This window comes from Ictalurus punctatus, chromosome 18 (genome assembly GCF_001660625.3).
Source record: "Ictalurus punctatus breed USDA103 chromosome 18, Coco_2.0, whole genome shotgun sequence".
Lineage (NCBI taxonomy): Eukaryota > Metazoa > Chordata > Actinopteri > Siluriformes > Ictaluridae > Ictalurus > Ictalurus punctatus.
The window spans coordinates 14,164,211-14,236,299 of record NC_030433.2 but is presented as its reverse complement, the minus strand read 5'-3'; the positions used below and the strand labels follow the sequence as shown (position 1 = coordinate 14,236,299).

General features: G+C 39.8%; 1 protein-coding gene across 4 annotated transcripts; it reads right to left on the bottom strand.

Annotated features, from left to right (window-relative positions):
- Positions 1 to 22,706: 22,706 nt before the first annotated feature.
- zgc:100829 (uncharacterized protein LOC445149 homolog) lies at positions 22,707 to 71,851 on the bottom strand. Of its 4 annotated transcripts, none has more exons than XM_053687803.1 (9): positions 71,715 to 71,851; positions 70,764 to 71,109; positions 62,585 to 62,732; positions 61,663 to 61,780; positions 60,165 to 60,203; positions 59,008 to 59,049; positions 52,918 to 53,122; positions 46,039 to 46,249; positions 22,707 to 23,274 (listed from the first exon to the last, which is right to left on the bottom strand). In XM_053687803.1, exons 2-9 carry the CDS (start codon positions 70,936 to 70,938, stop codon positions 23,226 to 23,228), a joined length of 987 nt encoding a protein of 328 aa, XP_053543778.1. In that variant the 5' UTR covers positions 70,939 to 71,109; positions 71,715 to 71,851; the 3' UTR covers positions 22,707 to 23,225. The 4 variants fall into 4 exon arrangements, with proteins under 4 accessions (XP_053543778.1, XP_017348516.2, XP_053543779.1 ...); XM_017493027.3 differs by lacking the exon at positions 71,715 to 71,851 and adding an exon at positions 71,272 to 71,371; XM_053687804.1 differs by lacking the exon at positions 22,707 to 23,274 and adding an exon at positions 42,959 to 45,250.
- Positions 71,852 to 72,089: the final 238 nt, after the last annotated feature.

Here is a 72,089-nt window from a genome sequence, read left to right as displayed (position 1 = left end):
GGTTGGGTCCGAGGACATGAAACAAGGAGCTTAATTTCCACTTAAACACATCCACACAGGGCTGATTCGATCTCTGACACACAGAGCGGTGTGTATTCTGGTCTCGCACGTCAGCGGTCCAGATCCCTGGCTGAAATGCCGTGTGATTGAGAGGCTCCCACGAAGAGGAGGAACATTATGGTAATTGTCATTACTAGGGCTGGGGCGAGTGCGTGACTGACGCCATTAGAGAGAGTGCAATTACAGTAGGGTTTGGCGACCTTGCTGACTGGAGGAGGTCAGGGCTTCTCATTAGAGTGCCGTGGAAGACAGCCCAGTGTCTCCACCATGCCAATCAATACCCGCATCCCCCCCTGGCCTTGTCTAATCACAGCCCAGCCGCCCAAGGCCCACCCTACTCAGAGCTTCATGGAGCCCCTACGAACGCTGCTGATGTGAATCTCTCTCTCATACAAACACACATACGCACACACACGCACACGTACGCACACTCTTACTCATTCACGTCCGCATGCATGTCGGGAAGCAGCTGAGTATCTTCAAGTGTCTTCAAGATTTCTGATATACTGCTTGTTAACTGGAATTTGACTGTCTTTATATGTCCACAAGGTTTGACCTTTTCTGGTGAGATTTTACACCAAATGTATCCAGTATATCATGTAGTTGCATGGTCATAAATTGAATACACCTTCATAAGAGTGTATGAGGAACAGCAGCATTGTGGGATCTAAACACATTAATGTCAATGATAGGGTGAGAATGGGTATTCTTGCTAGTCCACCATATTGATCGAATTATTTGCTACTAATGATACTAACTATAATTTCGTTTCAAATCCAGGGTCACCATGATGACTTTGGTATCATAAGACATCTACCAACCAGGAAGGGTGAAAGCTAGGACATGCTTCCTCTGAGACATCTTTTCGATGATGAAAATGAAATGCTACATCACACCACAGCATAACACAATTGTCATGCCCTCTTCCACATACACGAGTTCAAAGATGCCCATGATTGTCTAGTATCACTGTGATTAACATGGGTATGCCATCCCTCCTACCCAGACAATTTTGTTCTCTTGGATCCCTGGCCACCATGAGGATTCAAACTCATACTCTCCTGATAGTAGGGCGAAAGCTTTTCTGTTGCAAACGTGATTCTTGCCTTGATGTCTCATACTTCAGTTGGCTAATAAGGCTGTGCTTTGATATTTACAAAGATAACTAAGAAAGACAATCTCTGAAGGTAGCATACGAAACCATGTTGCCAGGTTACTGACATACTGTATGTTTAGGTACTTTAGATACTTTAGATGAATATTAAACGTTTGCATGTGTGAGACACTGCAAGATTGAATATAAATATATGTATGTATATAATGCAATGTGCACTTCCTGTTGCTGTAAGCTGTGTGTGAATGCAGGCAGCTTTCGTGTCCGTTGTCCTCTGAGACTTGGAGGGAGGGTGGAGAGGAGGAGAGAGAAACAGAAAGAAATAGTGAGGAAGAGGGGGACGAAGGGACGGAGGAAGGGAGGGGGAGGGGAGCCAGGCCAGAGGGCTCCAGGCTCCAGCACATTTCCGCACTGTTCGCACTCCACTGCCTCAGTCACCAGCCGTGCCTATTAAATCAAGGGCCCCTCTCTACAAAGACTGCCAATTATGCCCGACCAAGCCGCCTTTCTAGCTCTCTCTCTCTCTCTCTCTCTCTCTCTCTCTCTCTCTCTCTCTCTCTCTCTCTCTCTCTCTCTCTCTCTCTCTCTCTCTCTTTCTCTCAGTCTGTCTTTCTCCCGGGTAAGTGCCCATCCAGGAAAGCCTGATCTCATCTCCAGGCCCACTGCACTCTCTGATACTGGTGAAGCCATGATCATCATGAAATTAAATCAAACCTAAGCTAAACAATGCTTAGAACAGTGCCAGTCCACAGCCAGGACTCTAGCATACAGGTCTAACAATGCGAGCTAGCTAAGAACTCACATTAGAAGCTCGCTGTCTTTTTTTGACTTGGAGAAAGCTTATGACATCACTTGAAAGTTCAGTATTTTAAAGGATTTATATCAGCTTGGTTTTAGAGGACACACCCATTTTTATTGCAATTTTTTTTTTATCAAACAGACATTTTAACATCAGAGTAGATAATACCACATCTGACCCACATAAACAAGTGCTAGGAGTACCACAAGGAAACATTTTATCAGTTACACTTTTTAGTATCAAAATCAATGGCATCGCAAAAGCCATCGGGCCGGATATCCATTGCAGTCTTTGTGTGGATGACATTGGCATTTGCTACAGAGGCAAATACATGAATAACACTGAACAGAAAATCCAACTGACAATTACCAGAATGCAGTCCTGGGCATTATCAATTGGTTTTAAACTTTCAAACACTAAAACTGTTTGTATGCATTTTTGCCAGCTATACTCCCTCCATCTTGATCTGGAGATATTCATGGATGGTGAACACATCAGAGTGGTTAAGGAAACCAAATTCCTTGGAATAACTCTAGACTCTAGTTTTATCCCTCACATAAAAATTTTAAAAGATAAATGTCTTAAAGCCATGAACAATTGAAAGATTTTAACTAAAACAAAATAGGGTAAAGAAAGTTTAGTTCATTTAAATCTCTACAGAACACTAATTCAATCATGCCTGGATTATGGATGTATAGTGTATGGATCAGCCAGGAAATCGTATATCATGCTCTTGGACACATTATATCATCAAGGCATATGACTGGCATTAGCGGCCTTTAGAACATTACCAACTCAAAGTTTGTATGTAGAAGCAAATGAACTTTCTCTGGAGAACAGACACCTCATTCTAGCCTTACAATATACAACAAAGCTGAAGACCAACAAAGAAAACTAGATCCATCACATACCCCTATATACAGATTGATCAAAATCTGAAGACCATTCTGCATTCGGTATCAACCACCAGAATCAAAGGAAATGGAGACCATCCCCAACCACAGCTCAATTTTTACAGCAGAGGCAAACGCTATTGTCTTAACACTGGACCTCATAAAGACTATACAACAGAAAAACTTTCTGATAATTACAGATACAAAATCATGTTTTCAAACAATGTCATCCCTAAAAAATGATCACCCAATGCTTGTAAAGATTCTTTGAAAATTGCTGTATCTGGAGGCCCAAAATTTTAATATCTACTTCTGCTGGGTACCAGGACACTGTGGAATCCCGGGAAATTAAGAAACAGTTCACTGCTGCAAAAGAAGCACTATCAGCGGATTTCAAAAAGTGTCCAATACCTCCCACTGACCTAAAACCGATAATAAACACATACATTAACAACAAATGGCAAACTGAGTGGGACCAATGCACCATGAACAAACTCCATGAAATCAGCCTTATTGTTGGCAAAAGAAACGTTTCTCTGTTGTCAAATCGCTGGGCCCAGATTGTCTACACCTGCTGTCGAATAGGTCACTCCAGGATGACACACAAGTTTTTCATATTAGGAGAAGACTCAACAACATGTACCTTCTGCCAGAATCCATTACCCTTGAAACATGTTTTATTAGATGGTACTGGTCTTAACCCCGTGAGAAACCTTTTTTATTCAGACAAACCTCTGGAAGAAATTTTTAGCCATAGAAGCTGGCATGGTGTTAAAAAACAAACAAACAAACAAACATTAGAAGCTCAACTTCTAATAGGTTTAATTAACAAGCTATAACTAACCAGGCCAATTAACACACTACAGTTAGCTTCTACTCTCCATAACAGTAGCTTGTATAAACTCATAAGTGTTTTCAAAAGTTTCTAGAGCACTCAGCAAAACTTTATCTCTCTGTGCAATTAATCACACTTCGATTGCGATCGCTTTTAGTGTGGGGCTTTCTGAATGAAATAACTAGGAATCAACTGCAATATTGGTAAGCTTAGCTCAAGTTAGGCTAATTGGTTAAAGTTAAGTATAGTGTAAACATAAATTGTTTTGAATAAACAGATGTGTTCTGAACAGATACAAATGCATATATGAATATGAGGTGCACTTAAAAAAGAAGGGAAAAAAAGAAAAACCAAAGGACCACAGAATATCTGGTTGAGATTAGAGGTGTGAATTGCAAGAAGCAACCAAAACTTAGTGTTTGTGAAGGGACTATAGTTTCATGCAGGCCCTACTTTCAAGTGAGGGGTCATATATGAAGCTCACATGACAAACTTAGGCCACTAATTTGTTTATATTTTGGGGAATAGGACCTAGTAAATTGGTAAGACAATGTTGCAGGAAGGTACAAACAAATATAATAACTCATTCAGAAAACACTCATCTCTAGTTGTGACTAATTATGAAATTGAGTGAGGTAATTGAAGCTGAGGAACTGTTAGAGCTAAAACTCAAAGACAGGCATGCAGACAGTGCTAGTATTTCTGCTTCAGAGTTTGTTTTCTCAGTGTTTTCCACTGTAGTAGATTTTATTTTTTTCAGATAGCCTTTAAGAATGCCTTTGACAAAAGAAGAACGTATTGAAATCATTCTCATGGTTGGATCGTGAAGCTGTAGCAAGGTTGCAGTGGACTTTAACAGGAAACATCGCAAGACACATCACACATGACACTGATGCCAAACTTATTAACAAATTCAAGAAGACTGGAAGTGTTGCGGATCAACCGAGAAGTGAAGGTCCACGAGCATCCACTGACAACCGACGTGGTGTTGACATGCGGAATCCCCTATGTATGGAGACATTTTTATAGATACCTGTACAGATATTTAATCCAAATATAGATGTTTGGAGCACTAAGCAGATACAGATACAGGTATAGATAGTGGCACTGCATTACACCTATTATTGTATACTGTTGTGACTTATTTACTTACATGTTGGTGACTGATAGTGTTTATACAGCGTATACCTTTGAATGAACATCCTGTGCACCATGGTAGTGGAGAGGACAGTGTTGACACCTCACAGCTGCAGGGTATGTGGAGTTTCACATTTTCTCACTGTTTGCGTGGGTTTCCTCTGAGTTCTTTGGTTTCTTCCCACCTCCAAAAAACATGCCAGTTAGTTGGTAACTTTAAATTTACCAGTAATGGATTGATACCCTATCCAGGATGTACAGTTGAGATCATAAGTTTACATATGCCTTACAGAATCTGCAAAATGTTAATAATAAATAAATAAATAAATAAAAGTGATCATAAAAATGGCATTTAAAAAAAAATGTATTTAGTACTGCCCTGAATAAGCTATTTCAAATAACAGATGTTTACATATAGTCCAGAAGACACACTAATAACTGAATTTACACATTTACATTCATGGCATTTGGCAGACGCCTTTATCCAGAACGACTTACATTTATCTCATTTATACATCTGAGCAGCTGAATGTTAAAGGTGTTTCTCAAGGGCCCAAGTGGCAGTTTGGCGATGCTGGAGTTTGAACTCATGACCTGCCGATTAGTTCAAAAGTTTACATTTGATTCTTAATGCTGTGTGTTGTTACCTGGATGATCAACAACTATTTATATGTTTTGTAATAGTTGTGTACAAGTCCCTTATTTGTCCTCAGTGTGAAAAGATGGATCTCAAACTCATACAGGCAGTGTTGGAAAGGGGTCAAATATGCAGAAGATGCTGTTAAAGCAAAGAATGTGCAGGACCTGGAGGATTTTTCTGAAGAACAGTGGGTAGTTTAACTGCTCAGGACAAGCAAGGGCCTCATGAACATGAAAACAGTCCTTGATCATCCAGAGCAATACTAAATAAATAATAAACAAAATGCAATTTTTACAAACCCTCTTATTATTATTATTATTATTATTATTATTATTAGTAGTAGTAGTAGTAGTAGTAGTAGTAGTAGTAGTAGTATATGTTTTTTAATTAATATTTATTTTACTATTTTTATTATTATTAACATTTTGCAGATTCTCAACCTCAACAGTATCCCTGTCTTGTGTCCAGTGTTCCCAGGAAGGGACTCTAGATCCAAAATGACTCTGATCAGGATAAAGGAATTACTAAAGCTCAATGAATGAAGTAGGACCACTCTAATTTTTTTGTCCATGCTTATAATTTTCTCAAATAGTAGTGAGGGAAAATTCTTAATACAATGCAAAATAAATAATTTTAACTAACATTTAGCTATATTTTGTTCTCGGGTCTGTAATGCTCACTGGAAATGTGTAAGGTCTATATGAACCTAAGCTGAATAATAAATAACAATACAACCCATAGTATACTTATCAACATGTAGTCTTCTACGGGACTCTAGGAAGACTGACAATGCTGCAGGACATTCTGAAGGTTGAGACACAGATCAGCAGGGTCAGGGTAACTCTCTGCTCTCTCTCTCTCTCTCTCTCTCTCTCTCTCTCTCTCTCTCTCTCTCTCTCTCTCTCTCTCTCTCTCTCTCTCTCTCTCTCTTATGAGTCTTCATCTATTCAGCTCTGAGGCACAGATACAAAGTTTACAAGCTTCACCTGTAGACAAATCACTGTGGACAAAACAGTACCAAGGCACACAGGTGAAGTGTTAGTTTGAGTGTTTTGATTACATGTAGCACAATATCAGAGAGGAATATTTCTGAAAATGATTATGCATCCAAATAAATACTCCTTAATGGATTGAACTGCAGGCTCAAGGGTGCAACCATTCAACCCTTTTCAGGAGAATTCCAATGGGATATTTCATAATTACATTGAACTTATTTCCCTAAATACCCTAAAGAAATGGCACTGCACATCACCCTTAAAACACTATAACATCAGTGAAGTTTGGAGGTGGAAGCATCATGGTGTGGAGCTGTTTTTCATCGCATGGTACTGGCAGACTTCATATAATTGAAGGAACGATGAATGGAGCCCTTTACTGGGAGATTCTTTAGAAGAATCTGCTGCCATCCACCAGGATGATGAAGATGAGATGTGGGGGGACGTTCCAGCAGGACAATGATCCAAAGCATACAGCAAAGGATACTGGTTGAAAATTGGTTTCAGAGAATAAAAATCAAGGTGTTAGAATGGTCCGGCCAATCACCTGATTTGAATCCAATTGAACAAGATTTAAAGACAATATATTTAGAAGAATCACACCTGAATACTGCAGCTGATTAATTTCATCATACAGGACATCATTCATTTATAGATTTTAATGTTTGTATTTCTTTATATGTGTGGATTTCTTGAGTTAATACCAAAGTCTGGTGAAAATTTCATGTGAATCGCCTCATTGGAAATATATTTATTGAATGTTGACATGTCCAATACTTATTTCCCCCACTGTATCATATGAATGTTTTTTTTTCTTTTTCAATATTTATTTCTGTAAATAACATTGTCCATCCTCTGCAATTTGACACGAATGGTCCTGAAAGTATTATCAGTAATTTTAGAGAAAATTAGCCCAAACTATGTGTTTTAAACAAATACTGCTGCTTTAAAGCCACACCCCATAACACATTAATTCTAGTGTAATAGGGGAAACCTTCTGAACTGATAGACAACATGACTCATGTACAAGTAGGACTGAGATATTTGTCTGTTTATATAGTCTTGGGTGTAACAGATACCTGAGTTTATTATACGTGAGCTGTATTGCATATACAAGGAGCTTATATATCAATAAACAGGGAGCAAATATATAAAAAAAAAAATTGTTCTGACTTAAAATCACTGACTGCAGCTTTAATGTGGACATTTCTACTGCATATTTAGTCCGCAGTTAACCTACTATTAACAAGCAGAGCCATTCATTCTTGGTTTCTAGAAATCAAAGCAAGTGGCTGTTGGTTGCCTAAATATAAAATTTGCTTTGACTTGAAATCACTGACCGCACCTTTAATGTAAAAATTTCTATCTATGGATTTGACCTGTATTTGACCTAATAATGACTGAAAGAGCCTTTCCTTTTTGTTTGTATACTTTGAGTGGAAGTATATATATATATATATATATATATATATATATATATATATATATATATATATATATATATATATATATGTATCTCCACACATTAGTACGCAACGGGGTGTTGTGTGTTTGACAGAGAAGCCATGGGAAGTGACCTCAAGCTGGGCTCTCTTGTTTCCTCTCTCTCTGTCTCTCTCTCTCTCTCTCTCTCTCTCTCTCTCTCTCTCTCTCTCTCTCTCTGTGCACAGGACGGCATTCGCCTAGAGACAGAAAGACCAAGCAACCACTCACAGATCTCAAGATATATCTCACATACTCATACACACATATCATTCACCAGTGTAACACCTGGAAAAGGGGAGGGGAAGGGCAGCACCGCCCTAAATTGGCAGCTGTGCGTGTCGTTGCTCTTAACGGTTTTAAATTCCAGACCTGCATGGCTTGTCTTGCACATCTCTCCTAGTGAGAGAATGGATAAGGGTGGTGAGGAACTGTGTGTGTGTGTGTGTGTGTGTGTGTGTGTGCGTGCACGCCACACGTTCGAGGTGACGGCCACTTGTTTACCGGCCTCATTATGTCAGGCTGCTTCCTCAGAGGCTGTGGCAGGTCACGCCATGGCCTTCTGTCCACCTACACAAGCACACACACACACACACACACACACACAGGGGCATACACGCACATCAGGTGTCGCCACACTGGGGTGAAGGACAATGCAAACAATTATTCGGAATTGGACACCCCAGACAGGATGATCTGCCCAATTCCATCCAGTACTTTTCAGAAAATGTACATACTAGTCCGTTTCCTACAAACATATATATCTGTGTCTGTATGTGTGTCTGTATGTCCGGGCCTGTATGCTGTGATGAAGTTAGTTTGTGAACAACAATCTCTTATTGGTTTTTGCATTTACACTTTCCCCCCTCCTGCTCCAATTATAGTGAACTGTATGTACAGTCGCTGACAGGGCTGCTGTGGCAGAACAGGTAATTGGGCCAGAGTTTTGCAGTGAACTTTTAAAAGCAAAGCCATAACCAGCTCATGATTTGCAGATTTCTTCAGCCATTCTGCTACTTATGAGTAACAGCACATGATCAGGATAACATAAACACAGGATAGCACGGTGGTTCTCGAAAAGAATTTGGCCAGTAATTGAAAATGCATATTAGAGTATAATGTACTGTACTTATGAGAGAGTGTGTTTGTGTGTGTGTGTGTGTGTGTGTGTGTGTGTGTGTGTGTGTGTGTGTGTGTGTGTGTGTGTGTGTATGAGCATGTAAACATGATACGGCACTGTAAATAGGTCTACATTACAATTAAAGCTGGTGATACACATCCGGGTCATTTATTTGTGTTCATTAATTTTACTCCAAAAACAAATCAGAAATGATAAAACCCACACAGAAGAGAAACACAAGAGCTTTTTTGAAATATTTGTTTTAAAGCTGAAAACAGTTTTGAATATCTCATTTGCATGTAAAGCTTCTTTATACAGTATTACCATGATTTACTCCATATTGTTCAATCAACTGTCCATATTCATTTATGTAGAATGCCATTATCATTAGCAACGGTTGAATTATTAATAGCACTACAGAGAGGGCATTCATTGTTCAACAGATGATCACAGATGATATTTGCAGTTCATCTTCACAGCATAATTGCAATGTTAATGTGGTCTGATAGTGGAGAGTGGTGTAAACTTTGATCTCCAGTGCTACTGCATTAGACCTACTTAATAAGTGAGGTGACTGCACGTCCAACTCCACAATAACAGAAACACTCTGATATGAATGCATAAACTTGAATACACGTTAGTAACTCAGGAGTCTACTGGACTACCCCTTATATTGTTATGTTTAAGACCTGCTTGTAGTTTGTGAAAAAATTAGGAGTCTTACTATTAGGACTGACGCTCAGTTTTAGTATCCAACTGTATTCTTTTTTTTAGTTTGAGTTTTTCCATTTTTCAAGCTAATTTTAGCTTTAAGATGCTTTATGAATGTAGCCCATTAATTCTAACAGGAGAAGCATTCGGAATTCAAAATTAACCTGATTAACAGGTAAATAACGATACTGTTTTTTTTTCCTTATTGGATGCATGTTGGAAGTCCACATCATTAGGTTTTTTTTTGTCCCATTTAACCCTGGGGTCTGTAAATGGGAGAAACCAGAGTTTTGCCTCTAAGCAGATATCGTATTGAAGCTGCCTGAATTTGAGGAGAATAAATTATGATAAAAAGCTTTCCGCTTAAAAAAAAAAAACTTAAATGTTGGATTTAACATCCAGCAAAGTTTGAATAAAATGAAATAGATGGAAATATGACAACACAGCTAAATTTGTTGACCAGGCTGATATGAGAACTGACCATGTGGGCGTGGCCTAATATTTTAATTAGCACACTTGATTGACACTGCTCTGTTGAAGACTACCAGCCTGCTACGCCACTCAAACAAAACGAAACACAATGGTGCAAAAGAGGAAAATTGAGATTGTTCAACTCTAGTCTAGTGAATTCAAGAATGATCACAGTGACATAGGTTATGTTTGCTAGATTTCTCTTGCTAGGTTGCTTATATATATATATATATATATATATATATATATATATATATATATATATATATATATATACTGTTTTAATATGTGCTCTATGGGCAGGACATCAACCTGGGGATTGGTAAGTGTAAATCTGACATAAAATTCACATGTTCATTAGGACCGCCCACTTTACACTTTATTCTTATTCAGAATTTGTCTTTTCATATTGTTTACCCACAAGACCAACACTGCCTAATTAGACAGTAATCATTGATTTATTTTCGCAAAAATAGAAAGTGCACACAATGTGTGTTCTCCACATATCTTCAGCAGCCACCTCAATAATCCCTCTTATCGAAATCCATATCACATGCTAGCATGTTGGCCGGCTGGCACACGGTGGCGAGTGCTGTAACAGAAAAACAGTTAACCAGACATACACATGCGCACAGACAGACTGGTGAAGAAACAGACAAACATACAGAGTAATGCACAAATGTCGAGCAGTGAAGCCAAAACACACACCGTGCCGATCACTCATATACCATACCACTTATCCAACTTCTCCAATGATATAGTGAAGCTTTCACAAAGGAGATGTTTAAAATTTATTGAAGGAGTCTGCAGTGTCAGCACCACCAGGTGTTTATGCTTTCTGCTTTTCTAGTAACAGGTTAGGGGACAACTGTTTGTAACTGCTGTAATGTAAGTGATAACTAACTTGTCTGGTGGATGTTCCACAACATTAAACTTAACTATACACAGTTAAAAAGTATGATTGTCATTCCTTTAGTAAATAAAAAAATATATAATCATTGGCAAATGTATGTGTTATAAGAGGAATAAAACACTTTGGGATGGACTGTTATAGGAAATTAATCAACATCTGGGTAGGAAGGGTCCTCTGCCACTCCATCATTGATTATTTTTTCTATACTAACAGTTCATCCTTACATAAGAAATGGAAACAACTCAGTTGTGGCTATCAAATGAGAATCATACAGACACAAAACATCATACATTTAAGAGAATTTAAAAAATCCTAACAAAATGAATTACAATTATGCCACTCTTAACTCCAGGTTAACTCTTGGACCAATGATCATGTGTTGTCTAGGTGTTGTCATCAAGAAAACATCTTTAAAGTCCTTATTACATCAAAACTGTTATTTGATTCTGTATGTTGAATGTATTTCCTTTTTGGAACATGAAATCAGATTGACAGCATGTTGAAGAGTTTGATTTATTTAAACAACTGCCAATAGTGTTCAAGAAATGCAACACGGCCACTGCATCTAAACAAAACTGACAGTAGCTTAGTGAGCTAGCTAAATTGGTAGAACAGCAAATAGTTTAGCGAGAGCCTTTTTTCAGATTTGGAGCATTCTCACCACTATCTTGACCCATACTTGTATACTTTAACAACAAGGGTACCAAGTTATCCTAGACAACAAGATGCCGTTTGTTTTGTCCTAAGTGATGATATAGTATATGTTTGACGAGGTCTACGGTCATTGGAGCTGACAGTGAAAGAGAGCCATAGGGTTGTCACCAGAATGCGTCTAAATATTACACTTTTTGAATACGTTGTACTAATATTATATTCCATTCATCCATTTTCCATACTGCTGATCCTACACAGGGTCATGAGGAACTTGAGGCACACGGTGGGGGACACCCCGGACAGGGTTCCAATCCATTGCAGGGCACAATCACACACTATTGGGAAATGCCAATCTACCTACAGTGCATGTCTTTGGACTGTGGGAGGAAACCCGAGTACCTGGAGGAAACCCCGAAGCACAGGGAGAAAACGCTAACTTCGTGCACCCCCCAACCCCCAACCGATATTATATATTACTTGCTCTTACAAATGTAGAAGCACCAATGTTGTGTAAAGACAGAATTGTGTTCTTGATTGATCTGAGGTAGCAATATATTTTGGTACAAGTTACACTCCTCTATTTCATATCAGCGAGTGTGCACTTTCTTCCAACTACTTTGAAATGAATAAACTCCACTCACTTTCATTGTGCAGAAAGATGGACCCGGACAACTCACATCAAAAGCTCTACTGTATCTGTAGCAAGACATGCCCTTGGGATGGGATATACAGTATACATTTAAGAGAGACTATTGAATTAGATGATCACAAGACTAGTACAGGATGACTCATCAAAAAAGTTTCACTTTCCAGGATTCCAAACTAACTATAACTATACAAAACGAGTATATTTCCAAAACTATTTTTTTTCTAGATATAATGTACTATCATTCTGGGTTTCATAACACTGAGGAACGAATACAAACACCACTGAAACAATCTCTGAAACACCACTTTTGATTTCAAGGGCAGTGTAAGAGTGTTTTGTCTGGCATCTGCTTCTCAGCTGTTTTGGGGAGGCCATTTTGTATGAGAAAGAGTGTGTTGTCCAGCCCTTGCTCCTATATCAGCTCAGATGTTTCCACTCTCACTAGCGCACACCTGGGAGTCACAGCCATGTGTCTGAGCACACGGAAAGAGAGAGAGAATGTGAGTGCAAGAGAAAGACGAGGCGAGATGCAACCCCCCTTCAAGCCTGTGACACATTAATTATTAACAAACTCAGAGTAAACGCACAAACTCTCCCATGCCCTCTCCTTTACTCTCATCTCTCTCTCTCTTTCTCTCTCTCTCTCTTTCTCTCTCTCTCACTCACTCCTCTCCATTCCCCTTCACCCATTTCTGCCAACGTCCCTCCTTCTCAAACACTTCAACCGATCTCTCTCTCTCTCTCTTTTCCTCTGTGTCTCTCTGGCTCTCTATCTGTCTTTCCGCTTCTCTCATACGCATGCATGCGTAGTCACTCACTGACAAACACACACACACACACACACACACACACTCTTTTTTTGAGTTTTCCTTACTGCTTTTTTCCCTCTCAGTGAGGTGCTCGTAAAATGAAGTGGAGCATATCGGGAAAAGGGTGGGGGTCTTGGGGGAATTGGGTGACAACAGTGTCAGGCCACTAGTGCACCAGGCCCCGAGAGAGAGAGAGAGAGAGAGAGAGAGAGAGAGAGAGAGAGAAAGAGAGAGAGAGAGAGAGAGAGAGAGAGAGAGAGAGAGCGAGAGAGCACGAGTGTATGTATGGTGGTGTGGAGTTCATTCCCAGAGGCATGGTGAGAGACGGAAAGAGGTAGAAACTTGGTGACAGTCAAGAGGTTCAGGTGTTGAATCTCTGGAGAGAAAACTTAAGAGAGAGAGAGAGAGAGAGAGAGAGAGAGAGATGGCCACACTGACTGCAAATCAGCATTTCTGGATCCTTTAGTACACTTCAGTGGACACAAATCACTGCGGCAGTCTGGGTAAGGCAGTGAGATATATCATTAGCAATACGTGCTGATTGCGACGCTCAGTGGTGTTTGTTTGTGCACAAAAATTATATAATCCATCCATTCATCTATCTTCTATACTGCTTTATCCTTTTCAGGGTAACGGGGAAACCTGGAGCCTATCCCAGGGAGCATCGGGCACAAGGCGGGGTACACCCTGGACAGGATGCCAATCTATCGCAGGGCACAATCACATACACATTCACACACCCATTCATACACTACGGACACTTTGGACAGGCCAATCAGCCTACCATGCATGTCTTTGGACTGGGGGAGGAAACCAGAGTACCCAGCAGCACGGGGAGAACATGCAAACTCCGCACAAACAGGGCCACGGTGGGAATCGAACCCCCAACCCTGGAGGTGTGAGGCGAACGTGCGAACCGCTAAGCCACCGTGCGCCCCTAAAATGATATAAGAATAATTTATCATTCTTTTGATTTATAAAGCGGTTTACACTGTATGGGAGGAAATCTCCTCAACCACCACCAGTGTGTAGCATCCACCTGGATGATGTGATGGCAGCCATAGTGTGCCAGAATTCCCACCACACACCAGCTATTGGTGGAGAGGAGAGGAGAGTGATGTAGACAAATCAAGGATGGAGATTATTAGGGGGTCATGATACATAAGTGCCAATGGGGGGAATTTCGCCAGGACACCAAGGTTATACCCATACTCTTTTTCGAGAAGTGTCCTTAGATTTTTAATGACCACAGAGAGTCAGGATCTCGGTTTAACTTCTCATCCAAAAGACGGTGCTGTTTCTATGATATTATGCAAGAAATATTATTTCACTTCCTAATGGATATTGGTCTATTGGTTTCCATTAAATATTTTCCTCTCAAGATTTAAGAGCTTCTGATAGTCCACTTGCTCTTCACACAGGTACATATACACAACGTATTCATGATGTCATAGACTAAATTGTTGTATCTTAAAGGAAATTCCACATTGAAAATCAATAAATATGTTTATATTAAAATATTTGCAATCTAATCTGTAATCTAATTTGTTGCTTGGTGCTGTATTTTCGTTATCCCCGTGAGAAGTTTCCCGAGAGTCTGTGTGGTGATATGACAATACAGGGAGACATTGTTATTGCTTGCACAATTACACTGGTGTTTAACAGGAAAAAAAATTAAATGATCTGAAACATAAACGATAATGGTCAGGTTTCTGTGATCCTAAAAACCGAAAAACAAGAGATTTCTCAGGTACATACCATGTTCCAGCAGCATGTTCCTGTTCAATGTCACATTAATGAGAAATCCAACGTGGAAGTAGTGGAGACTGCAAATGGTGATGGGGTGGTATTAGCATGAAATTTGAAGCCTTGGAGCTTTATGTGTTAGAGCAGAGTATACAGTTAAGAAATAGCACTATCAGCATTGACTAAAAAAAAAGTCAACTCAGAATTTCATTAAAAAATTTAAATAAAACTTGGACACAATTGAAGATCACATGTTAATGATAAAGATTAATACACAAGCCATTGAGGTGGCTTTTTGCTTTAAAGTCTTGTTGAGTGTGTCATTTTTAAACCTAGCCAGTAATCTTTATACAATATTAGATTGCTTTTAAATAGAAGAAACTGCTCAAACAAATTGCTAGAAACATTTCTACACCTTTATGCTCATTAAATATACCACAATTTCTGACTATACATACATGAACATCCATCCAACTATCCATCTTCTACCACTTACTCGTTTTCAGGGTCACAGGGAACCTGGAGCCTATCCCAGGGAGCATCGGAAAGGGTGCCAGTCCATCGCAGGGCACAATCACATACACACTCACACACCCATTCATACACACCAATCAGCCTACCATGCATGTCTTTGGACTGGGGGAGGAAACCGGAGTACCTGGAGGAAACCCCTGCAGCACGGGGAGAACATGCAAACTCTGCACACACATGGCCCTGGTGGGACTCAAACCCGGACCCTGGAGGTGTGAGGCGAATGTGCTCACCGTGCTCCCCATACATGAACATGCCATTTGGAATTCCCTAAAAGCTAAAAGCTCGCCTGATAGTTCACTGCTTACTAAAGCACATTTGTCACAGGTAGACACAATTGGCATTGTATGACAAGTAGAATTGTCATAGTCAGATTTATTGACCTGAAGCCAAACCTGTCAAATCATACAATACCACAACAATAGCTTTTATTCATTACTAACATTAACCAATTTAACCAGGTAGTTACTTGCACAAATGTCATGCTACTAAAAGACCGTGGGTTCCACGTCACAAAGCTGTAGAGCTTAATCTGTGAGACTGGACATATTTAACAGTACTCATACCCTAGCATGAACATATTCTTCATTCTGATTGGTCATTCTTGCAAGGTAATTTTCCATAACAGCAACTCGGACAATATAGTACTGGCTGAAATTCAAATCACAGGTTTACTGTTATTGTCATAATAATAATTGCTATAACAACAATTTACACCAATCATCCTGTTCAAAAGTTTACACCACCCTGGCTCTTAATGTACCGTGTTGCCTTCTTGAGCATCAGTGAATGTTTGCACCTTTTGTAATAGTTGTGTACGAGTCACTCAGTTGTCCTCAGTGTGAACAGATAGATCTGAACATCATATAGACAGTGTTGGAAAGGAGTCAAACATGCAGATGTTGGAAAAGTAAAGAATGTGCAGGACCTGGAGGATTTTTCTGAAGAACAGTGGGCAGTTTAACTGCTCAGGACAAACAAGGGCCTCATGAACAACCATCACAAAACATAAAAACAGTCATGGATCATCCAGGTAACGACACACAGTATTAAGAATCATTGGTTCATTTTTGTAAATTCAGTTATTATTGTGTCTTGTGAACTATATTTAAACATCTGTTATGTGAAATAGCTTATTTAGGGCTGTACTAAATAAAAAACAAAATACGATTTTTATGATCCTTCTCTCTCTTTTTAAATTATTAACATTTTGCAGATACTGCAAGTGATATGTAAATGTATGACATCAATTATATATTAAAAAGCTCATTCTACTACGTTTCAGCTAATTCACAGGACCTTGTATGGTGGATGATTGACATAATCTAAGCCATGTAATAAATAAATAAATAAATAAATATCTGTAATGTTGATTTGATTAAGTTTTCTGTGAGGGGATGTTTATTTAACATTTGTGGAAGGAGTCTCAAATGTCTTTGGAAGTGCTTTGGAAGAGTCAGAGGTAAAGCTGCAATTATGTTTTCAGATCTATATACTGTGAGTGTGGCGGTGATTGTGATTGAGTCCATGCATGTGTATTCGGTAATCTGGTGAGTGTGAAAGACCGTAAAAGAGGCGGATGCTGCATCCAAATCGCCTACTATCCGTCCTAAATAGTATCTGAGATTAGAATGAGTGTGTCTCAAATGCTAGTATGTTGAAATGAATATCCCAAAAGTACCCGGATGGTGTACTATTTCCGGTAGAATATTGAAGTGTGGATCTATGCACACTTTTTTTAGCTAATACTACCCACAACTCCTTGTGCAAAGGAGGTGGAGTTTTATGCCAGTTTGCTTTTTGACACGTTTTAGAGAGGTGTAAATGAAATGTGGAAAAATAAATCAAGGGAATGGTAAATTAAATTATATAGTATAAATTATATAAAGAATAATGAATGAAGAAAAGCTGAAATGCAGTGAGGAGTGTGTTTACCGTGACAGTCAGTACATGGACAACAATAATCCAATATTAACCCGAAGACAATAAAGATAATACTCTGATTAAGAAACTAGCATGTAAACAGTGATTATTGATGACCTTAATCCAACTAAAGTCATACTCGAATTAAACACAAATCAAATTAGGACATGTGGATTATTCCAATTTTAATCGCATTATCGGAGTGCATTACAGACATGTACACACCTTAGTCACACTTAACGTCGTGTGGGAGTTTTCGCCGCATTTTGTGACAGGACACGTACACACACGGCAGTGCTCAACCATTTGACGGCAAAAAGAGAGCACGGCTGTGTCCGAAACCGCGTACTTACCTACTATATAGTAGGTGAAATACATGTTTCTCAGCTACTATATAGTACGTAAGTATGCGGTTTCGGACGCAGCCCACGGCTTCAAGCAGTCGTCTATCTGCACGTATAGCATGACAAATAATTAACTGCACTGGAAGCTTTCGTAAAATAAAAAAATTAAACACCCAAAACTGTACCATAACGAAGATGAACTGTGTGTTGATGTGTGAAATTCTGGAGGGAACGTCGGACGGCGTGGCGTGGGGACGTAATGACGTGTGCTGTTAATCGATCTGTGCTCTATAACATGTAACACGGGAACATGAAAGGAATGTTCTAAAAGCGACTCATGAAAACAAATTAATCAGAACATTGTCTTATTCAGAATAAGGTCAGTAATTAGATTACTGCTGTCCATGTAAACATAGTCAATGTGTGTAACTAGGCAACAACGTTTTCTTCCATTACATGACGTGTAAGTATGTCCCAGTACTTCAGTACTTGTATACTCTTTTACTACACACTCTAAAGTATGTACTTTTTCGGGGAAGTGTAGCTTTACACACAGTCCGGCGTCGACATGACAGCTTGTTTTAGTGGGCGTTTCCACAACATTAAATGTAAATATAAACTGATAAAAAAAAAATTGTGAAATGTTCTATATAAAAGATAGTATAAAAAAATACTAATTTGCAAACTGATGTGGTGTTACTACTGCAGTAATAGTGTGCATCACACCACCCTGTTGTTTATTATTTTTCTAAAACAGCATACCCCAAACTGTTTTCTTTCTTAATGAATTCAGCATGTTTAAAGGTTACTTCAGTGGAATATTTCCTTTCTAGTTTCCTTGCAGATAGTGTGACATGGAGGATCTTTACAGATGTGAATGTGACATAAATCCATTAGAAGTCCATTACGTCCTGTTACTCACCATTAAATATATACAAGCTTCATCGTTAGAGACCACCGGACTCCTGTGGTACACGATTCTCATTAGAAAACCATCAAACGTATGTAGCTTCAGTCAGGCCACCTGTGAGGACGCTTTACATTGTGGCATCAACCCACATGGAAAGAGTAAAGCACCCTTATTAAACATTACAAAACAATAGTAATTGTTTCTTTTAAGAAGGAGCATCTAGACAGACACACACATGTGAAACAGTCTCAAAGAGTTTCTACCACTCAGTGACCTCCTTGGCCTCACTTTACTTGGACCCAGTCATGAATGTAGTCTCCATGGACACAGTCTCCATGGGCATGGTCTCTATGGACAAAAATCCCCATGCACTGCTGTATGTGTTTGTGTATATAGCTCTGTATAGGTGTGTATGTGTGTGAGTGTGTGCGTGTGTGTGTGTATGTTTGCAGACGACCACTGCTGTAAGCATTCAGTGTGTACATAGCCTCCAGCCATGACTGAGTGCCGTCTGCATGCCCTTTGAGTGGACTGTTTTTACTCAGGCAGATAGCAGGCACCTAAATTTGGGACACATGGAGGGAAGGACCTGGCTTTAGAACAGGAAGTCCAGAGATTGCAGCGATCAGGTCATCACTTCACACCCACTGAGGAAGATTGATCAGAAGCCACTGAGCTGAAAAACAGGACAGAGACATGTGCTTTAGGATCACTGCGTCCTGGTGTGTGTGTGTGTGTGTGTGTGTGTGTGTGTGTGTGTGTGTGTGTGTGTGTGTGAGTGCGTGAGATTGGACAGGAGTTGTTCTGCTGGTGCGACAGCACGGTTCCAGCCATTACCTGAGGGATTCTGGCGATGTGAAGATTCCTCGAGCTATTTGTTCCTCACAGGTGTGAAACTCTTCCCTGTCCAGCACACACACACACACACACACACACACACACACACACACACACATATGCAGGGACACAGATTCCCATCCTAATCACTGATTGGAAGGAAAGTGCGTGTCATGGAGGACACTGGCCCTGTCTGTCTGTCTTCACTCACCATGGCAACACTTTCTGCGCAGGCCCTGCAGCAAAATCAGCTGCCTGCACACTGCATGCAAACAAGACCTACACACACACACGCACGCACACGCACACACACACACCAGTATGCTTTGCTAAACATATTATAGAGCTCTGTCTCTGTCTAACATACTTAACTGACTTAAGTGTGGTCCAAAATATAAAACATCCTAAACACTTTGTTATGTCGCATTAATGGACAAAAATTGTACGTCTCCACTTTTCCCATTCTTGCAAATGTAGTCAAGCAGCCAAGGCATGTTTGGTGTCTGGAGTTGGCTTCCTTTAGTTCTGGCATTAAGCTAAAAAGCTAATGTACATAAGTTTATAACCAAACACCCAAAGTTTCAAAGTGGAAGGTTACATTAGAAATCAGTCATATAACAATATCGTTCCAATTTCCAGTTTCTATCCTTACAGTACCTGCTTTAAATGTGACCCTGATGTGTAATGTTTTGACACAAACATTTATGTACAAACAGTATTATTTAACCAATGAATTGAGGTGAGTGTGCGATGATGTAGACATGCTGTTGGTGGATACATGCTCCTCCTACTTGTTAGCTAGATGCAAAACTAAAACAGCAGACTTCAGACTAGAGCTGTATGCGTGTGTGACTTTTTTAATCCTATTCCCACCTTCTTCCAAAGGAATTCCGACCGATCCCTCCTACTTTCGCTGAGACACAACTGCATCCCGACTGCAGTTATTATTGTTTACACCGGGCCTCAATAGTTTCTGAAGTACTTAGCTGGTACCTATTTCTCAAAATATAAACACATTAGTAGTTTAACCCACTATGACCCTGGTCCAGGATAAAATCATTACTGATGGTGGATCAATGAAGACATTAAATGTGTCATGCAGTGCTGCACGAGCACTGTATACACACTCATGTTAATGAATGTGACCTTTTTTGTGTTCTGCAAGCTCCAGATCTAAACAAAGTAAAAAGACCTGCTCCAGTCCTGAGGTACACATTTACTTTAGACAGAAAAACATATTTTGGTTGACTGATTGACTACATTTGGAATAGGGAGAAAATTATATGAATTACATTGTCAAACATTCACTTTTCTCCCTAATTTGGTCTTGGCCAACTCGCACCCACCAGCTAATTCTGCCCTATTATTAAGGTAGCTACCAACTGGGGAGAGTGAAGGCTAGCATGTGCTTCCTCCAAGACACTTGAAGCCAGCCATCTTTTTGAGCTGTTGATCCTGCAGCATCACAGGGAAACATAATACACTTGCACTATCCGCACTCTTGACATACATGAGCTCACAGACGGCCATGATTAGAGACTATGCCATCCCTCCCATTTAGAAAGCATGGCCAATTTTGCGCTCTTGGATTCCTGGCCACGGACAGTTGTGTCATCATTGGGATTCAAACTTGTGATTTGCTGGAGTATGCTTTTCTGGAGCCAAACCACCACTTTAATGTACAAAGCACTTTATGTTTTGTCACAGGTATGCTGTAGTTTGTTCTGGTATAACAAGTCTTGGAGTAAGCCAGTGTTTGGCCTTTGGTCTCCTGGTTTGGTAGCTGTGATGTGTTGCCTAGATGGATGCAGTGATGCATCCATCTCTTTAATGGGAGAAGGGCAAACAAATCCAAAATGATAAGCTAAGATGCTACGAAGCTAAGAAGCTAATGATAAGAAAAGACAGGCTAAGGTCCCGTTCACATTCACACTACGGACAATTTGGAAGTGCCGATCAGAATACAGTGCATGTGTTTGGACAGGGAGAGGAAACTGGAGTACCTGGAGGAAACCCCTGATGCACAGAGAGAACATGCAAATCTAAGGCACCGTCCCCCCTAGCCAACAGCATTTAAACCTAAAAATATGTAAAACCAGAACACACCCATGTTTCCACTTTTTACGAACTCTTTGCATTCACATTTGAAACTTTAACCTGCTTTATACATAACACATAACATAATTGTGTTTCAGTTTTACTCTCCTGGGAATCTTCATCTGAATTTACCACAGCTATCAAGAACAATAAGCCCAAGTAACAAAAAAAAGAGCAAAAATTGAACATTGTTTCCTCCCCCTTCTTTGTACATGATGCCATTCAGGCCATTCACCTGCAACAAGGTCATTAAGAAATTATAAGACTGCACATGTAGATTAGCCTCATTGTTTGGGAGCTTATAAATCAAGGCCATAGTATATTCTTCTGTGCAAGTTACTGAGTTAAGAGCTCTTAGAGATGTACGAGAGAGTAAGGTGTGTGTGTGTGTGTGTGTGTGTGTGTGTGTGTGTGTGTGTGAGAGAGAGAGAGAGAGAGAGAGAGAGAGAGAGAGAGATTGTAAGCGTGTATGAGTGTAAGTGGGTCAGCTGTTGCGTAGAGCAGGTTTCTCACCTGTACACTAGCTTCCTGTCCTCTCCACTCCTCCACCCCCTCATATGGCCTCATCACTCCATTTCCTTCACATCCATCAGCCTTCTGCTCCTCAGCAGCTTTCCCTACCTAAACAACACACAGACACACACACACACATACACACACACACACACACACACGTGACAGAGAAAAGTCCTGCCCTCTGCAATGGGCAGATACACACACCACAGATCCACACAATATAGTGAACATTTGGAAAAATATTAATTTGTCTATCTATCTATCTATCTATCTATCTATCTATCTATCTATCTATCTATCTATCACTTAATATTAATTTTCTGGAGACTGGAGAAATATACTGTACAATATTTTTGTATATGAAATATTAGTTATGTTCTGTAAATTCAAAATATCTGCATGGTCTGATGCCAAAAAAACGTCCAATTTCCAATTTCAATGTCATACTGTATAACAGCAGCAACTAATATTTAAAAACAAATGACAGGAATATGCTTTTATTGAACAGAACTTCTTACACATAAACAGATGACAAAATACATGTTTCCTAATTATTTTTTTCATCCAAGTGCTAAATTGTGTAATTATAGTAAGTATGCTTCATATTATTTAGTTATTAATTTCATTTTGTTTGTTTTAATTATATGATAATTACCTTTTATGCAGTGGCTGAATTTCTCTTAATATCATTTAATATGTATTCATTACAAATAGAATCATTTATTTAAAAAACTTTGACTTATTTGTATATGCTTCATGCATCATGATTGTTATTATTCATTAATGCCAATTTGCAAACTTTAATATTATGTTTTCAGGTATAAAAACGTGACAAACTGAGGCCTGGATTAATGTAGATTCAGGTACACACTTACACGTACACACACACACATACACACACACACTCTCACACACACACACACACACTGAGTTTCTCCCCGTTGCCACTTCCTCTGCAGCCCATGGTGTTTCCGTTGGGGTGAGGGAGTGCCAGCTCCATCCCCCCGCTCCCTGGTGGGGTCCTGCCTCCTGGCATCTGTCAGGGCAGCTGTCTTTCTACCCACACCGAGCACGTCCTCCACGCAGCACTGCACGCCACACACACACACACACTTTCACTCAAAACAGAGGCGTGAATATACCCGACATTGGGACTGGCCCTTTAATAGAACAAAACATAATCATAGATGATAACGCATATCACTTTAAACTACGAGTCATGTTAACACAGCCGGTACATGACACTCCTGATTGGCTAAAAGGATCCAACGCACCACTGCCAGTTAGTTCACTGCTGTCTGCCTAATGTTATCTCAACAAGACATTTTTAGACTCAGCTGCAGCCCTGAAAGGGGTGGTACAGTGCAGGCATGTGAGAAAGAGTGTGTGTGTGCATGTGTGTGTGTGTGTGTGTGTGTGTGTGTGTGTGTGTGTGTGTGTGTGTGTGTGTGTGTGTGTGTGTGTCTGTTCAGGTGTGCACAAGCTCACAAAGTTGAAAAAAAGAGGAAACGTGAGCCTCACAGGTGTTGCCGAATACTGATGTTCTCAGTTCACACACACATACACACACACACACACACACACACACACACACACACACACACACACACACACACACCTCCCCTCAGTCACAGACTAACGGCAGTCCACTCAAAAACGGCAGAAGAAGCAATAGATAAACATTTTTATTGAAACTCAAATCATATTCTCTGCTTTATGTGATCATGTAATAGGTACTAGTTATGAATATTTAGAGTAAAAATAAAAAAAGAAGTGATTATTCAATAATTGATGTAGCATTTGGAAAGCATCAGTTTTACAACAGATACCTAATAGTTTCCTTTTTAGGCTAAATATAAACATTAACAAATATTAACACTGCACTACGCATTAGTATCTCGTAAACCACAATGGATAAAAATGAATAAAAATTTTTTGCTACATTGTACGTATTTTATACCATTGATCCATGTAAAAACTATCATTTTCAAATTAACTTAAATCCCAAATGTTTTCCTATACACTTTATCTGCTCACGTCACATGGTATGACATACTCGCCAGCCACCTTAATAGGAACACCCGTTCTCCCGCTCATTCATTCAATTATCCAATCAGCCAATCACGTGGCAGCCGTGGAATGCATTATATCAAGCAGATACAGACCAAGAGCTTCATTAGAATGGGGGAAAAATGTGATCTTAGTGTGATATGGTTGATGGTGCTGGAAGTTTGTTTGAGTATTACAGCATCTGCTGATCTCCTTGGATTTTCATGCAGAGCATTCTACAAAGTTTACGCAAAATGCTGAAAATAACAGAAAACATCCACTGAGCAACAGTTCTTCTGGTCAAAAAAGCATTGTCAGTAAGTGATGTCAGAAGAAAACAGTCAAATTACAGTAGTCTGAGCTGACAGGAAAGGTATGATAAATCAGATATCCACTCTTTACAACCATGTTAAGCAGAAAAGCATCTCAAAATGCACAACATGCCATTCCCTGTGGAGGCGGAGTTACAACAACAGCAGCCCACATCAAGTTTCACTTTTGTCAGCCAAGGTCAGGAATATGGGGATACGGTGCTCACCCAAACTGAACAGCTGAAGTTTTGAAAAAGACCAGTGGATACTATACATCCCTGTTTTATTCTACTTTCTGTCAGGCCAAAGAAAAACAATTTGCAAGTTTCAAGTAGTCATTTCTAATGGATGAAGTGAAGAACATAAAATCTACTCAAGAAGTCAGCTACTCATTCCCATCAATATGTGCAACATGTATAAATTAATAAGCTTAATTTGAACATTTCCATTGGCCTAATTGTAATATATACATTTTTTAGTGTTTCTATAGTAGTCCTGCTACGTTCTGTAGAAATAGGATGGTTATGGAAAGGTTACATTACTGTTATCAGTACATTATCTCGGCCCTGTCATAATATTGTTAATTCATGCTAGCGAAAATGCTCATTATCAGAGCAGCAATGATAGTATGAAATAAAATCTATTAATAAAGAGCATTACAGGTATATAATAACCCTTTTATAAGGATGTACATACAGATAGATGTTCTCTGGGGATTTAAATTGAGACTGTGGCAAAAGCTTCCACTAGGGAAATACAGGGTGTCCCAAAAGTCTCCATACAACACTTTTTTTATTTTTTTATTTTAGCAAAAGGTCTTCCAAAATCTTTTAGATTATATATATATATATATATATATATATATATATATATATATATATATATATATATATATAGCCTTTTAGAACTCCTTTGACAAAAAAATAACTTATTGAAACTGTCACAAGGTTGGGATGGAGTTTAACAGGAAACATGGCAAGCACATCACACACGAGACTATTATCAAACTTATTAACAAATTCCAAAAGACCGGAAGTGTTGCGGACCAACTGAGAAGTGGACGTCCATGAATATCCACTGGCGAAGGCACAACCGACGTGGTGCTATCAAACATAGTCCCCTATGTATAGAGACTATAGGGACACCCTGCAGTATAACACTGAACCATTATAACACTAATAGGACAAAACATAAATTAGAATATGCAATAATATGTTTGGTAATGTTCTATAACAGCAGTTCTGACAGTAGTTCAGTTCCAATGTAAAGCACATAGTTTATATTCTAATACATTCCAAGATCTGTAATTGGTGACATGGTGATATTTTCTGTGAAGAACCATTTACTTAGGATTTTTGGAAGGAGTCTCCAGTGTCGGTGCTTTGTAACCGTCAGAGGTAAAGCTAACTTAACTAACAAGATGAAACGCTATCCAAAGCCTCATTATATCTTGTGATCAGAGGCAGGTGCCTGATATTTGAAAATAGAATAATTTGGTAATTATACCAAATCATTTCCATGACAGACTTTGGCTTTGGCATTTCAGAATAACAAAAACAACATTTGAGATGCTGTACAACCGACAGAAAAATTATCATCCAATTATCCAGTCACATGATTTGTTGAGGCACGGTCACGTGTTGAGGCACGGTTGACTTTTTTTGATGAGCATCGAGGAATTTGTACGGTAAATGTGTTTCCATGGCAATTTATGCGCATGTTTTCTTGTTGGAAAAAAATTATTATCCGCCCCAATTGAGCACACAAGTTTTTTATGTGCATTTTGGAAATTTTATTTGCATATGGTATTTCCATCCAGCATATTTTGGATACAATTTCCCAAAAGTCACATAAAAATATGTGGATGGATACATGGCTACTGTATAGGTAAAAAAAAATTAAAGCACTACAGGATGTGCTATTATTGGAAAATTATTCAATTCATAATGGTACATTAATGCTACATACCACAATGCTGTTTAGTTCCATAAAGCCTTCTGGTACTGAGTGTCTGATTTTCAAACAGCGTACTTGTAGTAGAGATTCTTAGTATTCCTTAAAACACACACCTCCTGTTAATGACGAGGGAGAGTCCAGCATGGATTGTGATACTGATTAATTGGGTGCGACGCAGGGAAGTGGGTCTGGACACTACCTGGCAATTTCCTGCAGCCCTCCCCATTCTCTTTCTCTCTCTCTCTCTGTCCCTATCTCTCTCTTTCTCTCTCTCTCTCTCTCTCTCTGTCTCTCTCTGTCTCTCCCTCTCTCTCAGGGCAGGTGGGCTATGGGAAGGAGTGGAGTGCACTCTGCGTTGATATTCTACTAGCGTCCAGCTCGCCAGGCGCCCTACATAGCAGGCGCTCCCCCTGGCAATGCTTGGCTTGGCTCTGGGCTTGACGTTCTTGACGCAGCCTCTACACATTCGGGCACATGCACCTCTACTCACACGAACATACGTGAATACAAACACATGTTGACACACATACTGAGCTAAGCACATGGGAACACATGCATGAACTAAAGCACACCTGAATATTCAAAGGTGCAAAAGCAGGCCAGTGCTGATCAGACACCAGGCTCAGGACACAACGATATTTCATGGTCCCGTGAATGCTGCAGTGACTGCTTTGGCCTGGAGAGAGAGAGAGAGAGAGAGAGAGAGAGAGAGAGAGAGAGAGAGAGAGAGAGAGAGAGAGAGCGAGAGAGAGAGAGAGAGAGAGAGAATGCAAGAAAAGAGAGCAAAGTCAGAGCCAACAAAGTCAGTTGTGTAGATACATAAAGACTGGGAGACAAAGGAGAGGGAAGAGAGAATGAGGCAGACTTAGATACAGGAGTGTGAGGCAGAGGTGTGATATAACTGTGGTGTTGTAATGTGTGTGTTATACCCCATGGAGCAGGACGGAGACTGCTTTAATGAAAGCACAGGAAGAGGGCAGCAGCTGGTGGCGTGTGCTTGAGCCGCGAGGATAAGACCGTCGCGCTGGGCTCGCCAGGTTCTCTCTCCAAGCCCACACTCTCTCTCTCTCTCTCTCTCTCACACACACACACACACACACACACACACACACACACACACAGACTGAGCTCCTTTGTCCGCTCCGCTGCCGCCCATGCTGGAAGAAGGCCCAGGCCGCGGGGGCCTGGCTGAGTGTGCAGGAGCCAGCAGCAGTGGCCCAAACCCAGACCAAACCTAAAGCCGGCACCGATGCCACTGCGGCAGCACCAGAAACAAACAAGAAGCAGAAACAGACACGGCAGAAGAAGGATTAGGCAGCGCAGGCAAGGACGAAGGTGGATGTTGAAAGCATTAGTCATGGAGGAGATGCTATAAATAAGCATGCTAGGAGCCATTAGCTTAGCGCCATTGTGGTTTGGGGGTGCCTAAGCTCGATTCACACAGCTGCACTCAGTTCCCTCAATAAAACTTATTGCAGCATTCACACATATTAAGAATTCAGTTAGAAACCTTGTTCGATTTTTTTTTGTTGATGCATGATTACAAGTAGTTCTGCGAGAGAGATTTGCTACGAATTTTTTTGTTGTTGCTAAATAGTATATCCAAATTGTCTGTAGTGTGTGTGATTGTGCCTTGTGATGGTTTGGCAGCCCATCCAGGGTGTCCCCTGCCTTCTTCCCAGAGTTCCCTGGGATAAGCTCCAGGCTGTCCCCGTGACCCTGTGTAGGATAAGTGGTATGGAAAATGGATGGATGGATGTGTTTGCATAATATGCAACATTAGCAGCACACCAATGTTGATGTGGAGAAGTCAATACATTTGGGGAAAGAAAATAAAATAAAAGGATCTATGTTACATTTTTGGCCAAACTATCACTTCGAACCATTATGCATAGAGGTTATGAGGTTAATAGCGAGCTGTCAAACAATATAAGAAGGACATGGAACATGTAAAGCATATCAACTGTGAATTACACAAGCACTATACAAAGAAAATTGAATTGACTAATTTGGATGACCCATCTAGGGCGTATTCCTGCCTCACAACTCACTAGTCCCAGGACAGGCTCTGACCAGGAGGAAGCAGTCACTGAAAGTGAGCCAGTGTACTCCAAATGGTCTGTAGAACTGTAGAAGTGTAGTAGAGTTAGCACTTGGCATCTTTATGCAGTTGCTGAGTTGTGTCTACAACTACATTCGAATTAAAGCCACATTGTAATTCAAGAAGAAAACGTTGACTCATATCTATTTCATAATACAACTAGCATTATTTTGGTTAATAAAATAAAAATAAATTAACCAGGCTCCAGAGCAGTGCAATACTAAAGTGTTCAAACTATAGTTTGGACATTGAGAGTTTAAACATGATTCAACAGCTGTCAATTTTCATGAGACCAAGAGGGTGTATGTAAATATATATATATATATAGCTCCACTAATATTGTCACCCATAGTAAATATAAGCAAAAGAAGGCTGTGAAAAATTGTCTTTCTTGTTTTGATCACGATATTTTACATTTTTTTAGTGCACCTGGGTGACTAGGACCAGGAAATTGTTCAACTATGACTTCCTGTTTCACAAGGGTATAAATATGAGGTAACACATAGGCCAAATTTCCTTAGTCATTCATAAAAGTGGGTAAGCCCAAGGAACAATCTGAAGTCACCTACATCGCCACAAGTTGTTTGGAAGGGTTTCAAGAGAAAAGCCTCTACTCTCATCCAAAAACAAACTCAAGCGTTTTCAGTTTGCCAGACACTACTGGAACTTCAAATGGTTCTATGGTGAGATAAAATCAAAATAAACAATAATGTTTGGCAATAAACACAGAGGTGGTTTTGGTGCACACAGACAGGTAGCCATAAGGAAAAGTACCTCATGCCCACCGTTAAATATGGTGGTAGCTCTTTAATGTTCTGGGGCTGTTCTGCCAGAGGACCTGGACAGTTTGTTAAGATACATGGCATCATGGACTATCAAATATCAGCAGATATTAAATGAAGACCTGACGGCCTCTGCCAGAAAGCTTAAAATGGGCTGTGGCTGGATCTTCCAGCAGGACAATGATCCAAAACATACATCAAAATCAATACAAAAATGGTTTAATGACCAAAAAAATCAAGGTTCTGCGTTAGCCATCCCAGTCCCCTGGCTTGAAACCCATAGAAAACCTGTGGGGTGAACTGAAGAGGAGAGTCCACCAGCATGGACCTCGAAATTTGAAGGATCAAGAGAGATTATGTATGGAGGAATGGTCTCAGATCTCTTGCCATGTATTCTCCAACCTCATCAGGCATTATAGGAGAAGACTCAGAGCTGTTATCTTGGCAAAGGGAGGTAGCACAAAGTATTGATTGAAAGGGTGCCAATAATTGTTGCACACCTATATTTAACAAAGATATTTTTGATAAACCTGTGTTTTGTTTGCAATTGCATGATATCCATGAGAGCAGAGAATTTTTTTTTTAAACAAAAGATCAACAAAAGATCAAACGCTTAAACAAACAATAAAGACAAGATCTTCACAGCCTTCTTAGCATATATTTACCAAGGGCACCAATATTAGTGGAATGCACTGTATATATATATATATATATATATATATATATATATATATATATATATATATATATATATATATATATATAATGATTACAATGATATATACAACGATTTTTCCTGCCTACCGGAGACATTCAAGTCATGTAGTGAAGGCAGATCACAGCCAATGATGTTCTTATCCATCATGACAGCGCGTTGTAATTTCCTTATTTCCTGTGAGGAAGCTGTACCAAACCAGATGGTAATGGCTGAAATAAGGATGCTTTCAGTGGTGGCAATGTAAAATTGCACCAGTATGGCCTGGAGTAGATAGAACATTGCCAGCTGTTCTTTACTGCATCTTCTTATTAATGAAAGAATTGAGATCCTGTGTCATTGTGGTCCCCAGACAATTCATGACATAACAGAGCTGACTGTTGAATTTTTAAGAAGGAGTGGGGGGAATGGTGGGAAGTCAGTTTGCATTTCTTTGGTTAAATATGTCTCTGGTTCTCAGGTTGGTGCATGATAGGTGGGAACGAACAGGCTTAGAATTACTGTATTAAACTGGATGTTAAAATAAAATAATCTCACCAGAACAAACGGCAATGATGTAAAGGGTTTGGGTATGTCCTGGACTGGTGCTTCTGGGACATTTTTTTATTTATTTTTTGGCAGTGATTACTTAGGGATTAGTCATGAGTTCAAATCCCAGGACTTTCAGACAGCCTGTTTTTAGGTCCTTCATCAAATCCAGTTTTGTTGTAATGTGGCTTAATTTGAAGCTTTTGAGAAAAGCATACAACATGAGATATGTCTTTACAGCTTTACATAATAACTTACTGAATCAGTGTGTTGTATTTAAATGATATTTGAGTGTGTACAGATGAAAACTAAGTAGACATTATAGAGAGTCAATTGTAAGTGTTCAGCCTCAAATCACTAGAAAAACTAAAAAAAAATGTCCAGTATTAACTTGATAATGTCCTTATTGATAAATCAACTAACTTGTTAGTTGTTAGCAGGTACTAACTTGTTAACTTGTGGATTCTTGGTGGTATCGGTCCTCTTCTTCACATCAGGCCGTATCCCAATACAATTAGGTGAAATAATCACGCCAGTCATGACCTCAGGTTTTCTGTAATGTATGTTTAGCTAACTATATCAAATGAAATAATTTCAGAAACTTTATCGTCTAAAAAATGTAGGCATTAGGTCCTATTTTTCATTGTGAGCGACATTTTTTGAATGTATTGCAACACAGAGTACATTTTACACCTGTGCGTACATTGTATAGAATCAAGACGTTGTCAACCGTTTCTTTATATCTTTATGATATAGGGGTAGTAATAATGGGAAATAACAGATACAGTGAAATTCATAGAATGAATGGCTTGTACAAAGCTTATTATCCCACACTCTTAAATGTTAATATTACATAGTGAGAAGAGTCAGCGCCTGACCGTGGGCTACATATCCGCTCATGTCTCCGTGCTTGTGTGTGTGAGTCAGGGCATGTCTGCGTGTGCTCATGCAGCGTGCTTCCTGACGCACTGAGCCAGCGGAGATAATGGTGAGATGAAAGAGGGAGTGAGTGAGTAACAGCAAAGGAAGAGAGAAGGGAAAAGAAGGAAGGGGGAATTTGGGAAAGGAGGGGGAAGTCAGGTCTTAGGGGCACCGGCGTGTCGCAGATCCAATTACCGGCCCCCACACTGAGGCCTTTGTGCGTGCGTCCTCGCTGATAAATGGAGCCGTGAGCCAGGTCTCTGGCCAGAACGAGTCGTGCTCTATACCATCCCCACTGCATAGCCCCCTATAGCACTATAATATATGGCACAGCACTATCTAGATGTAGTGCGGTGGAGTGCACTCCAAATGAGGAGAGATTTTAGGAGAACTTTCTAAGGAGGTACCTTAGTGGATGTAAGACTTCAAGCAAGATCTCCATCCAAGCATAGCTCTTTCGCTAATTAAACAAACAGCACAGCATGTGGACTGACGCTTTAAGGGCCAACATAAGTGTCCCTGATTTTTTATTTAATTATTTTTTTACCAATGTAAACAGTTTGTTTACGAGGTTTGGTGATATTCTTGGCCGTATTCTTGGCTTTACAGCTACGCATGATGACTGTACAGTACATGATGTTATGCACACAACATTATATGAGCAGAAATGTCTGGTGAAAAGTACCAAGTACTTACAAATTCTTTGCTTCTTTGATTCTTTGAGCGATTACATGATGCGGATCAGCCCTTAGCCCCTCATTGGAGCAAAACTGAAAAGAAACTCACAAAAAACATTAGCTGCTAGCTAGTTACTAATAGCTAATTGTTAACTTTGCAAAGTAAGGTCATCTAGCTTGCTATATTTTCATGTCATTTATCTGGTATCTTGCAAAAACCAAGCTGTTCAGCTACTAATGAACTGAAATGAAATCTGTGGATGCTTTTCTGTGAAACGTGACATAATCATGACAGTTAATATGTGGCAAACTAACTTGTAACGAAGTTTTTCAATTTTTAGGCTATTTATTGCTTCATTTATCCGTTAATTCATCTTCAGTTACCTCTTTATCTTGGTCATGGTTGCGATAAAGCCTGTCCCAGGAACACTGGGCACGAGGTGGGAATGCACCTTGGATGTGAGGTTATCAAACACACCTATTCAAACAATCTTTCATACCTGGAGCAATTTCAAATTGCCAGTCTAGGTTTTGGTAGGTGGGAGGAAACCGGAGAACCACAGAGAACATGCAAAATGCCGCAAAGATAGCAACCAATCCAATTCTGGTGCAGCCCTCTACACTATTGCTATCCTTCTAAAAGCTAAAGCATTTTCATATCTCCTAAAAATGCACCGATCAATCAGCTGTAATATATGTACACACTACAACAAAAAGCCTGCCCAAAAACAAAAAAAATGTATGTTCTTAATAGCTGTAGGTGTCATGAGGTTTGTTCAGCATCTTTAAATTCGGCAGTTAAATTTTGATTGGCATGGTACCAATCTACAGTGTCTGATTTATTCATGTTCCAGTGTTCGGGCTCCTGCTCTGGATTTAGAGAAGAATCCAAATAAAGACTTCCTGCTGATTTCATCACATTACCTGCCATATTTTTGCCAAATCTGTCATTTGTGTTTCCTACTTTCACTGTTACATCTAATGAAGCGCTAACATCAACAACGTTAAATTAAATGTTTGCCTCCTGTTGTGGTCAGTGCTGTTGTGTAGCATGTCACATTAGTATTTAACTGTTGTATCGTGGACCACAATTTGACCTGCCACATAATAATAGAGCATATCGAGGGGAGACGTATCTCCTTCTGTGTGTACAGATTGTAATGCTGAGGATGGTTGTGTCAGCTAGGCATGACACGCACTTGTTCCCTGTGTGAGCCCATTGACTCAGAAAGCCCTTTGTCCTTGGCTCTCCTTGATAAGCGCCTCTTCCCTCCCTTCCTCCATGTCTCCTACCCACAACTCTGGCTTGCTGGTGGAATCTCTTAGCAACGGTGCCCTTGGTCCCAGTGGTGACGCCAGTCCCTGAGTGCCACCACCAGCTCCCACTGCACCGCATCACTTGGCAACAGGACTGAGCCTCATACACCAGAGGCCTCTTGTCGCTTGGCAACTACGTATACTGTGGTAATCATAACCCATAGTGCAAGCTGCTGTGGAAGGTGGTGGGGCTTCAGGTAGCACCTCCACTCAGCCATCAGAGAAATGCTCCTGCTTTGTGGAAGTCATGGATTCACATGGGCTGTTTTCTCACCATGTTGAGCAGGGCCCGATGAAAAAAGTAAAGTCCAATCTCATTCCACCTGCATATACATCTCTGGAGGCCTTCATATCCACTTCCATCTTGGGAGGCCAGTCTCGGTCTACCTCTTTCTCCAGTTCCATCCCTGGAGACGTCTAGAGGTCAGTTTCTCTCCACATGCATTTCCACATCTGGAGGGCCACCTATCTCCATATACACTTTCATCAGAGGAGGCCCAACCACTCTTCACCTGTGTATCCATCAAAAGAAGTGCAGACTCTCTCTGTATCCACCTCCAGCTAGTTTCACTCTATCTCCATTATCAACTTTATTCCTTGATTCTGGGTTCTCTTTACTTCCACTTTGAGAAGCCTTTTTCTATCCACCTCCCAAGGCTGGTTTCTCTCCACCTCTATTTTGAGGGTCCCACTCTTTCTACATCTGGAACTAGAGTCTCTCTTCACATCTAGAGTCAAGTCATTCTTCATCTCCAACACCACCTCAAGAAGCTCAGGGCCACTCCACCCCCACCTCTGGAGACCAGTCTCTCTCCACCTCCAACCAAGTCAGACGTCATCTTCCACGCATGGCTCCACTAACCCCCATAGCAATCTGTTTCCTAGCAACACTGACTGCGTTCTCCCCGGGAGGGATCCGGAAGTCCACATTCTCACACGGCACCGTTCTTGGAGTGCATGTCAATGCCTCCCTCTCCCCCTACCCCCCCTTTCCTCCCTCTCTCTCTCTCTCTCGCTCTCTCTCACTCTCTGGTCTCCTCCAACAGGCTCCCACGCAAGGATTTGGAACAGCTCTCACACGCAGTGCCTGAGCGGAAAATAACAAGGCCACAAAAATCTCCCACTTTTGCGGAGCCGTTCTTCTTGCGTGGCTGAGCATGTCTCTCTCTCTTTTTCTGCATTATGAAGGATGGCCTAATGACCCCCAACCATTCTGCCTCTTCCAGTGAAAATCCATAAATCCATGTGCTCTGAACCTTACTATAACCCAAGATTGTCTTGAAAAAATGTTGTCCACTTTCCTTGATTCTTAAAGCCTCAAGACCTGGGAGCTTGTTTTCCCCTTTCACTCTTCAGTTCTCAACTAACAGGACTCACAAATTTGACGTCACTGTCATGCTTTCACCTTCCTCTGAGGGTGAGATACTCATGCACAGAATCACTGTGACTTCCCGCTGACCCAGTCTGACCTTCTGAGCGCTTGAATATCTGCTGCTCTTATCACTTTAATGGGCTTAAACTCAGTTGGAGAACTTTGACAATTAGTGTAAACAAACCCAAACCCAAGCTGCTGCCTCTGGAGTGTTGGCTAGCTCATTACGGCTCATATGGCACTTCTCTCCATTTTGGTGAGTGTGAAAGTCCCCCCAGCCCTCCCTGCTCTTCTACTCTATTCCCTGTGCTGTGTAACAGCGTCAGTGAGAAGCTCTAGCCCACCTTGGGCACATGTGAGAAGCTCAGTGAAATCCTAATCCCTTGAGCAGGGTGAAGCGCAGGCCCGGCTTGCCTGACCCCTCCGGTTACCATGGATACAGCGCACTATAAATAAAACAGAGGGCTTTTTTAAGCAGTTTGGCAGGGCTGGGCGGCCTGCTCACTGGTGGGGTTTATTTTCTCCCACCGTACATCCCCCCAACCCCCCCAACCCCCCCACCCCCCCGTCTCTCTCAGTCTCTGTTATATTCCCTTGCGTCTATTGGCTATTTCTCGGCGCTGATTTTTTGCCACTGTAACTGACCTCCACCAATTTTGCCACCATTATTTAAATGTCCAAAAACTCGATCAGTAATTAATTGTTGTTGTTTTTTTTACTTTATTTTGCAGAGTAAAAACTTGATGGAAGAACATAGACAGAGAGAGAGAGATGAGAAAAGTAGAGAGAGGGAGAGAGAGAGGGATTGTGAACAAAGAGCAGCCTCTTAGATTGGCCCTCACTCACAGAGGAAGCCAAGTTGTTTTGTGGACGCTGTTTTTGGTAGCGTTTAAATCTGTCGAGTGTAAACAGACGGAGCTGTCCTAATGGAGGCCCGTTAAAGAAAGAAGAAAAAATGGCAGGCCCATTTTCTTCAAAGTGGCGGCGGAGAGGCGTTGAGAGAGGAGGGAGGCTGCGTGTTTGTGCACTGAATCAGGGCTGCGCTGCAGATTTTTGTCTGGCGAGGCGAATCTCTGGAGGCTAGAAAATAATTTGGTCACGGCTGTGGGAGGTTGCTGGGGTGGGGGGGTTGGTGGAGGAGGCAGGGTTTTGGGCGTCTCATGGCGGTGAGAACATGCTTGACACTTCATTCCTTTCCAGTTAATGCAGCCTGGACTGAGGGCAGTTAACCCTGCACCTTCCTGGGAGCCTGAGGGTCAGGGCTTGGTTTTTTTGTCTGGCCGAAGCATGGAACCAGGTAACTTCTGCACTGCTGGTATATACAAAGACTTGCTGAAGAGACTGAAAAACACACAGGCCTGGACAAGAAGTTTGTTTATTACTGTGGGAAGGAGATGTCTTCAGGTGCCTGTTAAAGTGAATGAAAACAAAGACATCATGCATAAGACAACTTTTTGAATGGTAGTTCAAAGCAGATGTTTGAATTAATAAAGCTTATTGATGAGTGGCCCGATGTCTTCAAGATTACATTAGACTAGTAATTTGAAAATATATTTTAAAAAACCCTGAGTTTTAAATTATGGCAACTGCAGGACTGGTCTAGTCTGGACTAGTCTAGCCAAAACATGATTAATGGTTTGTTTAGGGCTTTTGAACTACTTGTGTTGACCATGCACCAGTCATGTGGGACTTTCCTCCCAAGATCAAGCAGAAAGTCAGTGTCCATTGACCATGTCCAAGCAGCGTGACCACTTACGTTCTGCCTCTCATGTGACTCGGCCGAGACGGAGCCTGTGGTGAGAACAAAGGCACAATGGTTTGCTCTACTTTCCCAGCCCAACCATGCCACTCCTGCTGCAGGTGGACACTCTGGCACGCATAGCAACCATCAACCCAGATTTTTGGTGTGTGGATCCATGAAGACGCACTTGTGTGTGCATGTCTGTGTGTATTTGGCTGGTGAGCAGGGAGTTAATGCGGCAGGTCTGTGGCAGCCATCCTGCCCCTCAGCCAGATTAATCATGCAGGAGAGACGCAGCAGGCCTCGTTCTCTCCGCCTAGGGGCCGAGTCGGGCCTGCATGCTTCCCATATCACATGGCCCAGGCCTTCTCTTTTCTCTTTCCTCTATCCAGGGAGGAGAATAAGAGCAACAGCCCCCAGAACGCCAGGCATTTCTTCCTTTCCTCTCTTCCCCTATTTCTCTTTTCCCTTTTTTCCTCCATCTGTGGGCGTCAGGAGATAGAGGCAGGCGGAGAAAAACAGAGGCGTCCATCTCCCATGCGTGCCGACAACAACAACAGTCCCTTTTTATCTCTCATCGGACGGCACGGTCGGTGATGGCCAGGCTGAGAGGAGGAGGAGGAGGAGTGAGGGATGGGGGGGTGAAGGGGGCTGCCAACGGCCTCCCGTACTCTTCTGGAAACAGCTCGCCAACGTCTCCGTGCGTCAGAGAACAGCCGCTGTCATTGTTGCTCTCCCAAGCACGGGACTCGGATCCAACTCTCATTCAAGCGTGCATGTGCGCGTGCGTGTGTGCGTGCGTGCGTGCGTGCATGTGTGTGTGTGTGTGTGTGTGTGTGTGTGGAATGATGGTGAACTGAAGGGTGGTTCTGATGATCGGGGAGTTGTCACATTTTACTTTAGTCTGCTAAAGCTCTTGAATCTTGAATTTCTCAGCAACACAAGTACATGTAGTGCGAGCTGGTTCATACTCGGTAACAATCAGTCCTTTTGCATAAACAATACACAGATGACTAATTACAGATGAATAATCAGATAAACAAGCTTAATCATAGACAACAAGAGGAAATGCTAATGATGCTGAGATCAGTTGTAATTAGCGTTACCGATCTAAACATTGAAAATAATCACACTATAAACATCTGACATCATATGCTCACTTTTTAATTCCTGTTAAAAGAACACTCCAGTATAGTAAGACCAGCACTTAATATATATATATATATATATATATATATATATATATATATATATATATATATATATATATATATATATATATATATATTGCAGACTGGGAAAGCTCTCCACATGGGGAAATTGTGACATTTTCTACAAGACATAGTTACCTGAAATATGTTTGTCTATGTTAGTCTGGTTACCACCAAAAAGCAAAAAAGAGAGAACAATTGCATTTACAGATTTCATCCCAGATATGGGGCAGGAGAATCATGGATATTTTGACAGATGGTATCTGATTACAAACGGAATTGATTAGCCATATATCTGTAACAACTTGATCAATGTGTGGCATTCACTGTGTGAGGGAATCACACTCAGCTAGCAAGATTTAAGATAGCTTCAGGCAGACTGACAGTTTTTACCACCACATTTTTTAAACTAGTTCCTTACAGAAAAACCTAGTTATGGTTAAAAAGTAAATAAAACATTTCCACTTTGTTTTGGTGAAATATATTTATGCATTCTTCAAGTTGAGCTTTAACAGAATGCAATAGGTAGAAAAGTCATCTTTTTTGTCTGCTTGCCAGAATTCAGCCATAGTGACATTGGATAGGTTTTCCCAGACCACCATGTGTCATGTTATATAGTATATTGTAATACACTATTTTGTTTCTTGGCCTCAGCTTTTTGACAGCATTTACTTTTTTACATGCAGCAATGTCCAGGGACCACAAACACCCAGCATGTTTTATGCAAATATGTCAGGGAACCTTTGGAAATCCCTATGCAATCACTCATCCTTGACTGCTAACAAGTGATGTATAGTGTAATCAGTCACTTTAGTCACGCAACAAGATAACTTTTGTCTGTATTAAAGCCATAATAATTTGAAGAATGCATTCCCAGTTGGAAAAATAATTTTCAATATACAACTTTGCAATAAATGGTTAGCAAGAATGTATAAAATGGCACATAATAATGACCCCAACAATCTTAGAATGCACTTCAATTTGAATTTCAGCACTTCTGATTGCTCTTCTCTTTAGTGGAGGTCTCCTTTGGTATACTCAAAGGTAGGCTCAAACATGTATGTACTGTATATTGATATTCAATGTTAAATAAATAAATAAAAACTCCTCATCTGAGCAGTTATGTTTGTTGTTTGAGGAATCTGTATTCTTTATAGAATATGACATTAAGTTATTCTAAAGGGTGTCCCAAAAGTCTCCATGCATAGGAGAGACTTTTTAGCAAAATGTCTTACAAAATGTTTCACACATTCTCATGGATGGATCAGGAAGCTGTTGCAAGGTCGCAATGGAGTTTAACAGGAAACATGGCAAACGCATCACACACAACACTGCTGCCAAACTTATTAACAAATTCAAAAAGACTGGAAGTGATGTGGACCAACCGAGCAACATCCTAGAAAACATTCACCAACAAAGGCACAACAGACATGGAGCTGGTGTGCATAGTCCCCTATGTATGGAGATTTTTGGAACATCCTGTAATGTCATACTATAGTCGTAGCCTATCATTGGCTAATTTATTCTCTTCTACATTAGCTTATGACCCAACTAGAGAAAAAAAAAAGTAAAGTGACTGTAGTCTTGCGAAACACATTTCCTCTGCATTATGAGAGGGATTGTTGCTCAGTGTTCACAAATCTTGTCCTAGAGACTACAGCTGTAAGAGCAGTCACAGATCATGACCATAGATTTTGTTGGGGCAGGACAGCATTAATAATGATATAGCAAACACAATTAAATAAAAAGGCTATCACATTTGACACATGCAATAGGCTACTATATAGTAATTTTTTAGGGCAACCCCAGCATAGGAAGTTGAGAGTCAACAGGACTTGAATGAAATTGAACCAACTAACTGTACACAATTTTCAGCAAGCGAACAGGAAGATGTATTCTAATAGCCTGAACTGCCAGTACAGATGAATAACTTAACAAAAAGTCAAACAATACAGTTTGCTTAGTTGATCAAACTAGACATATCTGACATACCACCTCACTGTAAATTTGCCTCGTTTGTAAAGAAATTTAGCTTATTGATCTTTCAATCATGGATTCAATGAAATCAAACATTATAATTTTATTGGTGCAGTTATGACGGTTTCCTGTAGCTGTTACTTGCACTCAAAAGGTACATTAACAACCACAGTAATTACAGTGTAACCAAAGTAATTACAGTAATTACCCTCCACTAATATTGGCACCCTTAGAAAATATGTGCAAAGAAGGCTGTGAAAAATTGCCTTTATTGTTTAAAATTTTTATCTTTTGTTCAAAAAATTCACAAAAATACTCTGCTCTCATGGATATCAAACAATTGCAAACAAAACACAGGTTTATTTAAAAAAAAAATCTTTGTTAAATATAGATGAGCAACAATTGGCATCAAAAGCCTGATGAGGTTGGAGAGTACATGGCAAGAGATCTGAGACCATTCCTTCATACAGAATCTCTCCAGATCCTTCAAATTTTGAGGTCCATTCTGGTGGACTCTCCTCTTCAGTTCACCCCAAAGGTTTTCTATGGGTTTCATGTCAGGGGACTGGGTTGGCTAGGGCAGAACCTTGTTTTTTTGGCCAGTAAACCATTTTTGTGTTGATTTTGTTGTATGTTTTGGATCATTGTCCTGCTGGAAGATCCAACCATGGCCATATTAATATTTCTGGCAGAGACAGTCAGGTTTACATTTAATATCTGTTGATATTTGATAGAGTCCATGATGCCATGTATCCTAACAAAATGTCCAGGTCCTCTGGCAGAAAAACAGCCCCAAAACATTAAAGAGCTACCACCATATTTAACCGTGGGTATGAGGTACTTTTCCATGTGGCTACCTGTCTGTGTGCGCCAAAACCACCTCTGGTGTTTATTGCCAAAAATCTCAATTTTGGTTTTATCTGACCATAGAACCCGATCCCATTTGAAGTTTCAGTAGTGTCTGGCAAACTGAAGACACTCGAGTTGGTTTTTGGATGAGAGTAGAGGCTTTTTTCTTGAAACCCTTCCAAACAACTTGTGGTGATGTAGGTGACTTCAGATTGTAGTTTTGGAGACTTTCTGACCCCAAGATGCAACTTACTTCTGCAATTCTGCAGCTGTAATCCTTGGAGATTTTTTGGCCCTCAAACCATTCTCTTCATAGTGCGTCGAGACAATATAGGCATACGTCCAATTCCAAGTTGATTCAACATTTCCAGTTTACTGGAACTTCTTAATTATTGCACTGATGGTGGAAATGGCCATTTTCAATGCTTTTGCTATTTTCTTATAGCCTCTTCCCCTTTTGCTGCTAATCACAGGTATATTCCTTGGTCTTACCCATTGTTATGACTGACTAAGGGAATTTGGCCTATGTCTTACCTCATATTTATATCCCTGTGAAACAGGAAGTCATGGTTGAACAATTTCCTGTTCCTAGTCACCCAGGTATATTTAAAAAAAAATAAATATCAATGGGAATATACTTTAAATATATTTTTCTCATATGAATTCATAGGGGTGCCAATATTATTACAGGGCACTGTACGTAGCTAGCTAGATAAAACTTGCTAATCACATCCTTTCTGAAGGACTGAAAACTATGGACTAATAGTGTTCTATTTGTAGTCTATTTGTGTTCAAGTTGTGTTAATTTTAAAAAAAAAAGAAATTCAAGTGAAAAACAAAGAAAAGGTAATATCATTAAGTATCCTGTGTTTTTCCCCTAACCCCCACTCATACACAAAATGCTCATGGAGAGTGTAAGGGGCAGTGTGTTATCTACCCCAATGGGCCTCTGTCAGTGCTTGTTGTAGTCCCCATTTCTGGCCACTAGATGCAATAATAGCTATACTGAGCAAATGGGGCTACCTCCTAATTGCACAACTTCTAGAATGTGGGCAACTCAGCGAAACATTGACTTATATCTGGCAAAAAGCTATTTAAAAAAAAAAAAAAAAAAGAATAGTCACTCAAAAGAGGTATTTAGTATATCAGTTGTTATGAATGGTGATTTGATGAAGATTAGCATTTGTTCAGTGGCTGATATACTGTATATGGTTGTGCTCTGCTCCATGTGCTACTATGGTTAACTGTGTAGGAGATAAGTCGGCTTATAGATGTATCAATGTTATCATTATTTTTCTATTTCTCTAAAATATTATTTTTATTCTTATTTTTTATTTAGGCTGGGGTGTTCTGTGAGGCATGTTATAAGCAAACATTATATATATATATATATATATATATATATATATATATATATATATATATATATATATAATGTTTGTACATATATAAAATATACATATATAAAATTATAAAATCATCAGTACCTCAGAAATAATGTTTTGGCTGAAAATTTAACTGATTGTCTTGTCTACTATAGAGTCTCTGACTCTCAATTCTCACTCACTTTCTTTCTTTCTGTGTATTTTTGAGTACAGCAAGCAGGGGGCAACCAAGAGGATAGACAACTTTAGGCAAGGAAAGGTTTGTTCATGGGTTTAGTGACCCCTACCATCATTTTTATGGAATAAAAAGCACATTTGATAGCTCAGACAATGTACAAAAATGGAGTGATGTCTTTTAATATAGATAAAAAGTGAATCATAAATCACTCTCATACACCCCTAGGCACAACTCTCTCTCTCTCTCTCTCTCTCTCTCTCTCTCTCTCTCTCTCTCTCAAAAATGCACACACACACACACACACACACACACACACACACACACACACACACACACACGCATACACACACGCACACCATACTATCCTTGTGAGGACCTTACCATAATTCCATAATGGTTAATGCAGCTAATTAATGTTATGCCTAAAACTAAATCTACACTTTACCTTAATCTCACAAAAGCAAATCTTTAGGTGCGAGATTTGTTTGTTTATTTTGGGCTTTATTTTAAAACTAATTTTCCTTTTGGGGACCAGCCAAATGTCCCCACGGTGTCAAAACTGTCAAATGTTCCTATCCGTTCCTATCTCCACCCATGTGGGAACATTCACTCCCCACTAAGATATAAAAACATGCGCACACACACTCACCAAATTTACCAGTCTGGTATTTAAAAACAAACAAACAAACAAACTCAGATACCTTGGGGGATTCTGATCATTTTATTGCTGAACTGTGAGCTTTGCTCACAGGAACAATATCTAACACTCTCCTCGCACAAAATCACTCAAGTCATCAATCCATAGAAACAATAAACAACAACCCTCTCAATGGTGCAAACGTAACACAGCAGAAAAACAAGTGCAATCAAATATTATACTCCCACAGTAAACTAGTAATGTTGGGGGAGCATATCAAAGATGGCTGACATCTGAATGGCGAATGATTCGATTCTAAAAGATAGAAGAAAATGAGCTTGGCTTGCCATATGTAGGTAGAACGTAGGTTAACATTGTACACAGACAGGATTGCATTGAACAAAAGAGAATAAGGCACAAAACAATACAGCTCTTGCACTCTATACTGTATGTTAAACAGCTGTTGGTGTCATGCAGTAAAGGATTTTCAAAATTTGAACCTCTGAAGATCTTCATGGTATAAAGTACCACCATGCTAACAACAACAATAACAACAACAAAACAGTTAAGACCAGCATGGTGGTCCAAACTGGGCATCAAATAGGATGGCCATTAAAGATTATCGATTCCCTGATTTCTTTGGACCAGCATGGGATTCATGCTGCAAACCAAGGAGGCAGTAAATCTTAATGGCCATGATGGTTGACTACCAAATGCTGGTAAAGCTGGTCTTGATGGTGCAATTAATATGGTTTCAAGACCATACTAATCATCATAATAAGATCATACGGTGGTTGTCAAATTAGTGACCTGCCATGCTAATGTACTCTAATCTCTCTCTCTCTCTCTCTCTCTCTCTCTCTCTCTCTCTCTCTCTGTCGCTCTCTCTATGTATATATATATATATATATATATATATATATATATATATATATATATATATATATATATATATATATATATACAGTATATATATATATACACAAACACACACACACACATACATGCATCTGTGACATCTTTACATGCATATACATCACTTAATTGTTCCTTTGAAAAAAAAAAAACACAGGGATTCATTGACTCTTGCAGGAAAGATCTGTGAAAAGTCTGATAAGTATAAAATGCAACTGGAAGTAGTATATAAAAAAAGGAAATCTGTGTTGTTGTGTACACTTTGCACTAATTGTTATCATAATTTTCGTGCATGATGATTCTTTTTGCAGTATAGTGAGAAATCATGGGTTTGACCAGCAGTACAATTGTAACAGAAGTTATAACTGTACAGTATCTTGCTTCAGAGGCTCTCAAAGGTGGCAGCACTAAGCGAGAAATGATGCATGCACTGATATCTGAATTGCAATTGATGCAGAGGGCATAAAGACGTCAAATCATAGAATTATGGTTAAACCCTTGTAAGGCTATTCTACAGTACAGTAATAACGGTTACAATCATTTAACAACAACAACAACAAAACAACTGAAATGGAAAACAAATAAAAATAAAAAGATAATGTATTTTTGAGCTCTGCATCATCAAGCAATTGCAATACGTCTTTAAATGGGTGATTGATCTGTAATGGACGTCATTTATAATGACTTAATACTGTACAGACTGTATCACACAGTAGTGATTTAAGATGTATGTTGGTATGTAAGTATGTCTGTAACTGAAAGAATTGTTGAGTAATTCAACCCAAAAAGTTACACTTCTGTCAGCTCTCCCTTATATTTTCTACAAATAAACCAATAAAATGTCTAATGTATAATTTCGTATCTTTGATGGATTACATGGATCTTTTGTGCACCATGCCAGGGATTTGCAATGCTGCAATGTTTACCACAAAACATTTGCAATGTTGTGTTTATCACTGAGCTTTATTTAAGGTACCATCTTGACATGGTCCAGGCTGATAAGTGCCCATTTCATTCAGAAATCCCAGACTAGCATCAAGAACCTTTTAAGATTCTTTATTTAAAAATGCAATTTGAGGCCACAGCTCCCAGAAGTGCTTGATCAACCCTCTTAGACATGCGATAGAGCACTGTAAGGAAGGGTCTCGTCAGCGTTAATGAACGTGGAGGCCGTACTCAACCCGTACTGATGGCTCGGCTCTTCATGGTCTGTCTGAGGCAGTATACACACACGTCAGGTGAGTAGTGCTGACTGTTGCGAAATGACTTATTTTGCCGATGTGATGGTGCCTAAACTGAAGAAATAGCTCTCTGTACTGGTGAATCAGCACATGCACGGCCTCTTGAAGGTACACTCTGTAACTGCAGAACAGCAATGCTGTGTGTTCCCACTTCATTTGCTATAAAGCTGAAGGGACGTTCCGTCCTCTCGGGTTCAAGTTCTAAATGCAGGAGTTAATAGCCAATAAGCAGAAAAAGTGTATAATTGCTCTGTTTTTTTGTTGTAAAGCATGTAATCAATATTTCTTAATGAGTTGGTTTATGGCTGGGTAAATGTGTTGGTATAGACGAACTCTAGAAACATCTTCAAAAAACTTTCACACACTGCAAAGCTGATGAAAAAACAACACGGCTTTACGGAGACATTCTGTCCAAAAACTGAAGTAATTGAAGTAATTTGTCAGTAATGATGGGAGAAAAAGCATTTGGAAACGTAACATGCTTTGAGACAGGAAATGTTGCCGGTTTTTGCTCAATAAACCCGTCAACACGCATCATCTCATTAGTCCCGCTGGCTGTTCCATTTCAAAAACGTGGAAAATCACAAAGCAGCTCATGCAGAGAGGCTGCATTTTCTCTCATCATAACACAGATTGCCAATTGCTTCAACTGTGGGAAAATTATTATTATTGCGGAATTCCCCTCCAATGTTGCACAATTTGTAAGAATATAATACACAAAATACACCAATACAGATTTCTGGATAAGAATGGAATACAGATCTGTGATACAAGTCAATGAAATCCCTACAAATACAGAAAACATTATAAAACAGTCCGTAACAAGTGTGTAAAAACTTTACACTTTTCGTGCCTCCCGAGTGCACAATTATACAAAATATTGTAATTCAAAAATTACTACAAGCCCTCATCCTGCTGCGTTGCTTGTGCAATTAGAGCAGTGTTCCTGAGAGAGGCAGTTTGAGCGTCCTGTGATCTCTGCTGATTACCTGAACGAGTTTGAGGGGAGATGCTGCAAGTGGCTGGGTTTATTCGGGATGGGTGGTTTGTTGGCTCTGGGAGGAGGTTGTGAGCAGGTGGAGTCACTGGACACACTAAAGGTCTTCATCAGCTCAGCCACACGGCCACGCCCCATGCGGGTTTCCCCGCCTACTCCAGATTCAGTGCGTTTAAAGGCGGACATCACACGGAAATCTTTCCCTGAGAGAGAGAGAGAGAGAGAGAGAGAAAGAGAGAGGAAATAAAAGGATGACATATGAAGTACAAATTCACAAGGCCCTTAGCAAAAGTGGGACATTTCCTCTGATGCCATCATGACATTTCTCATTATAGTTCAGTAACAAAGGCTGTGAATCTATTCTCGCACATTTCCGTCTATCCTTGGTCTTCTTCCGCCCTCCGTTCACATGTCTTTTTTTCCCCTCCCTCTCTGTCCCTGGCTCTCTCTTCCAGGGCTGCAGACTGCCAGACCGGAGGTCGTTGGCAGAAGAAGTAGAGCAGGGACGCAGCTGGGTATAGTTGGTGTGGGAGTGTGTGTGTGTGTGTGTGTGTGTGTGTGTGTGTGTGTGTGTGTGTGTGTGTGTGTGTGTGTGTGTGTGTAATTGAGGGACGGAGGGACAGGAGATGAGGAAAGGAGGGCCGCAGGGATGGCGGTGCAGAGCAGACAGACGCTGCTCAGACACCAGAATGCTTGAGGAACCACATATTTTTAGCCACATCCCCGGGGGACACAGATGTGTAAGCCTGCTCTCACTCTCTCTCACGCGTACACACACACACACATACACACCATACACACATACACTTACCCCTTCTTGCTTTCACGCACAAACTCTGACACGCTTATTTTTTTTCTCTGTCTCCTCCAAACACAGCCTCACACTGTCTCAGGCACACCCTGCCGTGTCCCAATATTCCTCTCTGTGAGTCATGAGCAGGAGTGCAGGGGACGCAGGGACGCTTCGTCCATTAGGATGGATGTGGGACTAAGTAGGGCCCTGGTAGGGTGAAGGGGCCCTCGTGTGGTGCTTTTTCTCAGCTTTACTGCTGTTGTCCCCATGTTGATAAAATAGCAGTGCTGAGTGTGGGCTGAAGGTTCATCAGAATTATTCCAATTATCTACGCTGTCTCACAGCTTCTGGATCCCTGGTTCAATCCTGAGCTCAGAGTCTATGTGAAACTCTGAGTACCAGTCCCTGTGTCCATGTGGGTTTCCTCACACCTTGCGAAAACATACCAGTAGGTGGTTTGGCTACTGTAAATTGCCCCTTGGTGTGAATGAGCATGTGTGTGTATGTGTGTGTGTGTGTGTGTGTGTATGGTGTGCTGTGATGGACTGGTGTCTCATCCAGAATATATTCCCGCCATGCCCTCCAGTGTTCACAGGATAGGCTCCGGTTCCACTGCGACCATGACAATGATAAAGCGTTACTAAAGATGGTTGAATAAAGGAATGTTCAATCAACGTTATTAGAATATTTAGTAAGTATTCAATAGGTTCCGAGAAGGTTAGACCGCAACATTCCAGCAACGTTCTAAACACATTTGCTGTGCTAAAAACGTTTGCTTCACATGTTCACAAGTTGCTTATATAATGTTCCCAAAAGAAAAGTTTGGAAAGGTACAATTCGAACAACTAGAAAAAAGAAAAAAAAAACGTTGCTGTAATGTTGTATGGGAATTTATAAACATTATGTTAAAAACACTCAGAAAATATAGTATTTCAAGTACAATTGAAAAACCAGTCCTGCACTTTTATCTAATTATGAACCATGTGACCTAGAACGGTCAGAGCCAGAAACCTTCTGGTTGAGGCCACACCCACTTTTGGTGTAAATCCAAATACAGATATTTATATTTGGAGCAATAAACAGATACAGATACAAGTAGTTTCAAATAGACAGCAAAATTGTCAATGCTTGTAAGAATTAAGTAAGAATATAAATCCAGTTTTTGATTAATATGATTTATGAGCAAAATTCTAAATGCCATGTTGAGTGTTATGCACTAAACCATCTAGCTCAATATTAAATCTGACGTAAAGTTAGCTGCTTGTGAATTAATAACACAAACAAATGACTTTTGTCATGTACACCCTGAGTCTGTGTTTTTTTTTGTTTTGCTCATCGAGTGAAAATATGTTGCCGTTTTCATGAACTTAAGAATTAGACCGATGGACTTGAAAGGCTCTAAAAGAATGCGCCTTGACTGCCCTGCTGTGTTTGTTGTCTTCTCCTCCTCTTCCTCTTCCAACCCCCCCAGCCCCCGCCCCCCCTTTCTGACCCGTGGTTCCTGTGTTAATGTCCTCTTGCCGCACTGCGTGGGCCTGCTCTGATTGTCTGTGTGTTGTGTGGTCTCCACGGAAACCCTGGACAGGCTCCAGCGACCTCGGCGGACACACCACACATACACACACACATGCACACACACACGATCACACGGCGTCCAAAGCTGGCTGATCCGCCACGTTCTCCACGCCCCACTAATAGCCTCTGCTAAGCCTTGCAAACACATCCCATATGTGTGCGTGCGTTTGTGTGTTCGAACACGTTAGCGTCCTGTGCACCACTCCCTCCTGTTAGCTGACACCAGCATAAAAAGCGGCACGCTACTTGCCCTGGCGTGGCGTTCTCCATCCTCCCATAACCGCTGCGCTTCCTCCCACCCGGCACAACCTGATATGAGAGAAGCTGTGGAACCTGAGCCTGGGATCTGGGAGGCTACACACACACACGCACACACACACACACACATACACGTCCAGTCTCCACCCACTGTCTTAACCGTTCAATCAAATCTTTGAAACACCTCATCACCACACTGCAAACCTGCAGCTTTCCTATCCTGCTGTTAATAATCAGTGTGTGTACGTGTTTAATAATCAGTGCGTGTATGTGTATGTGTGTGTGCTGCAGATTTGGCACAAGACAGTGATCACCTGTGTCTCCTAGTGTTTGGAGAGCCAGTGAATTGTCCTCTTAATCATGTCTTGTTTTGTTACATTTTTCCTAAATTAAATTTCACAGTTTAAATCCATAGGCCAAAACTCATTAGAATTTATGTTTGATGTTTTAAAGCAACAAATCCAAACAATGGGCTTGAATGGTTCCCCAGACTAATCCAGTGGCGTATTTGGCGCAACACTTCTTCAGCTGCCTGCTCACAACTTTAGTTCCTAGCTGCAAATAGTTCCCATTTACTGTTTGACAATAGAAGAAAAGCTTATAACCACTACAACATGTAGAACCTCTAATTCAATGTGTATAGAGAAAATAAGAGCTTCTAGCAAAGATTTTTGGTGCCTCTGGTTAGTGTATGTAGCTAGTACAGTTAGTTTGCTTTGCTAATCTGCCAAGGAAGCTAGTATGAAGCCTAACATGTAAATCAAACTGATTAGCGCATTATTACATTTTTTAAACGAGTTTTCTTTAGAATGTATACCGTATATGCTGAGCTCACACTGTATCTCATTGGAATTAAAGCATTGAACAGTCCATGTTCACAGTGTGTGCAGTGCCTTTAGTGGTCGCTACACACTCTACAAGCAACACAAACAACTTATCACTTGCTAGTTTAAGCATAAAGTGCATCCTAATTTGCATACTTATCCACTATTCTATGCTACAACGTCAAACAACAGTTGTTTGTTAATGATAGCTAGCTAGTTTAGTACATTTTTCTGTACTAAGAATGTATTTCTGCTTTATGAATGTAACTAACTGTCTGTATGGATAACTTGCAATTTTTCAAAATTACTGCAGATTTTCTTTAGATTTGGGCCAAGATGCATCCTGTAACGTCTTCACAACACACATTCAGCCAAAGCCCCCTCCATTCACGTGCGTTGAACATGAGTACAGCTAAAAGGTCTCATTTACCAACAAACATCACTGTGAAAGGCCGTGCAAAAGAATTTCAAGCAATTGCAATTTCGCCAATTCAAGTAGTTTTCTGCTAAAAAGCACGAAAGAAAAAAGAAAAAAAAAAGCCGCAGCCAAATCAAGCATTTTTGGCAACAATCACAAAAAACGAAATCCTGTATGGACTGATTTTGTCTTTTTTCTTTTTAAAAAATAACTTTAGACAAATAATAATAACAAATAATAGCTGTACAGGTAAACAACGACACAAAATAGTAGGTTAATACCGATTAATTACAGGACCAAATTTGCTTGAAGGGAATTTAAATTCATTTTCATTAATAAATAGCAACAATTTAAATCAAACAACAAACTAAATCATTCATAAACAGAAGGGGGCGCTATTTTACAACACTCACAGGGCTGGGTCACACATTATACTCAACTAGGGTGGCACGATGGTACAGTACAGCAGGTAGTGTTGTTGCCTCAAACCTCCAGGGTCTCCGGTTCCCATGTTGCCCCCCAGTCTCTGTGGGTTTCCTCTGGGTTTTCCAGTTTCCTCCCACCTCCCGGTCGGTGGAAGGATTGGCTACATTAAATTCTGATGTGAATGAGTGTGTCATTGTGTGTGTATGGTGCCATGCAATGGACTAGCATCCCATGCAGGGTGTACTCCTGCCTCACACCCAATGTTCCTGGGATAGGCCTGAGGTAGACCACAACCCTAACCAAGATAAAGTGGTTACTTGAAGATGAATGAATAAATGAATGAAAATCGTTCACTCCAGTCGATGTCGATTTTCGTTGGCAAAGATACTGATGAGTAAGATGTGTCTCCCCCTCCTCCCAAATCTGAAATGAAACACACACCCTTGGATGTATCTACCTCCTCTTCAAGAAGTCTGTGTAAAAAGACAAAAAAAAAGAGAGCACTATCTCTTTAAATACCCCCGCCCCAGAGGGAGGGAGGGGGGTAGAAACGGGGCAGAGGGCAGAATTCCGGAGCGGCACGTCTATGCGCTGAGCCAGGCCGCGGGGGGGTCACGGCTGCCAGGAGGAGGGAGTGTGTGTGTGTGTGTGTGTGTGTGTGCGTGAGGGGCTTTAAGCAGAGCCGAGGCTGGGGGCCCTGTCACTTATCAGCTACGGCCGAGCGTCGCCCAGGGCCAGAGTCGGGAAGCAGTACAGGAATGTGTGTCCTTCCCTCTGAAGGTGAAGAGAGGAGACGCAACTCGCACGCACGCTCTCTCTCTCTCTCTCTCTCTCTCTCTCTCTCACACACACACACACACACACACACACACACACATGCGCCTCCACATACGCATGCATGCGCTCATAGAGATGGAGGCAGCAGCTGCGGGAGGCTGTTACGCTCGCACGCACACGTGCACCCACAGGAACGAATGCGCGGAAACACACACACACACACACACACACACACACACACACACACACTCAGTCTCAGCAAAACTCTCAGCTAGTCGGCTTCACAGATCTCAGGCATATGGAAAATACCCATATACACACGTTTCTCACATTCATATATACATGGTATATCACTGGCAAATAGCACTTATATTCTGTTTTGATGACTCTAAAGCTAAGAAGCAGTTGTTGTACGTCTATGAAGTCCACTCACAAACAATACATCTGCGATTCTAATATGTCGAATGATGTAAGGATAAAGTGCTTGTTCGCTGTACCTGGGCCAGGTGTGTGTGAATCTGTTGTAGTTGCAGTGTATCGATACGTCCAGGAGGGGGTGTTTATAGTAGAAACACTGAAAAAATTAATTGTAATGTATAATAACACACACTGGATGGTGCTGGTTCAGCTTTTGGAAAGGTCTAGTTTGGCTTTTTTTTTTTCCACTGAATCACAGGGGAGATATATATATATATATATATATATATATATATATATATATATATATATATATATATATATATATATATATATATATATATATATATTCAGTTTATGTTGATACAAATATTTACACTTGTTAAGAAATGAGCTGGAAATAAAAGCAGTTGAATGTGAGAGGACGTTTCTTTTTTTTTTTTTTTTTGGCTGATTACAGGCAGAAAAAAAGACCTACATCCTTGCTTTTACAACCGTGGTCTGGGCAAGGTCATAAAGATTCCAACAGTCTGGGACAGTCTGTGTAAAATGAGATGAAGTTACCCAAAGAGCAAGACTGTAGTACAAAGGTAATAGAAGGTCAAATAAGGTAAAACGCAGTAGACGAACTATGCTAGCAAAAATGGCACACACACATTAAAGGCTGTGATTAGCATCTGTGTATCAGCCTCAGTATTTACAAAATGGATGCACTGATTCAGCTGAAACATCCTGATTTTGCTGAGTAAGAGATGTTTCCGAGTTAACAATAGCAGATTTTAAGTTGAAAGGCAGTTGAAAACTTTATCATTTGACATCACCACAATAGATTACTGAATGCTAGCTGTCTTGCTAGCTTCTTGTATTACACAATTATTTTATTTCCCCTGCTAAAACATTAGCAATACTGTCTAAATAGAAATTCACCTAATGGCAACCCTTTCATAATGATGTCAACTCACTTAAAACACAAAATAATATTACGAACCATTACAAAAGAATGAAAAACAAATAGAAAACTGTAATGGCTACCATTTTTTCCCAGTAGTCTTGCTTTATGTTATTACAGTTATGTTATACTAATTATAGTAGTTTACCTCAGGTTAGCTAGCTTGCTAGTGCAGGGGAAAAAGCTGTTAAAAGACCTGCTGCTGCTGGAGAGATAATGTCAACCTTAACTAGCTTAGCTATCTGGATAATGTCAGTGTAGTACATTTAGGTCACTGGCTAGCTTTATTGCTAAAGTTGAGAGGATGATTTATTAAACTGATACAGATACAGATGTCTAGTGTCACCAGCTATTGTGCTAAACTCCTCTAAACTAACAGCTACTGTATTTTCAATTGAAATCGATCCATTTGCAAAGTACATATAGGTCCTCACCTCTGCTAATATGAGCCTCGCTATCTTCAACTGAGCATAGCCTGCTTGTGATTGACAGTGGTGTGGTCTTCTGTTGTGTGTCCTGGGGTGCGAGGCTGTGCAAGACGCTGGATGACATCAGGTGAGGTCGGTAGCAAATGGAGGACAGAGAAAGTGTGTCATCCACAGGGTCATTGGTGTCATCTTCTTCTTCTGTCTCTTTAACCTGACAAGATGGTGAACAGCCTACAATCAGTTTAGCTTCTCAGATGCAGTACAAAATGAAGAAGCAGAGCAAAAAACTGGGATGGCTGGTGTAAATATGCTATCAGGGTTAAACCCCCATATCTTTTAAAGACAAAGACATTAAAATTGCATTAAAGGTTTCATTTTCCGCATCAATTTCAGATTATTTGCTGTTAATAAATGTCTTAAAGCAGATTATTTTCGATTTTTGTAGAATCAAGCGCAACAGCACCACCAATGGTCATAAGAAAAATAAACAGACTGGTGTCATATAGTGGGAAATAACAGGGTTTTATTGTTTTATTAACCTAATCTCTATCCATCCCATCTGTAGCCTATTTGCAATTATTATTCACTAGAATTTGGACAAGTTTCCATAAATAATAGAAGTTTAAGGGTGGGTTGATCAGACAGAACATAATAATACATAAATTTAATATACTGTAACTGCATTCACAACTACCACCACTGTACCTTAATATTCTTTGTCTTAAAATGAAACAGACATGAGAGGAAGTCTTACTAAAGCTGTTATGTAGCTTTATCTAACTTTACACTTTATCTAACGCTACAGTACAGCAAACAGTCATTTCAGCCAAGAGATTTGATCATATTGATGCACAATCAGACAGAAACTAAACTACTTCCATGTTTATTAGTCTTAAGTGGTAAGAATGACAAATTCTTCCCCTATAAAAGTAGTCCCAACTCAGAAAAGACGATTCATATAGATTTTGAGGTTACAAGTGCCATTCGCTGTAGAATTCTGGAAAGCTTTCTACAAAAATATATTGTATGTATAAGTGTTTATTGTCGGCCCTGCTCCTAGACTGTTGGTTCCTTTTTTCAATATAATGAAACGAAACTGTAGCATTTGCACATATGCTACAGATGCGATAGACACTGTAGAGCTTGGAAAATGTCTGTCGTGCTCCTTTACAAAAAGAAAATGACAAAATTTATTTGTAAAATGGTAGTTTTGGTGTCAAAATGCTATTGGGAATTGGAAGGAGTTGAGGAGTTCCAAGTAGAACCCGTTTAGGAAGCAAAGAACAATGAACTAGCCAAAGGACACTTCAGGAAACATTTTAAAGAACATACTGCAAAGTGTGTAATTTAAAACAGTGTTTATTACACCCTTCTCTATTACTTATTCTCCTATTCTCCCTCTTGCTTATTCACTTTTAACATGCAGTGTTTAAATGTGGTGTTAATTCAGTCATAACTAATACAGAGAAAAAAGCATGAGACACGAAACATGTGGGTCTTCATTGGGTCTTAGGCATAAACAGATATTCAGTGACACCATGGGGAACAAGAAATAGCTCTGCTCAGAGCCACGTGAGGATGGAGCTCTCTGTGTGTGTGTGTGTGTGTGTGTGTGTGTGTGTGTGTGTGTGTGTGTGTGTGTGTGTGTATGTGTGCGTGTGTGTGTGTGTGTGTGTGTGTGTGTGTGTGTGTGTGTGTGTGTGTAAAAAAAGGCCGCTGCCCCTGCCCTCGCCTCCGGAGACGACTGCACAATTCCATCCATCTGCGACTGACACGTCCTCCGTCTCTGACACTTTAATTCCCGCATCAACTTTATCAACCATCTGCTCTGAGGAAACCCGAGGGCCCAGCTCTTTCCCTTTCCCTTTCCCTCCTCACAAAGCGCCCATGTGATTATTATTGTCCTGCTCCCCCAACACACTTCAACTTACACCCTCCACATAACCTCTTTAAACTAACACAGGCACATGCCTAAACAAAGATCCTTTAGAAAGACAAGAGCCCAGGATGGAGGAAAGTCTTGTTCTGATGCACACATTCAAACTTTTAAGGGAGATTTAGGACGCAGTGCTAGAATAAGGACAGAGACAGGTGTGAGAGGACAGATCTGAGCAGAAGTGCCAGAGGACAGCTGGTGTTGTGACCTCCTCAGCCCTCAAAGGCATCAGAGGGAAGAGCCAGGAAAGACCACAGACATGCAGTGCACCCTACAGAGCCTGAAACAGAGACATACCCACAGAGCTCCAGAGAAAAACTGAGAGAGAGAAAGAGAGAGAAAGAGAGAGAGAGAGAGAGAGAGACATATCCACAGAGCTTGAAAGAGTGAGACAGAGAGAGAGAGAAACATATCCACAGAGCTTGCGAGAGAGACAGAGACAGAGCAAAACATACTGAAAGAGCTTGAGAGAGAGAGAGAGAGAGAGAGAGAGAGAGAGAGAGAACTACAGAGTCTGTGAGAGACAGAGAGAGACTTAACTAGAGAGTCTGAGAGTCATAGACAGTAAGAGACATACCTACAGAGCATGAGAGAAAGAGACAGACAGACAAAGACAGAGAGAGACATATCTACAGCACCTGAAAGGGAGAGAGAGAGAGAGAGAGAGAGAGAGAGAGAGAGAGAGAGAGAGAGAGAGAGAGAGAGAGAGAGAGAGAGCGCATTGCCGGTGTGTAAAGTGTTTGCTGTGACGTACAGGGACTTTCCACACAGGAAACACCAAGAGAATTGATACAAGACCAGCACTTGGGAGTGGACAGTCTGTAATTAATCAGTGGCTGTACTTATCTTTTTGTGTACAGCCCCAGACTTACACAAATTACATCAAATACTTCATAAAAAAGGTGTGTGTGTGCATTATATACACTGATCATCCATAATGTAAAAACCACCTGCCTAATATTGTGTAGGTTCCCCTTGTGCCAGCAAAACAGCTCTTTCCCATGCAGGCATGGACGCCACAAGATCTCTGAATGTGTGCTGTGGTATCTGGCACCAAGACATTAGCAGCAGATCCTTTAAGTCCTGTAAGCTGCAAGGTGGGGCCTCAATGGAATCGGACCAGACAGGCAAGACGCCTAAGAAAGGCAAGACGCCTAAGACAGTACTACAGAGAGACAGGAAGGACAGCTGATCGTCCTTGTAGTGGAAAATTACATGTAACCATGTGTCCCTTCAGACGTGATTGAGAACTTGCAAATGCCTTGGTGTAAGAGTGGAGTCACCTCTCACAGCAAGAACTGACGAATCCGGTGCAGTCCATGAGGATGAGATGCACTGTAGTACTTAAAGCAGCTGGTGGACACCAGATACTGACTTTTACTTTTAATATTGACCCCCCCCACCCCCCCACCCCCACCCCCTTGTTCAGGGACTCATTATTTCATTTCTGTTCGTCAAACATCTGTGAAACCTGTTTATATATATATATATATATATATATATATATATATATATATATATATATATATATATATATATATATATATATATGTGTGTGTGTGTGTGTGTGTGTGTGTGTTGTGTGTGTATATATATGTGTGTGTATATATATATATATATATAAATATATATATATATACACACACACAAGCATACCAGACACAATGAAAAATTGTTGAACTAGCATGGATAATAAAATAAACTATGCAGAAATATAGAGGCGTCTACCATCCAGATGTTACAGTTCAACAATATTCTCATTATGTCCTATCATCATTGTATCATGGTGGCAATAAACCATAACCTACAATATTATAATAGAAAATAAGGAAGAACTATTGATATACATCTAACCAGTATTGGTACTGTAAAATTCTAAGATGGGATGCATTAATCCAAAATCTCTCAGTCAGTACTGTGTATTAGACTGTGTAGCAGACTGATATTGTCCTGAAACACAGATAATATTCGGATTCAATCTGACATATTTTTAATGATATATGCGGTTAATTCAGTACTATAAGAGTAGTACTATATTAATACTGGAATCACAACTATAAACTACTAATTAGGATTGTAACACAATGCCACTCTCCATATCTGCATCAGTATCTGCTTAGTACTCCAAATATCTGTATCTTGTATTCGGATTTGAATCAGAAGTGGGAGTGACCTAAATGTGAATCCTATCACTATGCCCCTGGAAACGCAGCATAAAACAGGGCATATATGTGAATTTGGTTACATCCCTACTACTAATGAATACTGGGTAATTACTCAGTAAATAATAATGTTCTGAAAGTTCATTATGAACTAAGCATCTAATACAGAATCCTATATATCTCCTGGAGTAATACTAGCTAACTAGATATTAGTAACGACCTATAACGTCTTTCACTTTATAATATTGTTCCAAATCATCTCCTAGGGAAGGACACAGTAACACATATCTAACACTCGTTATCTAATATACAATATTAGATATATACAATATTACTTATACAAATGACTCATTCTGTAATATTTAGAAAATATATCTAGAAGACTGTGGAAGTACGATATATACAAAGAGTGATGTCCTTATATCAGCCATCTCTTTCTGATGGTGTTTGGTAATTATTCAGAAAGAAACGTGACACAGTAAAGACGGAAGTGTCTTATGTTTACGTTTAAGGCATTTGGAAGATGCCCTTATCCGGAGCGACTTACAAATGAGCAGCTGCGGATTAAGCAATGGTAGTTGCCGGGATTTGAACTCACGACCTTCAGATCAGAAGTCCAATGTCTTAACCACTCAACTGTTCAAAAAAAATGTTCAAAGAGCATTCAGAAGGGATAGTGATGATATTGTGGGGTGTGTTGACCTCTTCTTCCTCCGAACATGCCTTTTCATGTTTATAGTAATAAAGGATCAAAAGTAACTGTAATTTATATTGCAGTTACTGAAGTTACTTTGCATCAGCTAGTAGTTTTTTAATGGGTTGGTAAAGCATTATGTAATTAGTAATTGATGAGCTAGTAGTTTTCCAGGAGACACTGTATATAAGTCTCTTTGTACCACAGCATGCTTAAATTGTGGAACCTGATTGGTCAGAAGGTGTCTGTTATATTTGTATAACAGCACACCAGCTGTAACATGAATAATAGGTTTCTGTTACTGTTTCTATATTAACAGCTCATACACAGGGACTTGTATGATGGACATTTATGGAAGAAGTGTCTGGTGTCTGGCTTTCTCAGCACCATGTCAGTCTTGATGATTTTTTATGATTTTCTTGTTGATAGAGGAGTTTAGGCAGAGACTTTCAATCTTCCGGTTTCAAAAGGACAAGCTATATTTGTGTGTGTGTGCGCACTAAGGGCTGTTTATTGTGGCCATAACATAAGAGATAACAGGAACTAACTTGTCTTGTAGACGTTCCACAACATGCTGTGGAACGTCTACAAGACAAGTTAGTTCCTGTTATCTCTTACGATAATAACGAAACATACAAATGTTTAAACATTAAATACGTGATGTTTTGTTAATTAATACATTAAATATTGTAATTATTTTCAAATCGCTGTGCTATATGCTTTCTACATGTAAAAGCTAGTTTTTTCATGTATATGAAAATAATCTACTTTGGGCTGGTATCGCATGGTCCCCAGTGCGGATTATTGTGTATAACAGCACTTTCTGCCACGTTATATTCCTTACATAATTAATACTTTGTTATAATTAATAACTACCACAACTATAACTTTTGCTTGCTTACCAACTATAACTTTTGCTTGTATCTTTCTCATTTGTAAGTCACTTTGGATAAAAGCATCTGCTAAGTGAATAAATGTAAATGTAAATGTAAATGTACCAAACATTACATTATTAGTAATTACTGAGTAATTACTGAATATTCATTAGATGTATCATATTAATAGTAGTGTAATCATAATACTACTCATTCAAGCCTGTTTAGTGCTTGCATATTTAATTATGAGTTATTGAACACTGTTAGTGGTAAATTGTTAATATGCAATATTAATATTAAATATTGATCATTATACATTTTTCCCATGTAGTTTGTGGTGAATTAGAGCATTCGTTTGGAAATGTAAAGTAGTCATTTATCAAATATTCCTTTGGGATACGTTATAACCCACCTAACCATCGTACTTACACTCTCAACAGGAGATGCAGGCTTTTGTTCACCTGCTGATACCTAGGGAGAAAGTAGAGAGCAGAAACATTTCAGTGAAAACAAACTTAAACTCTGAAGCATAGGTTTTCAACCTTGGAGCCACAACCATGAGATGCGGATGGGGTCAGGGGGATTTTTACTAACCGCTATTTATAATGCAGTTCTATGCACATGTACCTGATGTATGGAATATATTATAATGATAATTAAAACTGTCGGATTATTATTTTTTAAAGCCCATTTTACACAAGAGTGCAGCAGCACCGTGTCCAACACGCTGTCATGGTAATCAGAGTGTACACAGGATACTAGCGGTGAGCATAGCGGCTATTTAAAATTAAATTAAGGATGTTTTCAGGTGACAGGGTTGTGGTTTGTAACTTAAAACATAATCTAAATGAGCACGTTTCAGTCAGTAGTCTACGGTAACAGCACACACTCTGGCATAGCTAAAAATCCAGTCTTTGTGCAAGCTCAACTACCAAGGAGCGGAAAGTGAAACTCTCATTGCATGTTTTATATATATATATATATATATATATATATATATATATATATATATATATATATATATATATATATATATATATATATAGAGAGAGAGAGAGAGAGAGAGAGAGAGAGAGAGAGAGAGAGAGAGGTTACAGAGGTAATGCATTGTTGGAATATTTACTGAAATTTGTACATTATATTTATTGAGCAATGCAAGAAACCACAGAAATGAATGCATTATGGTCTGATGCACATGGCCAGCATTTGGTGCAAAATAGGTTTTAGTCTCATGACAGTATTATGTGACATGCAATATGTGATTCCGACTAAGTTCACATGCCAAACCAAAGAATTGCTAGCACTTATTTAATCTATTAATAATAACGTTATCTACCATTCTATCGGTTGTGGACTTGATTACAGCAATGCACTGTGAATGGTTTAAATAATATGAATATAATTTCAACTAAATAGCACTATAGGAATTACTGGAGATCGAGGGGGGATCAGAAATTGTGACCCTTAAAATGGCGTCATTGGCAAAAAAAACAAAACAAAACAAAACAAAACAAAAAAAACACATACTGTATATGCATATATACTGCATATACTGTATATATGGAAGATGCAATACCAAAACCTACCTGTTGAGGGGGCAGCGTCCTCACTTCTTCACTGTTCTCCTGTCAAAACACAAGACCTCGGATCACACAGAGTAACACTTTGAGCCTGCTTAATTAGATGACCTGTTATTATACTTATTAAAAAGTCAAAATCAAGCACAACTGGAAAGTAGTGTACGGGAACATCTGTGACTATATTTAATACATTAGAGAAAAGGCTGAAGGACATGTTTCCACAGATTTTTGCATTTAAAGGATGTGAGGAGTCTGAAGGATTATGCAGTGGCCAAAGCGCCTAGCCTACGTCCATCTTATTGAGCGCCGGCTGCACACGGCGTTGCCATGGCAACCCCACGATGATGTGCGAGCCTTCTTCTTCCCCCTCGCATTAGTATAGCGTGAAAGAGAAGGGGACGAGCACGAGAATTCGCCCTCATCCTCCTGGACTGCAGATTTTACCACACTGTCTTGCTCTCTCCTCTTTTCTGTCTCACTTTTTTTTCATGACACACACTCTCACATCCAGCCTCAAGCACAGATCATAGCATCACAGTGCTTTGACCTCCCTCAGCCGTTCTCTAGGGGTGGAACCGAAACCAGCAGCACAGAACCGAATTTGTCTCAGACTATGCGTAACAAGACCACACATACACGCACACACTCTGACACAGAGCTGCAAAGATAGTGAGCGAGCTCCAAAGAAGAGAAGAGGTGAGCCATGAGAGAAATAAAGATGCAGGCACCAAGGAACGGAAGGTTTTGTTAAATGTAAAGAAGGGAATAGTGGAAAAGGAAGAGAGGGAAGGAGAGAGAATGGAGTGGAAAGACAGAGAGACAGAGGTTGTGATTTATTTGGCTGTTGAGCAGTGATGGCTCTCCCCGTGGAGAAAGTCCGTCTCTCTGCCCCATGGCTCTGTCCCAGATTAATGACAGCAACAGGAAGGTCACCTACACACACAGACACACACGCGCACACACACACACACACACGCACACACACTTACACACACACACACACACACACACACACACACACACACACACACACACACTAATGCGTAATCCAGTAGCACCTAAATGCAAGCACAAGCACACACTCACACCAGGCCCAAAGACAAACACAGACAAATCCACAAAAAGGAAAAAATGCACACAAACACACATTGATGCAGTAACACCGAACACATGCGCACCTGCCTTCTTCCCTTCATCCATAAGATTCTGAGATTCACACTTGATCAAGAAAACAAGATCACACAAGATCAGAAAGAATTAGTGCAACGGGGGGGGGTTTGCACGGTGGCTTAGGGGATAGTACATCTCCCCCGTGACCCTGTGTAGGATAAGTGGTGTGGAAAATGGATGGACTGTAGCACATGATGGGAAATGTGAGCTAAAATTAGACAACTTGTCTATGATTGTTCGATATCTATTTTAATAGTGTTCCATCTATTTTCGATTGTTGATAAATGTTCTGGTGTTAATAAAGTGTCTGAGCACAGGTTTGTCTTTCACGCACCCTTAAATTAAGCTGGACTCCGGACAACGATTTGGGTGGGAGATTCTCTCTGCCTGATCGCACAGGTTCTGTGGATGTTCGGCTTACAAGGTTACTCTTCAAACTTGCTTCCTGGTTGCTGCAAGAAAAGGACATGCAGAATATAATAACAGAAAAAAAAAAAATATACAATAAACAGCATACTATATGTATACATATACAGTTTATTTGGATATTAGGCTTCCAGGAAAACAGAAAAAAACATTAGAACAAAAGTACAAAAATATACTTACAATGCTATGTTCATTTTAAGAATACAAAAAGAAGATATTTAACATTTTCTACCCTATTTGGTCTTGCCAGTTCCTACCATTTAGCTAACTCTTGCCTATCACATGACAGTGTGATACCATGAGGCAAACACATGCCTCCTCTGGGACATCCACAACATCTTTTTGAAACTGCTGCTCTTTTTAAGCTGCAGTATAAAACCCTTGGAGCAAAGTGCTATCTACTGTCTTCTGCATACATGATCTCCCTTGAATGGCTGCTTTCGCTGTGATTAACAGGGGAGAAAAAGCCTGCTATCCCTCCCATACAGGAAGTAATTGCACCTTGCATCTAGTGTTCCTATGATACACTCCAGAAAATTAATACATTAGTACACACAAAATGACATTTTGTGCCAAACTAGTTACTTGTTACTGTGAGAAACAGTGGAGCCGACAATATCCTAACTGTTTTGTGATGTAATGATCTCCAAATGATCGCTATACACAACACCAGAGTTCAAATTTGACTGCCAAAAATGACTGTGTTTCATTCCAATGATTCAGAATTACTTACCTGGTTAAAACATTACATTTCAATTATGACTTGAAGTGTAATACATGACTGTGTACTGTGTTGCAGTTAAACAGAAGGAAAAGGAATGTGTCCATACTGGGAATTGTTACGAAGACTAGCAGCTTTTCTCTCGCCAAACCCCGAGCGGAGGATCTTGGAGGACTTGAACTCGTCCATCTCTCCAATGACGATGACTTGTACATCACCGTCGCAGCCCAGCAGCCAACTCACACTCTTACTTTGAGCTACACAATGAGAGACAGAGAAAAGAAACAGGGATACTGAGATTAGTCTTTCGTTACATATAAATACACATTTGTCATTGGCTAAAAAAGAGAGGGGGATAACAATACACTGGATAAAACAAAGGGTGTAAGAACATTCATACTTTCATTACACATCAAAAGTTTTAGACGTGTAATTGGTTCCATTTCAGAAAATGGGACAGGCACATATAGAAGAGGTTTGACAACAAACAAGGAAAGGCTGTCAGAATGAACTGGTTCTTCTTGCACACCTCATGGCAACGGCACAGCATTCCAGCTCAACAGGCAGACATGCCCATGACTTGATGATCAAGACATGATGAGGTTGTCATAACAAATAGCACAACAACAAAGTAGCTAGTTTGTTATGAATTTCCTCAAACAATCCACCATGCCATTGTTAATGGTTTAGTCTGCATTAAAAATATTAGCCATGCAGTCTATTGACTGATTGTGCTGAAAAGTCTTACTAAGTCTGACCAGCTACCAGCTACAAAAACACTCACCAGGCTGGTCGAACAGGTAGGCCATGATTGCCAGCTGGTTATTATGTCATTAATAAAATGTTTGAGATTTTCTACCTGCCTCATGGTCGATTTTCCTTTAAAATACGTTGTCTTTGATGTAGGTTTGCTAACATGATTGAAATTGAAATGGAAATAATGCAAACATCTTTCCATACTTCTTGGTGGTTCTTAGGAATGTATAGTATCTCACAAAAGTGAGACCTGAGACCTTGCAACACTAACAAGTCACATGACACAGGGGAGTGAAAATGGCTAATTGGGCCCAATTTGGACATTTTCACTTAGGGGTGTACTCACTTTTGTTGCCAGCAGTTTAGACATTAATGGCTGTGTTGAGTTATTTTGAGGGTACAGCAAATTTACACTCTTACACAAGCTGTACACTCACTACTTTACATTGTAGCAAAGTGTCATTTCTTCAGTGTTGTCACATGAAAAGATATAATCAAATATTTACAAAAATGTGAGGGGTGTACTCACTTTTGTGAGATACTGTACATGAGCATGTGTCTTAAAAAGTCATTTGATATGAAAACATGATGTACACTGTATATATTTCCTCAAAAAAAAGAAAAAAGAAAAAAAAAAGAAACCTAAAGTAACACATAGCCTACCAACACCCTAAAAAGGGTCAGTACAAGTTCTCAAGATCTACTTATTAATTTAATGCAGGATATGCTATGGTTAAATTCAGAAATCATATTCTATTTTATTCAATAATATGATGACATAATACTAGGTAGGGGGGCACGCTGGCTTAGTGGTTACACTACGTTTGCCTCACACCTCCAGGGTTGGGGGTTTGAATCCCGCCAACAACTCTGCACCTGTGTGTACAGAGTTTGTATGTTCTCCTCGTGCTTCGGGGTTTCCTCTGGGTACTCTGTTTCCTCCCCCAGTCCAAAGACATGCATTCTAGGTTGATTGGCATTTCCAAATTGTCCATAGTGTGTGAATTTGTGTTTGATTGTGCCCGGCAATGGATTGGTACCCCTTCCAGGGTGTCCCCCGCCTCGTACCCCGAGTTATCTGGGATAGGCTCCAGGCTACCCCATGAGCCTGTGTAGGATAAGCAGTATGGAAAATGGATGGATGGATGGAATACTGAGTATGGCAGCTTGTTTACAGCATGAGAAAATGTCACTCGGATTTATCTCATAATTGCGAATTCTACCTTGCAGCTGTAAGTTAAAATGATGCAACTGTGATTTTTTATCTAGCAGTTGTGAGGATTTGTGTTTCTGATTATGAGGGTATCCCCTACACCAACACTGCAGGTACACTATCCTGTTCAGGATACCTGTTCATGCTATCTTAGACAGTTCCCTCTGAAAAGAATAAATCAGTTAGGTTATATTCCTTGTTAACACACTGCTGCATATGCTTGTATTGTTGTGGTTTGAATGGAAACAAAAGCACTAAGTCATAATCATTTTATAACAAGTAATTACAAGACAAAATGTCGGAATTGTGAAATTTGAACCTTTAGTTGAGAGTCTCAGCTGTGAGTTATTAAAAGTTGTTAATAAACTTTTGAAAATAACTTTCAATTACTCATTTACTAGATATAATATTTGCAGTCGTGTGATATCTCGCAGTTATAAGATCAGAAAGTCACAATTGTGTGATATCTTGCAATTGTGAGATAAAAAGCTAATATTAAAATATAATCTCTTCTCATAATTATAGCAAATGAGCATCTATATACTATGTGGCATACTATTTGTACATATTTAGTACAGTTGTATGCCACTTTGAAATGTTTATGTTGAATATATTTGATACCTTCTGATGCCATTTCCTGGAAATCATGCTATTTCAATTAAGCAATCAATCAGCAGATAGCAAATGTGTGTAGCAATTCAAAATATACAAGAGGTAACTTAACCTCAGAATAATTTTAAATATATAGCTATGGCGACTAAACTGAAAATAATATAAAGTGGTAATTTGTCAAAATAAATGGGTAGTTTAGCATTAGCGTAAGTTCGTGTAGCTGGTATATATAACACTGTCAGTCAATAACAGCTAACAAATATTCAGCGTTGCATGGCTGCCAGTGTATTGGCAACATCACTTTCAATATATGTATTGCCCAGTAGTTCTAAGTGTCATTTTCTTCTGAACTATATCTCTGTTATTTATTATTAGGTGGTTTCATTTTATAGATGAGACATTGCCTCATGATAGCGTCTGTGTCTTCACTGATATTTTGTCATATGAAACATACTCCTTAAAATGCATTCAGCATAATGAGCAGCTAGACGTGTCTTAGAAAAATGCCACAAAAGAGAGATTTAGGATAGGTCGTGTTGGAGGTTTCCTTATTGGGTCATAACTACAGTAGATACAAATAATGATGGTTGGCCTTAAAATGTTTGGTCAAAGATAGTACTATGTGTGAGGGCTAAGTGACAGAGAACAGTTTAAGAGACATTAACTTAGGTGATTTAACAAACAAGTTTAGGTGTGTGTCTCGTACAGAATTCACACAGATGTTTTAAAAGCATAAGAATTCTTGATTTGTTAATATTTGTAATAAAATTTTGTAGAATGTTTGACAGTGTAATTGAAATTAAAAGTAAAATGGCTTTCAGTAGAAACAGGTTTCTTTCTTTTTTTCTTCTTCATTTTTCACCACAATTTTTTTTTGCACCACAGCTCTACTGAACCCTTGATTCTGATTGATCAAAAGGGTAATTTCGATTCATTTTCTATAACAGCGGCTTTGACAGTATTTCTGGGTGCAAGTTTTAGATTAATCTGCTATCATTTCTATAGTAATAACTTGTGTATATGGTGACATTTTATGTGACATTTTGGAAGGAGTCTCCAATGTGAGAACTTTGGAACAGTCAGAGGTAAAGCTATAACTTCAGGATGGAGGGTTTCTCAGTATCATCACAAGCTGTGTTTTTTTTCTTATTAGCTTCAAGAGGGAGGGAAAAGAAAGGATGATGAGTGTTATGGCTGTTTATAGCTGCTATAATATAAGTGATAACAGGAACTAAGTTGTTTCACAGATGTTCCAGAACATTACACATAACTGTAAAAGTATCAAATGTATGATGTGTTCTTTTTTAATAAATAAAGAATTGCAATTTGAGAGAAATAAAACACTTTGAGATATGCTGTGTTGTAATCTGCTTCGTGTCAGCTGCATCATATCACCCTGTTGTTGGTTATTTTCCAATAACAGCAAGCCATATTGTGTATTATTCCTTACACATGATAATAAGTGATAGAAAACACATTTATGGTGTATAAAACAAGCATAATTAGGAAAATTGTAAGAAAAGGAAAAGCCTTCTTGATTGATAAGGTGCCAGTATGAGCATTGTGTCATAACACTGTGTCAGATTCTGCCATATGTTAAACGCTGAACTGTCTCTAATCCGCTTTCGTTTGTAGACTTCCTGGTTCTCAGGAACTCAAACACACTAATTCCCCTAAAATCTTGTCACACTACATCATTATAAAGCTAAATATTTGAACTTTCCCAGTCTGACTTTTTATAACCAAGTATTTCCTGAGATATATACAAATCCCTTTGGCAGCTAGACTCATCCAGTTATACAGCTTACACAAGATTCACCATGGTTGACATTCAAATCTTTATTCACACTTTCTCTCACTTGCTTTCTCTCTTCAGCCCCCTTTCTCCGCTGCTTGTTCTGAGCACAAGCACTTCCTGTAGACTTCCTTGCTTTGCTGGCAGTAAATTGTTTGTGGGCATAAAGCATGGCCTGGCAGATATTTCCTGTCTTGCTTTTAAAATGAAAGCAAGCCACTACTTCACACTAAAAAAGACCTTCACTCAGTACAGCAGACACAAGCAGAAATTGATTCTCCTCTAATCACATAGCATGAACCGATATTTTTAACACAGAGAGTAGATTCAAGTCTAACAGTCTGTTGCGGTATTGTCCATTGTGTTTGAAGATATTGTATCAATGTGGTGTAGAGAAACCACTGACCAGCTGAGGAACAGCTGCATATGTCTGGAGGAGAAAGAGGCCTCTCTGTTCACCAGCGAGCCCTGAAATGCACTTGATAATAACAGCTTTGTCTTTGGCGTGGCCGAAAAAAGGTTGGACCGACGCACATGTCAAGCCAAGTTAATGCACTGCCAGCCTACGTGTGACCTATAGTTATCAGAACGCTCCTGTTTGAACTTCTCCTCATGACTAGCTCAGCTGCTGAGGCAGCCTGCAGTCCCCAGAGTCATCTCCTTTATTGAAAGTTTTCTCACAAAGCCCACTGAAAATGCTGACTGGCAGGATTCTTCTAATGTCAAAGCAGTCTTTTGAACTTGTATACCTTGTATACTTTATGCTTAAAATGCCTAATGTATTCTGATCTAAGGTTTGTTCATCTGCGGTCAGTCGGATTCATTACACTTGTATCTTAAGAGCATGCTTTGTCCTTGCTCCTCCTGTTTTGGACTGCTGTCCCATTCATGGATGTCTCCAATATGGCTTACAGGGGTGGCAAACATACTGTGCACAGATAAAGGTTGTAATAGGCCTGTGAAAGGAATTTAAAATCCAGGTTCTGAATCAAAATTTAATTGAACTAAAAAATTCTGAAAAAGAGCTGGTCTCTTGTTTTTTTTGTTGTTGTTGTTGTTTATTTTTGTAAGGGACAAATTATAGCAATGAACTCAAGGCCATAAACTCAGCTACTGACTAAATGTGCTAATCTACATTAGCAAGCCATTTTCTCCGCAATTTGGTCACCTGCCAATTCCAAATTCCCAGCCAGTTCTTCCAGTATGAGAACTACCAATCAGGAAAGATGAAGAATGAACACATACTCCAAAACATGTGAAGCCAGCTGACTGCATTTATTTATTTATTTATTTTAATCTGCTCATGCAGCATCACAGGTCAGCCTAACACACTTACAGCAAAGCGCTGTCTGTGCTCTTTCACGTACATGAGCTCACAGACACCTATGATTGGCTAGTGTTGCCGTGATCAACAAGGGCATAGCCAATATCCAACGATCTACTGGCTATGGAATTATTGAGATTCAAACTTGTGATCTTCCGATGATTGAGCGATTCCTTTTCTGTCGCAGCACCCAAGAGCCAGGATGAAACCCACTCAATTTCCTAATTAGGTCCAGGCCATATATAATGCCAAATAAATTCATTTCAGTTTCAGGTTGTAACACGTACAAAATGTGGAAAAGTTCAAGAGGGGCGAATGCTTATGCAAGATACTGTATGACAAACTGTGATATACTGTATGTTCAATGTTTTTTAATTAATATGTGTATATTCCTCATACAGTATGCATATATTACACACTGTATCATCATCTGTGTATTCAAAATGTAACTCTCAGATAAATGTAGATAAATGAACACATTTATGTAGAGTTGTTAATACATGTTACTGGTCTTTTGTTTGTTTGTTTGTTTGTTTGTTTTTTTGTCTGACCCATTTGACATTGGATTATCTGTAATGTGACTTAGCTTAGAAAATCAAAAGCAGAAACCATACCTTTAACTAACTGAAATAGGGAAGTCATTAATGTCAATTCTTGGTTCTTTTCTCATGCCTTTTCACCAGGAAATCATAGCTTTATAAAGCTGTTTCTAGGTTGAAAGCATGTATCACTCCTTTCTGTGGTTTCTGTGCTGAGTTGTTTCTGTGAACTTTCATCGTCACTTGTCGCCATTACACAGGATGTGCCTACCCTACTCAAACCATACTATCAGCTGAACATTTCACATCTGAGTCACTGACTCTACAATCATACCATATTTAGTCCTGACAGGCTTTAAAAGAATCATGAGAAGACCGGTATGGTAAAGGTTATATTAGCATGCGTTGACTCTCTCATTCAGACAATGACATTTGCAAGGTGTGTTTTGATGAGAACGTTTGGGTGTGTGTAATGTCTTAACAAACCTTTCCCAGTGTAATTAGAATATTTTGCTAGGAGTCCTCAAAATACTTTTACATGTGGTGATGTATAAAATATTCTTATCAAGATTTTTTTTTTTTCTGGTTTTACAGTACTGAATGAGAGCAACCATTTTTTCCACCAACTCCTGAGTTGAATTATGGGAGAAGCACACATCTTTAAGAAGGGCAGATCTGATGCTCAATGAAATAAAACCCTTAGAAGGTTACTGTCATTATGCTGGCTTGTAAACTTGACAGATTTGATTGACAAATTCTGCCTTAAAGTGCTGCCTATCAAGGCCACCTCCTCTTGAATGGACTGCTGGGAAAGTGCAAAGTGAAAGTATCCATGAAAAGAAAATTATGTGTCTAATATAGCAATATGTAGCAAAATTTAATCATGATATTTAGTTTCGCAGAGGTTAAAGTTGGGACACACAATACACTAGCCAAGCAGAAGTACAACTCTATGACAAACAAAACAATATGTATAATATGTGTGTGTGTGTGTGTGTGTATATATATATATATATATATATATATATATATATATATATATATATATATATATATATATATATATTTTTTTATATATATATATATATATATATATATATATATATATATATATATATATATATTCAATGGGGTTTCAACTAATTTCAGCATTCAATCAGTTACTTGTTACTCTGATTAACGATGGTGTTAATTGGTGTTGAAATACCTATAATACCAGTAATATTAACAGTATGATATATTGTGACATTGCTCATGATTTGTTGAATATTTGGAGATATTGTATGATTATCGAAACGTGCCTTACAGATCAGTCTGTTACAGATATCACCTTAAAGCACCATGAAATACTATGGGAGCCTTGATTTGAATCTGAATGTTGACCTTTGCAAATAGGAAATCAGGGATGAAATGTCAAAGGGCTTGACTGATTTGACTTAACAGCCAATAGCATTCGATTTACTCCACATCTTTGACAAAATCTAAACAGACTCACCCAATGCCTGGCTTAAAAAATACAGCTAAATAAGTTTAAATAGAGCTGTGTAAAATTTCTCACTGCCCACTGGCCCATTGTGTCCTTGTCATGTTCTGTATCCTAAAGCGTAGACTTCTAACCACCAAGCTTTTGGGTCCAAATGTTCACTCAGTGTTGCATACACACCCTAGCCATATACTAAACTGTGTGCATATGCGTGCCAGAGTTAATTCAGCTGACATCAGAAATGAGCTCAGACACATATACAATCTCCAACCATTTTTTCAACACACAAGTGGTTGTTTGGAAGGACAATAACATGCAGGAAGTTAAGTAAACACACATCTACATGAACACCCCATGCTTGCTTGCATTTTTGCTGCTAATGTAGGGCATTGTTTTTAAGGGGTGGGACAAATGTGTTCTAGAGAGTATTTGATTGGACGCAAATTGGTTGAGTACAGGATGAATCATCAATGGCTGTGTTCCTGTAAATTTAAACAAGAATCCACTTTGGATGGATGATGCATTTGCATTGTAATGTAAATGTGTGGGAGGTGAAGACAGCGTACCTGGCCTCTGTTTGGGTTTGCGTGGTTCCTCGTGTTCCAGTTTCTCTTCTCGCTCATTCCAGCGTCGGACCTGCTCCTGTCGCATCTTCAGGAACAATGTCTTCTTCTGCTCCTCGTTCAGAGCGTCCAACACATCCGGGTCGATGTACATTTCCTTCAGAATCTGCTGCAACATGGCTGTGTGTGTGTGTCCAATCCTTTACAGCCAGATGTGTAAAAAAAAAAAAGGTGCGCTGGAGTGTATGGAGTCTGCGCCTGGGTGCCGGCCCTGCTCCTGAGCCCTGTCACTCACTCACTCACCACACACACTCGCTCATCACTGAGCAGCAGCCAGCAGCTTGTCCCGCTGTGGGGGTAAAAAAAAATGACAAGTTACAACATCTGGAAACAATCTGCCCTCACTCTGGCGCTTTTGTAGCTCAGTTTTGTAGCCCTCTTTCATTGTCACATTATAGCTTTGTGTCAAGTTGGATTTTCTCGTGCAGCTACTTAAACTTTTCCTGTTTACCTTCTTCACTGTCTTTTGGGTTGTCGTTGTTAATTTGCCCTGCCAGACTCCTTTTCTCTAAAGCAGTGTGAGACTCAAACATGCTGATTCTCTTGCTTAAATGGGAGGAGATTCGTCAAAGAAAAAATCCCCCACCCTCTTACAAACCCCAACGAGGCACTTGAGTTCTATTTTAGCCTTGTCTTTTTGTGGCTGTAACTCAACTTCAAGAGCTGTGAGTGAAGAGAGGAGCATGCATTTAGTTCAGACATCCCTTAAGAATGGAAAAATTTTCAAGAGAAGGACTAAGACAGATGGAGAAAGAGAGACAAAGGCAGGGTGATGGCTGTCAGTCAGTTATAGTACAGTCTGCAGAATCTGGAAGGGTGATGGGAGAAGAGTTAGAAAGCAAAAGTCAGTGTGGGAAAGACGAATGGAATAAGAAAGACTACAGTCATACTCACAGCTGGGTGCGGACGGTGTACAGCAGGCGTTACAGATTGGGAGAATGAGAACTGCTGTCCTCCTTTGCCTTCGTGTATGACTTAGCTAGTGACATCACAACATTCCATACTCTCTCTCTCTCTCTCTCTCTCTCTCTCTCTCTTTCTCTCTCTCCCTCCCTCCCTCCCGCCCACGCTTCTGCTTTTTCAAAAATGCATAAACACACACATTTCCTCTCTTCCTTGTACTGATCATTAGAGACCAGAAATGCAGGAAGCCAGGGCAGGCTGTTGATGCACTACACAAAGTAGCAGCATCCTGCTGAACAAAGCTGGAGAAGTGAGAAAGTGACACAGGAGGTATAAGCAGGAAGAGTGAATGAAAATTGAATTCTG

Coding starts and splice junctions, on each gene's coding strand:
- zgc:100829 (XM_053687803.1), bottom strand. CDS start 70,938: ATGTTGCAGCAGATTCTGAAGGAAATGTACATCGACCCGGATGTGTTG. Junction 60,204..61,662: donor GAGTCCAGCTTAATTTAAGG/GTGCGTGAAAGA, acceptor GTGTTTTGACAG/GAGAACAGTGAAGAAGTGAG. Junction 23,275..46,038: donor CTCCCCTCAAACTCGTTCAG/GTAATCAGCAGA, acceptor TGTGGCGTGCAG/TGCTGCGTGGAGGACGTGCT.